We start from the raw sequence: 72,089 nt of genomic DNA on the forward strand, positions 1-72,089 counted from the left end.
AGCTCAAAAGTACAAATACAATCAAAGAGGTTCCAATTATTGATAAGAAACGTCTCAGAATTACAAGAGTACAAGATTCAAAACGCAAAGTACAAGATATTAAATTGTACGCAAGGACGTTCGAAAATCCGGAACCGGGACCAGAGTCAACTCTCAACGCTTGACGCAACGGACTAAAAACTACAAGTTAACTATGTATATAAATATAATATAATATATAATTAATTATATAAATTATATATATATTATATTTATATATTAAAACAGTCGGCAGACTAGGATCCAAACTTGTGTGAGCTGGATTTACGAACTCCGCGACTCGCGGAGTTTGTAGTGCAAAAATACCGCGACTCGCGGAGCCCCAAATTCTGAAACTGCCTATAAAAGCCAACGCATTTGATCCGTTTTAAATATCCTAATTCTATCTATCTCTCTATATATGTAAATATATATATATAATTTATATTTTAATTTTAATTTTAATTTCCAATAATAAGGGTATGTTAGCGAATATTGTAAGGGTGTAAGTCGAAATTCTGTCCGTGTAACGCTACGCTATTTTTAATCAGTGTAAGTTATGTTCAACCTTTTTACATTAATGTCTCGTAGCTAAGTTATTATTATGCTTATTTAATACCGAAGTAATCATGATGTTGGGCTAATTACTAAAATTGGGTAATTGGGCTTTGTACCATAATTGGGGTTTGGACAAAAGAACGACACTTGTGAAAATTAGACTATGGGCTATTAATGGGCTTTATATTTGTTTAACTAAATGATAGTTTGTTAATTTTAATATAAAGATTTACAATTGGACGTACCTATAAATAACCATATACACTCGATCGGACACGATGGGCGGGGTATTTATATGTACGAATAATCGTTCATTTAACCGAACACGGGAATGGATTAATAGTCACCAGAATTATTAAAACAGGGGTGAAATTATGTATAAGGATACTTGGCATAATTGATAACAAAGTATTAAAACCTTGGGTTACACTCAGTCGATATCCTGGTGTAATTATTAAACAAAGTATTAAAACCTTGTTACAGTTTAAGTCCCCAATTAGTTGAAATATTTAACTTCGAGTATAAGGATAATTTGACGAGGATACTCGCACTTTATATTTATGACTGATGGACTGTTATGGACAAAAACCAGACGGACATATTAAATAATCCAGGACAAAGGACAATTAACCCATGGGCATAAAACTAAAAATCAACACGTCAAACATCATGATTACGAAAGTTTAAATAAGCATAATTCTTTTATTTCATATTTAATTTCCTTTATTTTATATTTAATTGCACTTTTAATTATCGTACTTTTTAATTATTGCAATTTTATTTTATCGCACTTTTATTTATCGCAATTTCATTATCGTTATTTACTTTACGCTTTAAATTAAGTCTTTTATTTATTTAATATTTTACATTAGGTTTTAACTGCGACTAAAGTTTTAAAAATCGACAAACCGGTCATTAAACGGTAAAAACCCCCCTTTATAATAATAATATTACTTATATATTTTTGTATTTTTATAAATTAAAACTAATATAGCGTTAAGCTTTGTTTAAAAGATTTTCCCTGTGGAACGAACCGGACTTACTAAAAACTACAATACTGTACGATTAGGTACACTGCCTATAAGTGTTGTAGCAAGGTTTAAGTATATCCATTCTATAAATAAATAAATATCTTGTGTAAAATTGTATCGTATTTAATAGTTTTTCCTAGTAAAATATAAGCTATTTCATATACACCTCTGCGCACATCAAGTATTTTTGGCACCGCTGCCGGGGAGAAATCTAGCTTAAAAGCCGGAAGCGCAACGCTATATAAAAAAAAATTTTATTAAGTTTTATTTAGTTTTTGTAAAAATATATTTTTTTTAAATATCAAAAATAAAAAATAAAAAAAAACCGAAAAAAAAATATATATATATAAATCTATTTTTAAGATTTTTATAAAATTATAAAGTATTTCTATTTTTATTTTAGTTTTTAAAAACATAAGTTTTTATTTAATTTATATAAATATTTTATTTAATTATTAAAATAGAAAATATAAAACAAAAAAATATAAAAAAAATATAATAAAAACTGAACCTGTCAAATTTGAACCTGGTACACGTTGAACCTGCAATCTCCGCGACTTGCGGGGGTTTTGAACTGGGTTCACCGCGACTCGCGGAGCCGCCCAAACAGGTCACACAGAAACCCTAAACTGCATTAAATACGGAGTAATTATTATTTTTATTTTTTAATTATAACCCTAATTAGTTTAGTGTTTTAATTTAATTTTTAATTTAGTTTTTATTATTATTTTGTATTATTTAATTTATATAAACTTAATAGTTTTATAAAATAAATAATATAAAAATAATATTTTTATAAAAATTGTAATTTTTACAACTTTTAGTTTATTTTTATATTTTGTTCCTTTTAATTATTTTAGCGTAATATTTGTATTTTTCGCTCTTTTTTTTTAGTTCTAAGTCATAGTTTTTGCCTTAGTTATTTTTATTTATAGATTTTTAGGTTTTGCCGTAAAATCCCTTAAGTGCTTTTTCTTTAGACTAAGATCTAGGTGCTTTAGAATTTTGCGACGCCTTTTTAAGTTTTAGTACCTTTTTAAGTTATTGTCATTTGGGATATAGTATTTCTTTTAAGCTTTAATATTTTTAGACGCAACTTTTAATTCTTAGTTTTTAGTTCCTTTTTAAGTTTCGACGCGCTACTTTCTTATTTTTATTTTTCGACGCCTTTTACCTATGTATCAATCATCACTCCAATTAGTAATCTCAATTTGCAATTTTAATTTTAAGTTAGTGATAATAATAAGGTTGGGTTAGTCGAGTGTTTTAAAGTTTCATAGTCACTCTTTTTCTTTCTTATTTTTCGACGACTTTTATTTTTCAACCCTTTTCTTTTTCGACCTTTTTCGACGCGCTCTTTTTCTTTCTTATTTCTCGATATTCTAGTTTTAGGACATAGATTTTTATTCTACTTCTTCTCTAAATTTCTTAAAATTACGAAAATTTATTTTAAGTGGTTAAATTGATAGACATCAAAATTTTCTGGTTCGTAGTAATAGTTGGATTTGTACGTGGACCGGGTTATTGGAGCCAAACAGTACTCAATTATATTGAGACCAAACGAATCCTGCCCCTCTGCTGCATCTTTTGGCTATTCGAAACGTGGGCAAAATAAGAAAAGTCTATTAATTGGATAACTTATATAATTTTTCTTTCCTTTTAAAAACTAATAGGATATTCAGTGAATGAACCGACCAAGACGTTCACCACCTTTTGTACGTTCACCACCTGTAACCAGATCAAGACATCTAGCAAATATTGTCGCCGTTGATTTTTCTTTAGAATCGTCATCCAGTCGACCAAGTACTCCAATTCAAATTTCTGATAATCCATTTTTTGAACCCGACCTCACAATTGAGAATCCGGAGAATATTCAGGGACGATTCATAGATCCTGAACCATTAATTTTTCCTCCGGAACCACCAATCATTCAAACAGAGATTGTTGAGGAACGAACCATTAAATCAGAATCCTCTAGTGATTCAGATTCAACAAATTCAATAATGGAGAATCTGGAACCTCTAAGTATGGAAGACCGAATGAGAGCTAAACGCACTGGCCAAGGTCACGCAATTACTCATCCAGACATTAATGCACCAGATTATGAAATCAAAGGACAAATTCTACACATGGTGACTAATCAATGCCAATTTAGTGGTGCGCCGAAGGAAGATCCAAATGAACATCTTCGTACCTTTAATAGGATCTGTACACTATTTAAAATAAGAGAAGTTGAGGATGAACAGATATATCTCATGTTATTTCCCTGGACTTTAAAGGGAGAAGCCAAAGATTGGTTGGAATCGTTACCTGAAGGGGCGATCGATACATGGGATGTTTTAGTTGAAAAATTTCTTAAACAATTCTTTCCGGCATCTAAAGCCGTAAGACTTCAAGAAGAAATTGTTACGTTCACACAGAAACCGAATGAAACTCTATATGAGGCGTGGACTAGATTTGGAAAGTTATTAAGAGGATGTCCGCAACATGGTTTAGACACCTGTCAAATAGTACAAATATTCTACCAAGGATGCGACATCACTACAAGGAAAGACATCGATATAGCAGCTGGTGGTTCTATTATGAAGAAAACCGAAACTGATGCTTACAAAATTATTGATAACACTGCTTCCCACTCACATGAGTGGCACCAAGAAAAAGATATCGTTAGATCATCTAAAGGAGCTAGAGCCGATTCTAGCCATGACTTAGATTCCATTTCTGCAAAGATAGATGCTGTCGAGAGACGAATGGAAAAGATGACTAAGGATATACACTCAATACGAATTAGTTGTGAGCAGTGTGGAGGACCACATTTGACAAAAGATTGTCTTAGTATTGAGCTAACAATGGAACAAAGAGAGAATATTTCATACATAAACCAAAGGCCTGGAAATAATTATCAGAATAATTATCAACCGCCAAGACCGATTTACAATCAAAACCAGAATTATAATCGAAATGTTCCATACAACAACCAACAAGGTCCTAGTAATCAACAAGTATCCAACAATACTTACAACCAGCAAAGACCTAATTTTCAAAACAAACCACCACAAACCGATGATAAAAAGCCGAATTTAGAAGATATGATGACGAAGCTAGTTGAAACTCAAACGCAGTTTTTCACATCTCAGAAACAAACGAATGAACAAAATGCTCAAGCATTTAGAAATCAACAAGCTTCTATTCAAAATCTGGAACAAGAAGTAAGTAACCTAGCAAGGTTAATAGGAGAAAGAAAATCGGGAAGTCTACCTAGTGATACAAATGCTAACCCCCGGAATGAAACAGCTAAAGCCATTACCACAAGAAGTGGTACAACACTTAAACCACCTGAAATACATGTAATTTCTGATGAAGCTATTCCTACTCCACAAGAACCACAACCTGATCAAGATAAGGAAAAAGAACCGGTAGTTGAAAAGGTTAATGAAGATAACACAGTTAAGGCTAAACCTTATGTTAAACCATACCAACCACCACTTCCTTACCCGAGTAAAATGAAAAAAGAGAAACTTGAAGCTGAGCAATCCAAATTTTTGGATATGTTTAAACAGATAAATGTAAATCTTCCTTTTATTGATGTGATTTCAGGAATGCCTAGATATGCTAAATTTCTGAAAGATCTAATCACAAATAGAAAGAAAATGGAAGAACTCTCGGCCGTTACTATGAATGCTAATTGTTCAGCAGTGCTGTTGAATAAGATACCAGAAAAATTATCTGATCCAGGAAGTTTCACAATTCCATGTTTTCTGGGTAGTCTTAGTTCAATAGAAGCATTGGCAGATTTAGGTGCCAGTATAAATCTAATGCCGTATTCACTATACGCTAAACTAGACCTTGGAGAATTGAAACCAACAAGAATAAGTATACAACTAGCCGATAGATCAATAAAATATCCTAGAGGGATAATGGAGAACATGCTAGTTAAAGTTGGTACTTTAGTATTTCTAGTAGATTTTGTTGTTCTGGACATGGAAGAAGATTCTCAAGTTCCTCTCATATTAGGAAGACCATTCTTAAACACGGTTAAAGCAATGATAGACGTGTTCGGTAAGAAACTGACCCTAAGTATAGAGGACGAGAGTATTACCTTTTCAGTTGATAGAGCTATGCAACAACCACAATCTGCAGATGATACATGTTATTATATTCAAACTATAGATTCACATGCAGAATTGTTAGAAGAATTTCCAGAATTACAAGGAACAGGAGAATGTTCTTTAGGAGAAGGAACTGAACCAATTGATGAAACTGAAATGTTAGCTACACTAATAGCTAATGGATATGAACCAACAACAGAAGAAATTCAAATGCTAAAAGAAGAAGATAGATATCGATATAAATCATCGATAGAAGAACCTCCGACATTAGAGTTAAAGCCACTTCCAAATCATTTGGAATAAGCTTATTTACATGGTGAATCTGAATTACCTGTAATAATATCGTCTTCTCTTACTGAAAATGAGAAATCACAACTCATTTCTGTGTTAAAAGCTCATAAACCAGCTATTGCATGGAAAATTCATGATATTAAAGGAATAAGTCCTTCGTATTGCACACATAAAATCCTTATGGTAGAAGGTCATAAAACGTATGTGTAACGCCAACGAAGACTAAATCCTAATATGCAAGATGTTGTTAAGAAAGAAATTATTAAACTGCTTGATGCAGGTTTAATTTATTCAATTTCTGATAGTCCATGGGTAAGCCCAGTTCAATGCGTACCTAAGAAGGGTGGCATGACTGTCATCACAAATGAAAAAAATGAGCTTATTCCTACTAGGACTGTAACAGGATGGCGTGTTTGTATTGATGATAGAAAATTAAATGACGCCACCAGAAAAGATCACTTTCCCTTACCTTTTATTGATCAAATGTTGGAAAGATTAGCCGGAAACAGTTACTATTGTTTTCTTGATGGTTTTTTCGGATATTTTCAAATTCCAATAGCACCCGAAGATCAAGAGAAAACCACGTTCACGTGCCCTTATGGTACTTTTGCTTACAAACGCATACCATTTGGACTTTGCAACGCCCCTGCAACCTTTCAAAGGTGCATGATGGCGATTTTTCACGACATGATAGAAGAATGCATGGAAGTTTTCATGGATGACTTTTCAGTCTTCGGTGATACTTTTGAAACATGTCAAGCTAATCTTGAACGAATGCTTATTAGATGCGAACAATCAAATCTAGTACTTAATTGGGAGAAATGCCATTTCATGGTTAAAGAAGGCATCGTTCTTGGTCATAAAATCTCAAAAGAAGGAATTGAAGTGGATAGAGCTAAAGTAGATGTAATTGCTAAACTTCCACATCCCACCAATGTTAGAGGAGTTAGGAGTTTTCTAGGGCATGCCGGTTTTTACCGACGTTTCATAAAAGATTTTTCTAAAATTGCCACTCCTATGAATAAACTCCTAGAAAAGGATGCTCCATTCATCTTTTCAGATAAATGTATCAAATCCTTTAATATTCTTAAAGAGAAACTCACTAATGCGCCGATCATGATAACTCCAAATTGGAATCTACCATTTGAACTAATGTGCGATGCAAATGATTTTGCAATGGGATCCGTTTTAGGACAAAGGATTGAAAAACGATTTCAACCTATTTATTATGCTAGTAAGACGTTACAAGGAGCACAAACAAATTACACAACTACTGAAAAAGAACTCCTTACTATTGTCTTTGCTTTTGACAAATTTCGTTCATATCTCGTTCTAGCTAAAACGGTGGTCTATACCAACCATTCTGCTCTTAGGTACCTATTTTCGAAACAAGATTCCAAACCAAGATTAATCCGTTGGATCTTACTCTTAGAAGAATTCGATATTGAAATCCGAGATAAAAGAGGAGCAGAAAATCTCGCCGCTGATCATCTTTCTCATCTTGAAAATCCCGATTTAGAAGTTCTAAATGAATCGGCCATACAAGACAACTTTCCTGATGAATATCTATTGAAGATAGATTATAATGAAATACCATGGTTTGCAGACTATGCAAACTACTTAGTATGTGGATTCCTTGAAAAAAGGATTGTCGTACCAAAAATGAAAGGAATTCTTTAGTGATATAAAACACTATTTCTGGGAAGATCCACATTTATTTAAAAGTTGTCCCGATGGAATAATACGCCGATGTGTATTCGGAGATGAAGCTAGTAAAATCTTAAACCATTGTCACACAGGACCAACAGGAGGGCATTATGGGCCTCAACTAACAGCAAGAAAAGTTTATGATGCTGGATTCTATTGGCCTACAATTTACAAAGACGCACACCTTCTTTGCAAATCCTGTGATGCATGTCAAAGGGCCGGAAATATAAGTCAACGTGATGAAATGCCACAAAATGTCATTCAAGTATGTGAAGTATTTGACATTTGGGGTATTGACTTTATGGGTCCATTTCTGAAATCTCATAATAATCTCTACATTCTCGTAGCCATTGATTATGTATCTAAATGGGCGGAAGCACAAGCTCTCCCAACTAACGATGCATGAGTTGTAGTCAACTTTTTAAAACGTCTTTTTGCAAGGTTTGGAACACCGAAAGCTTTAATAAGTGATCGGGGTACTCATTTATGTAATAATCAACTTGAGAAAGTTCTTAAAAGATATGGAGTAACTCATAAAATCTCCACCGCTTATCATCCACAAACAAGTGGACAAGTTGAAAATACCAACCGAGCTTTAAAACGTATTCTAGAAAAAACCGTAGGATCAAATCCAAAGGAATGGTCCATTAAATTGGAGGATGCACTCTGGGCTTTTAGAACAGCCTACAAAACTCCAATTGGAACCACACCTTTTAGACTCGTTTACGAAAAAGCATGTAATCTTCCAGTAGAAATTGAACACAAAGCATTTTGGGCTTTGAAGACATGTAATCTTGATTTACATGAAACTGGACGTCTACGGTTAAGTCAACTAAACGAATTAGAAGAATTAAGATATGAAGCATACGAAAATTCGTTAATCTATAAAGAAAGAACGAAGAAATGGCATGATAAAAGAATCAGAAGTTCAAAAGAATTTAAAGAATGAGACAGAGTTCTTCTTTTCAATTCACGATTCAAGCTATTTCCTGAAAAATTGAAATCAAGATGGTCTGGACCATTCATAGTCAAAAAAGTTTTCCCATACGGAACGATAGACTTGATAAATTCAAATGGGATTGAATTTAAGGTTAATGGTCACAGAGTTAAACATTACATAGATAGTCCAATGAAAGTTGACAACGAAGTTAATCACAATTTCGATACCACAGCTAATTAAGTGTGGGGAGAATCAAGTCTTTAATGGATAATATGTATTTCTGTTAGAGTTAGATTTTCTGTTTTCGTGTAGTTCTCGAAAATAGAACCCGAATGGTCTTTCCCTAGCAGACCCTAAAGAACTAGTCTTCTCCCCCCATTCTGAATTTTTATTTTTTATAGGTTTTTACGAAATGAAGACTTCCTGTGAACTAAATCATGGTCTAATGCTACACGCTTTGATTACTAAACGTAATAATGACACACTTCTGAGTGAACTAGTATCATTAATCAGAAGTAAATTGGACGGAGTAAGAAAGGAATCCAGATGCGAAGATAATAAGTTACAATTTGGTAAAGAAAAATCAAAATCCGCAGCGAAAAGAAGAGCACGACACCTTGAAAAATGTCACAAATGCAGAAAATGGTCACACGAAGGTAAATGTTCAAATAATCAAACCTATTCAAATACCGAATTTGTTACTTTATGCAGAGATGGACCGTTCATATATTTAGAAGAAAAAACATTAAATGCTTGAGGTTACGCCTATGTAGCCATGGAAAATCAATTAGTCCGACTATCTTATGAGTGGACTAGAGCGTATCACTAAGAATACTATCTCACAGGTAAGTCTGTACAGTTTTTTTTTATTTTTATTTTTATTTTTAACCTTTTGATAATAAACGCTAATTTGTTCGCTATAAAGTATTAAATTGGTATTCGATGAAATTAGGTCTTGCGACCGAAATTATTGATATCATACAAAAATTTATTACATCACTGCGAAATTTACCGTTTATTCTTAAGGTATAAATATCTTTAATCAATCAACCCAAAATATTTCAAAAATTCGTCATGAGTTAAATTAGGTCATGGAACCGAAATTACTTTACCAAAAAGAGGGGCGTATATTTTTGATAATATTTGATTGATTAAAGTGGGATAAAAGACCAAAAAGATTTTTAATTTTATTTTTACCATGTTTTTTTTGAAATTAATATATAAATATTAATTTAATATTGTAAACTTATTTAAAATTGTAAATATTTGAAAAAATAATATAAGTTTGTATGTATAAAAACAAAAATATAATATAAGTTAAGTGTGAATTTTTAAATTTTTAAAAAAATATGAATTTTTAATTTTATGCATTTTAAATTTAAGTTTGGTGTGAATTTAAAAACAAAAATTTACTTTATTTCGTTAAGTTAAAAATATGATTTTTAAAATTCGTCGTGAGTTGAAGACTAGGTCTTTGAACCGAAATTGCTTTACCCGAGGGAGGGACGAGAACTTTTATTATCATTATTTTTAATCTTAATTAATTAAAGTATGCCAAAAAAAATTAAAAAACCCAAAAATCTTAGCTTTTAAAACAATCGCTACAAAAAGACAAATTTTAAAATTTTGTCAAGGGACGGACTAGGACATCGATCCGAAACGACCTCGTTCTAAATAACAAAAGAAACAAAATTTTAAAATTAATTAATTATTTGTTTTATAAGTTAAAGATAATAAAAAAATCCAATATGTTTGAAAACTTTGGTAAAATTTAATCATTTCTACGCTAATCACCCTCAATAATTTAAATTATTACTGATTTCTTGCAAATGAGGGCATTGCAAGATCTTAAGTGTGAGAAGGGGTTAAATTCTTTAGGATTTTTAAAATTTTTACTTTATACACTTGGTTACCATTAGAAATACTAGTAAAGCAGTAGTTGTATTAGAATCTAGTGCTCTCTGATAATAAAGAACAACCCTAGTCTTATATACTGACTACCCAATTCTAGTAAAAATTTTCAAAATTTTCAATTAAATGAACTCAAAATCATGTTTATACATATTTATGAACGATAAAACTAGGTGTTAACACCGAAATTATTGTTACCTCGAAAAGGACATAAATTGAGAAACAAACCAAAATGTTAGAATTCATTTAAAATGGAATAGAGGACAATAAAAAGGAAAATAAAAGCCAAGTGTGGGAAAATTTACCAAGTTATTTTAAACATATGTCACATATTTCTGTAACAAATAACTGAAAATACTTTTGCTTTGGACTAAACTAAAAAGTTTTACCCGATTTACTGTAAGAAAGATGGATCGACACGATGAATCAATTCCATCATTAAAAGGAAGTAAAGTCTTCCGAAAAAGAAACGCGCTTCTTGATTTAGGTCATGAAGTTGTCGTCCAGACCAGCTGTAGGTTGACGAAAAACCTAGAAAAGTCATCTCTAAAATCAGCAGGAAATCCACGGACCTCAGCATAAAACAGGGTCGCCAAGTGGTCAGACTTATCCTAACCATGAGAGGATCTGTCTCGTAAAATGGGGAGGACGCCGTGCAAATTAGCTGGATAAGACTAATGAATCAGATCCCCAGAAAGGATAATCTCCTTAAAGATCAAAAATTGGCTTTTAAGACTGATATTACTCAATCCTAGAGATTGACCTTAAAGATTGAGAATTACAAACTCATGGAATTCAATAATATCTAAACTCGAGCTTGAACGAGAAAATATTTTGATCAAAAAATTAAAACCGATTTGTTTTCTAAAAACCCATTTTCAATGCGTTCATTACCATTGAACGTAAAATCCTAGGAATTCACCTGAAATTCATTAGGTCACCTGAACCAAATCGGGTGTCAACCGTAGGAACGGTGGTTGCATAGTATGGTCAAAGACAGGACCTTGTGCCAGACCGGAAAATTATAAGGGTGAGCTTTACTATTGCTCCTACAAAGGATAGTAATTGCGTCCGACACGTTATAGACCATAATTAAAAGCATGTCAGGGGATATTGCCTTAACAGTTGCTTGTTCAACGCTTTCCTTTACAACCGGACGGTAGTTTACCGAAAGGTAATATACGGAGCAAGTATACTGGACGTGTTGCTTTCCTAATACAAGGTTAGCAAGTGGGTGACACAAAACCACAAGTTTTGAGCTAAAATTTTCAAATCTGAAACCCACCAAACCCACAAAAATATTTTGCAAACACCGTTGAAGGGTTATTCAGGAAAACTTAACTAGGGTAAAAGCTAGAATGAATTTTCAAAAGATCAAATGTTTTCATAAAGATCCAATTTCCTTAATGGATCTAAATTTTATAGTCATGTGGGACTGTAAACCACATCGTTACTATCATTGTTTATACCGCCGTATAGAAATCACTGATGTACAAAGTGTGAAGAATAAAGAAGTGATTCTAGTATATTTCAAGACTATATTGCTTGAGGACAAGCAACGCTCAAGTGTGGGAATATTTGATAATGCTAAAAACGAACATATATTTCATAGCATTATTCCTCAAGAAAGACAAGCTTTTAGTTGCAATTGTCCTATTTACAAGTGATATTCGGTTAAATAATAAAAGGTGAAGACAAAAGATAGATTCAACGAATTGAAGACGCAAAAGACCAAAAAGCTCAAAAGTACAAAATACAATCAAAGAGGTTCCAATTATTGATAAGAAACGTCTCAGAATTACAAGAGTACAAGATTCAAAACGCAAAGTATAAGATATTAAATTGTACGCAAGGACGTTCGAAAATCCGGAACCGGGACCAGAGTCAACTCTCAACGCTCGACGCAACGGACTAAAAACTACAAGTTAACTATGTATATAAATATAATATAATATATAATTAATTATATAAATTATATATATATATATATATATATATATATATATATATATATATATTATATTTATATATTAAAACCGTCGGCAGACTAGGATCCAAACTTGTATGAGCTGGATTTATGAACTCCGCGACTCGCGGAGTTTGTAGTGCAAAAATGTCGCGACTCGCGGAGCCCCAAATTCTGAAACTGCCTATAAAAGCCAACGCATTTGATCCGTTTTAAATATCCTAATTCTATCTCTCTCTCTATATACGTAAATATATATATATATATATATATATATATATATATATATATATATATATATATATATATAATTTATATTTTAATTTTAATTTCCAATAATAAGGGTATGTTAGCGATTATTGTAAGGGTGTAAGTCGAAATTCTGTCCGTGTAACGCTACGCTATTTTTAATCATTGTAAGTTATGTTCAACCTTTTTACATTAATGTCTCGTAGCTAAGTTATTATTATGCTTATTTAATACCGAAGTAATCATGATGTTGGGCTAATTACTAAAATTGGGTAATTGGGCTTTGTACCATAATTGGGGTTTGGACAAAAGAACGACACTTGTGGAAATTAGACTATGGGCTATTAATGGGTTTTATATTTGTTTAACTAAATGATAGTTTGTTAATTTTAATATAAAGATTTACAATTGGACGTACCTATAAATAACCATATACACTCGATCGGACACGATGGGCGGGGTATTTATATGTACGAATAATCGTTCATTTAACCGGACACGGGAATGGATTAATAGTCACTAGAATTATTAAAACAGGGGTGAAATTATGTATAAGGATACTTGACATAATTGATAACAAAGTATTAAAACCTTGGATTACACTCAGTCGATATCCTGGTGTAATTATTAAACAAAGTATTAAAACCTTGTTACAGTTTAAGTCCCCAATTAGTTGAAATATTTAACTTCGGGTATAAGGATAATTTGACGAGGATACTCGCACTTTATATTTATGACTGATGGACTGTTATGGACAAAAACCAGACGGACATATTAAATAATCCAGGACAAAGGACAATTAACCCATGGGCATAAAACTAAAAATAACACGTCAAACATCATGATTACGAAAGTTTAAATAAGCATAATTCTTTTATTTCATATTTAATTTCCTTTATTTTATATTTAATTGCACTTTTAATTATCGTACTTTTTAATTATTGCAATTTTATTTTATCGCACTTTTATTTATCGCAATTTTATTATCGTTATTTACTTTACGCTTTAAATTAAGTCTTTTATTTATTTAATATTTTACATTAGGTTTTAACTGCGACTAAAGTTTTAAAAATCGACAAACCGGTCATTAAACGGTAAAAACCCCCCTTTATAATAATAATATTACTTATATATTTTTGTATTTTTATAAATTAAAACTAATATAGCGTTAAGCTTTGTTTAAAAGATTTTCCCTGTGGAACGAACCGGACTAACTAAAAACTACACTACTGTACGATTAGGTACACTGCCTATAAGTGTTGTAGCAAGGTTTAAGTATATCCATTCTATAAATAAATAAATATCTTGTGTAAAATTGTATCGTATTTAATAGTTTTTCCTAGTAAAATATAAGCTATTTCATATACACCTCTGCGCACATCAATGATGGAAATGAATGATTATGATAAACTAATGAACTCACCAACCTTTTGGTTGACACTTTAAAACATGTTTATTCTCAGGTATTAAAGAAATCTTCCGCTGTGCATCAGCTTATTTTAAAGATATTACTTGGAATCATTCATGACATATTTCAAAAGACGTTGCATTCAAGTCGTTGAGTTCAGTAAAGATTATGATTAAGTAAATGACAGATTAGATCATTTATAGATAGATATTATGAAATGGTATGCATGCCTGTCAACTTTCGATGTAATGAAAGTTTGTATTTTAAAACGAATGCAATGTTTGAAAATTGTATCATATAGAGGTCAAATACCTCGCGATGTAATCATATGTTATTGTATTCGTTCTTATGGATTATGACGGGTCTTTACACTTGTTCAGTTTCTTTTTCGATTTCTTGTTGGGTTTGTGGTTGGGTTTCTAGTTGGCTAATGTTTTGAGTTTGTTGAAAGGGTCGTTGTGGGGTTAACCCGAGTTCTTCCCGAATTTCTTGTAGTTTTTGAAGTTGTTGTAGTTGATAGACTTGTTGGATTTCTTGTTAGCTCATATTGAACGGTTTACTCGTATAACCAGCAAAACCAAGTGAAGGTCGAGATTGGTTTGAAAATGATGAGCTTGGAGTTGTTGGTTTGACGCTATTAATAAGATAGATCAAGGGTGATATTAAAGAACAAGAAGAAAATTAGTGGCTGACGATTGGGCTCATTTTCTGCGGGATCAAGTGGATGATATCAAGTTTAGGGAGGCGACCCAAAAAGCTTTTTAGTGAAGATCTCGTCGCAAGTGTAGATCTTCATATGTTAGAAGATTTTTCGCTGCTTAACAAAAAAGATGGTAAACGTCTGATGAATCATAATGGTGATGATACGGTTGATGCTTCCTTGAGCAAGTTTACAGGTTATTTTAATGTCATGGAAGACATTAAGGGTGGCCGAGTCGATGCAAAACTCAATAATTCCAATGCTCAAAAGCCCAAGAAGGTTAAGAGAAGGAAAATACACAAGACTGTTGATTATTTTCTCTGGACGACATGTGAGGCTCTTCTTGGTTTTGATAAGTTCCAGCCGTAATCTAAATTTTTCTAGATGTTCAAAGAAGCCGGTTGAAGAAGCAAAGTTGGAAACAATTACGGCTAGCTAACTTTAACGACACATGGAAGTAGCAAAGTTGAACACAATGACGGCTAGCCACCATTTTGCGTTCACACCGTTACGCGTTTACAGCATTCCACCTTCTCAAAGTTTTCTATAAATAGGGGTAAAAACCTCCTTTGTAATTCATTCACAAAAAGTGTAATCACAACCTAGTTAGTGTGTGTGAGATATGTGTAATCCTAACCAAGGGTGAATACATCCCTAGAGAGTGGTGAGAATTTCTAATGTGTTAGTTTGAAAGTTTTTGTTTTTTAGTTTTGTAATACTCGTGTAATATATTCTTGTGAGCAATAGAGTTATTTTATCTTAAATTTGTGTGTACCAACGTCTAGTCGATCCTTTTATAATCACAACAGGTTTGTAGTTAGCTTGGTGCCGAAGATGGTTTCTAATATTCTTTGGTGCTTTGATAACGGACCCTCTTTTCTTCCTTGTCCTAGTTTGTTTGTGTTTGTGGTGCGTTTTTAGTTGGTGTTGTTAGTTTTGTGTCGGCTTTTGGTTTCATAGCTTCGGCTTGGCCTTTTGTATGTAACTCGGTTTCGTTCTTAACTTTTGTTGGCCTTTGTAGTTCCGCTTGTTTGGATTCCCTCATCAAAGTTCCTTCATTGCCATAAAAGTTTTTTGTTTTTGAAAAAAAGTACTCCATAATACTACTCTTTTGCCCAACTGGACTCGGCCATTTTCCCCCCACCATATTAATTCGGAGTTCGGAGTATAATTAAAACTTGGTCCGCACGCAGACGATTGGCTAAAACCCTTGACGTGCCCGTTTAACCTTTTTACGGTATCTTTTTAAATAAATAAAAATAAAAATGAATATTATGAAATATATAAACCACATACCGCACATAGTAAACCCTAATTCCATTTCTACAACAATTGTGGCGTTGAGACGCCATCTCGTTTCTCTGCATCCTAGTCGCTTTATCCGCAACTTCAAATCATCATCAATCACATTCAGGAGGTAAATTTCTTCACTTCCAGCTAATATCAGCTAATTTCACTACTTATAATCGTTTGATTTGTTGCTATATATGTATATGTATATTTATATGTATATGTATATGTATATGTATATGTATATGTATATGTATATGTATACTGATCTTCATATATTGTAGTCGTAACTAATTTCTTCACTTCCAGCTAATATCAGCTAATTTCACTACTTATAATCGTTTGATTTGTTGCTATATATGTATATGTATATGTATATGTTCACGTGATAGTAATTCGATTCAATTGTAGTCGTTACTAATTCATTGATACTCAATTAATGTTATCATTCGTTTTATGATGTGTATACAGTGTTTCTGATGTATTGATTCATATATTAGTGTTATCATTCGTTTTATGATCTGCTATGTATCATGTAATGCAGTTTGTGTACAAATAGTGATAGTGAAGAGATGGCAGAGACGGAGGGTGGAAGGAGTACGAAGAGGAGGGACCAGCTTTTGGATATGGAACACGAAGTCCGAAAATGGTGGGATGAGGGCCGTGTTTTCGATGCAGAAGCTAGTGAACAATTTCCTAAAGAAGGAGATAAGTTCTTTGGGACGTTTCCGTTTCCTTATATGAATGGGTATATGCATTTAGGGCATGCATTTTCTCTTTCGAAACTGGAGTTTGCTGCTGCTTATCACAGAATTAGGGGTGCTAATGTGCTTTTACCGTTTGGTTTCCATTGTACTGGAATGCCAATTAAAGCGTCTGCTGATAAACTTAGAAGGGAGATTGAAAGATTCGGTAATCCACCTCAGTTTCCTAAGGTTGAGGCAGAAGAGGTTGTTGTTAGTGAACCTGAAGTTAAGCCTAATGAAAGTAATCCAGGGAATTTTAAGTCGAAGAAAGGAAAGGCTGCTTCGAAAACTGGTAAGGAGATGTATCAGTGGGAGATAATGCGCGGTTACGGATTATCGGATGCCGAAATTGCTACATTTCAAGACCCTGTTCAGTGGCTTAGGTTTTTTCCTCCATTGGCTGTTGAAGATCTGAAAGCTTTTGGATTAGGTGCTGATTGGAGAAGGTCATTTATTACAACAGATGTTAACCCGTATTTTGACAAGTTTGTTAGGTGGCAAATGAGGAAGTTGAAACAATTTGGGAAGATTGTTAAAGACTTAAGATACGCGATTTATTCCCCGTTGGATGGGCAACCGTGTGCTGATCATGATCGTGCATCGGGTGAAGGTGTTATCCCTCAGGAGTATACTTTAATTAAAATGGAGGTGGTCCCACCGTTCCCTGCCAAGTTTGCACATTTAGAAGGAAAAAAGGTTTATCTTGCTGCTGCAACACTTAGACCCGAGACAATGTATGGTCAGACTAATTGTTGGGTCTTGCCAGATGGGAAATATGGTGGGTTTGAAATAAATGAGAATGAGGTTTTTATTTTGACAGAGCGTGCAGCACGCAATTTGGCTTATCAGCGTTTGTCTCTTGTTCATGAAAAGCCTACTTGTGTTGTGGAGTTGACTGGTCAAGATCTCATAGGGTTACCGCTTAGATCACCACTGTCGTTTAATGACATTATATACTGTCTTCCAATGCTTTCGGTTCTTACTGATAAAGGTACTGGGATTGTTACCAGCGTCCCTAGTGATTCACCGGATGATTTCATGGCGTTGCAGGTACTATTTGTTGTTTGACAGTACAAGTAGCAGATATATGTTTTACTGTGTTATAATGTTGTTTACTTCGTACAGTGAATTGTCTATTTAACTTAATTTGGAAACTGACTTGTTGTAGCTGAAACTTCAGTTTTGCTCTCTACTAGTTTATGGGGTGTTTGGATTTAGCTTATTTTGGAGCATATAGCCTATTAATTTAAAAAGCTCCAAAAAAGAAGCTTAAATTTTCTTATAGCTTATACTTACATATTTTAGCTTATAAGCTTAATAATATAAGAGAATTCTATCACAAAGTGGTGTTTATTAGCTTAGGCTTTTTAAGATTAAGCTATAAGGTCACAAAATAAGGTAACTCAAACACCCCCTAAGAAGCCTAACATTATATTTATACTTGGTGCAACTTGCAAGTTACTCTTTATAATTCGTGTATGCACACATTTACAACTTATCTGAAATTGTGGCTGCTATTTTTTTAAGAGTAATTTATTTTTATTTTCTAGTTAAAGCAAAGAAACATGTACAGTATTATCTTTTCTACAGTCACATCTGTTTTTTGTAGTTTCTCACTTGATCATCTCATTTTTAGGGTTCATTGATCACCTTTTTCATGACGTTACATGGTTGAACTGAGTTCAAGTTTTAAACATGATCAATTTCATTATTTAATTCAAGTTTTTAACATGATGGGATTAAAATGTTGCAAATTTACATGTGTGTTTGCCTTATGAAATGGTCGAGGCTTGTTAAAATATTGAATTACTGATCCTGATGCATCTATACATCAGGATATAGAAACTTTTCAAATTCTGCATTGAATAACAAAGATCATTTGATTTTGCTTTTGTTAAAAGTTTAACATTAACACATTTGTATTGCAGGATTTGAAATCAAAAGCTCCATTCAGGGCGAAGTTTGGAGTAAAAGACGAATGGGTATTACCCTTCGAAATCATCCCAATTATCAGCCATCCCGAATTTGGCGACAAATCAGCTGAAAAAATATGCATCGACATGAAAATCAAGAGCCAAAACGAGAGAGAAAAGCTCGATGCAGCTAAAAAGGTTATCTACAAAGGTGGTTTCTATGAAGGCACAATGGTAGCTGGTGAATATACTGGTATGCGTGTTCAAGATGCCAAAACCTTAATCAGAAACAAACTATTAGAACAGGGTCAAGCTGTCGTTTACAGTGAACCTGAGAAGAAAGTCATGTCAAGATCAGGCGATGAGTGTGTGGTCGCCTTAACCGATCAATGGTATATTACATATGGTGAGTCCACCTGGCGAAAAGCTGCTGAACAATGTTTAGCCAATATGAATTTATACTCTGATGAGACCCGTCACGGGTTTGAGCATACATTGAGCTGGTTAAACCAATGGGCATGTTCTAGAAGCTTTGGTCTTGGGACCCGCATTCCATGGGATGAGGAGTTTCTTGTGGAATCATTGTCTGATTCCACCATCTACATGGCTTACTATACCGTCTGCCACTTGTTGCAGAAGGGGGAGTTATTCGGTGCGGACACGTCTACCCTAAAACCCCAACAGTTGACAGATGATGTTTGGGACTATTTGTTTCTTTCTGGGCCTGAACCGAAATCTTCAGAAATTGATTTGTCACTTTTGAAAAAGATGAAACGGGAGTTTGAATACTGGTACCCGGTTGATCTTCGTGTTTCTGGTAAGGACCTTATACAGAACCATCTTACATTCTGTATTTACAATCACACGGCTATTTTTCCCGAGAAACATTGGCCTCGCGGGTTCAGATGCAACGGGCATATTATGTTGAACGGTGAAAAAATGTCAAAGTCAACCGGGAATTTCAGGACTTTGAAACAAGCGATTGAGGAATTTTCAGCTGATGCCACTAGATTTTCTCTTGCTGATGCTGGTGATGGTATGGATGATGCAAATTTTGTGTTTGAAACGGCTAATACTGCGATTTTGAGGCTTACTAAGGAGTTTGGGTGGATGGAGGAAGTTTTAGCTGCTGAGTCAGCTTTAAGAGTGGGCCCGCCTTCTAATTATGCGGATCGTGTATTTGATAATGAGATGAACTTTGCTGTAAAACTCACTGAGAAAAACTACAGTGATTATATGTTTCGTGAGGCTCTTAAATCAGGGTTCTTTGATCTTCAAACTGCTAGGGATGAATATAGGTTTTCGTGTGGGTCGAGTGGCATGAATCGTGACCTGGTATTGCGGTTCATGGATGTTCAAACACGGCTTATTGCTCCTATTTGCCCACATTATTCTGAATATGTATGGAAAAAGCTTTTGAAGAAAGAAGGTTTTGTTATTAAAGCTGGATGGCCTAAAGCTGAAGATCCTGATCTTACCCTTCAAAAGGCCAACAGATACTTGCAGGACTCGATATATAATTTCAGGTTCCCCTAAAATGTCTTAAATTTGATGTATTTATAATAAATTCTTTTTTATCTGTCTAGAACTATCTGTTGCTATTGTTATTATCATGAAACTAAGAGTCTTGATGACCTTTTAGTATCTTTAATTATATTTCACTATATTTCAACCTTCTGTTTTCAAGTTTTGGAAAAGTGTTTTTGGTCGACCCGTTCGGTGCCTAAATTGACCCTTTTTGAAGTTTATGCAACAGTAAACTACAGAGTAGTAAAAAATTAACCTTTTTATCTATGGTATATGTGTAGCAGTCTAGAACCTCTTAAGTTCTGTTAATTTGTTGAATGGTGAATTATATATATAAATTGTCAAATGTTTAATTCGTTCAATAATACTGTTTCAGGAAGCTTCTTACGAAACAGGCTACAGGTGGAAAGAAGGGTAAAAATGATAAACCAACCGTTCAGATCAAACCAACAACCGGTCTCATATACGTTAATGAACAATACGATGGTTGGAAACGAGAATGCTTGAACATTTTAAGAGACAAATTTGATACTCAAACCCGCAAGTTTGCGCCTGACCAGGAGATATTACAAGCGTTGCAGAACAGTGAAGTGGGAAAGACTGAAAATTTTAAGCAGACTTTGAAGCAATGCATGCCGTTCTTGAGGTTTAAGAAGGATGAGGTCATGACACTTGGCGTTCAAGCATTGGATCTAAAGTTACCATTTGGTGAGATCGAGGTTCTTCAGGAGAATCTTGAGTTGATAAAGAGACATATTGGTCTGGAACATGTTGAAATCTTGTCAGCCACTGATCCAAATGCTGTTCTTAAGGCCGGCCGTCATGCTTCTTTGTTAAAGCAAGCTCCACCGTCACCGGGATCTCCAACCGCCATATTCTTGACTGAAAATGGTACGTGATAATTGTTGCCTTTGTTAGTATTGGCTCATGGTATAATAAAAGTGTTAGTTACGTATTTATATACCCATTTACCGTAATAATTTTCATTGGTATGATGTTTTTGTTTTAGATATGGCTTGAAGAAACGATTTATAGATGGAAAAACAGTATTAAATCATACTGGCTGGCTGACTGTTTCAGGTAATTGCCCACTTTCGTTTATTAATTTTTATATCTTCTTATTTCTTCAAAGAAGTTTTTCAGTAGCTGTGTCTCGCTCTTTACGTTTATTATATATATTTTTTTTATCGTTGACTATTGGTATTGCATTTTTGATCTTAAAATAATGTTAACGTCTGGCAACTTGGATTATTTTCATATTTCTGTGGACATTTAATGGGTTACATGCTTGTAAGATCGTTGTTTTAGCTGAATATTATATTTTTATTCTTTAATGTACACAAATATTGTTTTGGAGCTTTGCTACGTACTTTCAGTCGGTAGTACTCAAGTTTCCTATATTTAGTAAGCTATTAGTATAATGACTGAATTAACTGGAAATAAACCATTGTTTGTCACTCTTACTGCAAAGTGAAAGATTTTTCTTGATGACTGCAATTATAATCTATATGTACGGACCCATATATCCACCATACACTTACATTACAAGTTTCAATCACATGTAAGCCCATATATTTATGTTAAAGTCTGCAGTTTAAAAAGTTGATCGGTAATTTTTTATGTGTGCAGGCAAAGAGACATAATGGAGTATGACATGCATTTAGTTGATGAAACCTAGTCTTTCCTTTTATCTGCATCATTGTTTTTTGCTTTTTTACAAACTACTTGTGTTGATCGTATTGTCAGTAAGAACCTACTCGTACTCTTCTTTTCAAGTTGTGGGATAATAGAATGTTCATTTTCTTTAGAAGCATGGTTTTTGTTAACAATATTTGACTCATCTTACTGTTTATGAACCGGCAATTACTGTTTTTGGTCATGTTTTCGTAGAGAAACAATCTCCGTTGTTAGCAACGTTTGTAGTTAACGTACAAGAATTACATTGGTTTACTCCGACCAACATGCCTATATATTAGCGGTATACAAGTGGTTTTGGGGGGTCAAGTTTATTCTGGGACAAAGGTGTCGGTAGGTTGTGTATGAGTTTATAGGAAAAAATGGCTTCATCCTGAACTTGTTTTGCTTGGTTTGACAAGGGGCAGATTGGTATGGTAGTGAAAAGACCACAAGATTACCCAAATAGTTATGAGACTGCGTATTGCGGGAATAGTGTGGCCCAGACCAATTTGTTCATAATAACCCTGAAGTATACTGGCCCTGGTGGTGGTTGGTCTATTGGCTCACTTATATATATTGAACTGATATGAGGACCAGTATGCGGGTGTTATATATCAAATCTAGTTGCCTTGATAGGGTTACAATTTAGAGGCTCTAACATTTTAAAATAACCCTCTAAGATCGGCCTGATCAGGAGGTTTTGTATATTCTTTTGCCTTTTTTGTTATTTTATCTTAAAGTTTGCTTCCGATGATCATTTTCTTCTATAAGCATCAATCGCGGGGGTTCAATTTGCATTGGACTCAAGTCTCAGTCTAAGCTTTTGTTTCACAAGTTTGTTGGGTTCTAATTCTATGGGAATGTGATAAGATCAATCAATTCTTTTCCTTAATCTGTATGCATATACATATATACAAGCGGGCTGGGCAACAAAATATATTAGGTTGGGTTGTCTTTCAAGTCATGAAGTCTAATGTGCAAAAGCAGCAACGTTAACCATGGGCACACTACGCTAGCTGTGCGGATGACAACAGTGTTGTGGTGGTGAGGGCTTCTCGTCATGTCAGTCTCTTTAAGAAGAATTTTACCCTCTTCAGGTTTTTGTAATGGTAGACTCAAACCATATGGACTAATTCGTGGGTTTGAAACGAAATATGATACTTTCTCATTTAGAATGTGATGTAAATTGTTTACTCGCTAACAGATGTTTAACTGATGGGTGGAACTGGGCCTGGATACGTGATATTGGGCCAAGGAACGAATCAAAGCTAAATGAGCTGGTTACCGAGCTTGGTAATGTGGTGGTCTCGATTGGGCCAGATTCATGGCAGTGTGCTTTAGATGATAACATCGAAGATGGAACATTCTGTGAGCTGCACCAGAAATATGTTGATGATCTGTTGCTTCATCGAATGACATTCATACTAGGTGGGTTCAGTGCATACCGCGTAAACTTAATTCTTTTATGTGGAGGTTAGCTTAGGACAGTTATTGACCCGTCTTAATCTGTCCAAAAGAGGCTTGGAGATGGAGGAAATTGGATGTGTTTATTCACTTATTGCAATCATAATGTTAGAATATCGAGTCGGCCAATCATATTTATTTCGAGTGTTCTATTGCGGATGAGCTATGGCGACGAGTTAGAGTGGGGATCGACCTGCCGATTCCAAGTTTTGGTGATTGGTCCGCGATGATTTCATGGTTTGAGGATTGGCGAGCCAAGGAGGTATCGAAGTTTAAAGTGTACGCTATTTTCACAGCCCTTTTTTGACATGTTTGGAGATGTAGAAACAACGTGATCTTCGCAGGCGCGACTATGAAGAAATCTTTAATTTTTGATTCTATTTGTAGTTTTCGTTTGCTTGGATTAGAAGTAGAGGTAAGATTAATGTAAATTGAAACAATTTGCTTTGTAAGCCTCCGTAATCACGTGGTTTTTCTGGCCCCCTAGTTGCTCGCTAGGGGGTGCACTTGTTTAATAAAATTATGGCTAATAAAATTATGGCTGTTCGAAAAAAAAAAATCATATGGACTAATTGGCCAAAGGTCGGACACTACAATTACTTGTGTTAGCTTACTTCTTTTTCCAAATATACTTGAAACAAATACTCGATTGTGGGTTACTCTTACAACACCATGTACAATGCTCAAGTTCTCGGATAGGTGGTAAGAGCAACTGTTAATTAATTATTAGCTCAAACGGTGAAATTAAACGTAAACTGAATTTTCTAGTTAAATTGAATAATCATTCATAAAATATATAAAATTAGTGTTTACAGATGCGAAATATGGTTGTACATACATATTTTCCTTTCTTTGGGAAAGTTTAATGATAAAAACATAAATATTTACTCACCGTCATATCGTCCATTATATTATTTTAAGATATCTCAAATTAATTGTCCACTTTCATAAATACAAAAGAATAACATGATAAAAATCTTTTATGTCCATACTTTATTCATGTAAAACAGAAAGATAGATAAAAAGTAAGAGGTAAGACGGAAAAGTTAACAAAAAAGTACATGTGAGAGGTTCCTTTTCTTAAACTGTGTGTTTTTTTTGTCTATGGACAATAGATTTGAGACGAAGGGAGTAGATAAGTACTCAGAGGGCCTAACCATCACAAGGTAGCCTTGTGGTTCGGGCTCTAAGTTTTTGCAAAGGTCTCAAGTTCGAATCTCGTCTAGGACGAAATTTTAGTGGTGGTTAGAATGGATTGGAAGTAAAAGAGTAATTTTGCGGGGACACCCCTCCCCAAACAGAAACAAATAGAAACATAACTTAATACGATATGCCTATTATTCTTTTTTATAAATTCACTAATTTTTTTAATAATTATTACTCGTAGTATATATGTGATGACCCAGAAATTTCGACTAAATTTAAACTTAATCTTTGTATGATTAACATTTTCGACACGATAAGCAAAGTCTGTAAAACTGAATCTCAAAATTTTTGAATTACTTTTATATATTTAAATACCCTTCGGTTGTTTTCGACGATCCGTGAACAATTATATGTAAAATAGATACATATATACTATAACATGAAAAAGTAACAATGTATTAATTGTTTGATACCGTACATTAAACTTATTGGTTTAAATATCTATTTGAATATATATGATAAGTTGAAATATTTATTATTAAAATTTATTTATAAATAACTTCCAATGTGTATTTAAAAACTGATTTATGTATATATTAAAAAGATATATATATATAATAAACGATAGTAACATTCGTTTATTGATTCGATTGATATTTAGATAAGTTAACTAAAGCGTTTAAGATGAACCAGTTAAACACTAATTTGCTACAGTGTTTTCAAAAATCACTATTTGCTACAGTGAAATTGACCTTGCTACAGTGAATTGCTACAGTAAAAATTGACTTTGCTACAGTAACTTTGCTACTGTAAAACACTATTTTAAAATGTATTTTAACAATTAACGAGACGATGATTTATAGAAGTAAATGACCAAAACACTCAAATGTATAAGTTATACCTCAAGTGGTATAGTTTATGGATGATTTAAGGCTATATTTTAACAAAGGTACAAGTCACGAAATGTAAAATGCAAGTTTTCTCAGCGTACAAAAGGACATTTGAGAAACCGGAACCGGGACATAAGTCGAGTGATGACGTACGACTTATCGGAACAAGAATTACAAATCAACTATGCATGTGAATTTAATATAATATATAATTAATTATTTAAATTATATATATTATATAATTATTTATTATGTCGACAAACAAAAATACAAAATTTTGTGAGCTGTAAAAGTGGGCCATGCGATCGCATGGCCATTGTGCCTCAGACCCATGCGATCGCATGGGAAGGCTGGGCAGGCAACATCTATACATGCAAATGCTTTATTAACTGATTTACAATATTTATATGCGTGAGTTTCATATGATCCCTTTTACCCTTTACATTTTTGGGCTGAGAATATATGCAAATGCTTTAATAACTATTTTACAATAATTATAAAGTGTGAGTTTCATATGATCCCTTTTACTCTCTACATTTTGGGCTGAGAATACATGCAAATGCTTTATTAACTGATTTACAATATTTATATGCGTGAGTTTCATATGATCCCTTTTACCCTTTACATTTTTGGGCTGAGAATATATGCAAATGCTTTAATAACTGTTTTACAATAATTATAAAGTGTGAGTTTCATTTGCTCTCTTTTTAAATGCTTTTGCAATCTATATTTTTGGGCTGAGAATACATGTACTTTATTTTAAACGCAATGGATACAAGTACATACTTAATTCTACACTGAGTTTGAACCGAAAATCCCTTAGCTTTGGTAACTGATAACTGCTAGTTATAAGAACTGGTGGGCGCGAGTAGTAGTATATGGATCCATAGGGCTTGACATCCCCGTCTGTTCCAGGTATAGAAACCCTAGCCTGAACTACAAAACAGACGTATGCTATTTGAGTTACACGTTGGATTGCGTGTATTGTACATGTTGGTTGCATGTTAAACGAGGGGTACTTATTATATACGTTAAAGTTTGGTTACCAGGGTGCTCAACTTTGTAGAACCAATTGATAAACGTTTCGGATGAAACAACTGAAATCTTGTGGTTCACCTTTTATTTAAAACATATTGATAAACGTTTTGAATGAAACAACTGAACTTTTGTAATCCACATTAATATACGGATTATGTGTAATATTAAAACTATGAACTCACCAACCTTTGTGTTGACACTTGAAGCATGTTTATTCTCAGGTTTCTAGAAGTCTTCCGCTGTTTGCTTATACGTGATACAAGATATGTGCTTGGAGTCATACATGCTATATACAAGAAACTTGCATTCACCATGTACCTTATTTTGACTGTATTGTCAACAGATGTATTATTGTATACCATTTAAATGGTGATTGTCTATACGTAGGAATCATCAGATGTTAAAAACCTGGAACATATATATTCATTTATGAAATACCTTTTCAAATGAATGCAATGTTACAAAACGTATCACATAGAGGTCAAATACCTCGCGATGAAACCGGTGAATGACGTGTTCGTCCATATGGATTTGGAGCGATCGTCACAATATATTCACTGAATTCCCTATTTGGTGAGTAATCGGCCGGAACTATGAAAGGAGTAATCGACAAGGTGTGTGCCCCAAGTCACTCGATTTAATCTTAAACACACTGGGTACCCAATGCGACGATGATGTGTGAAGACTTTCCTCCTAGCGTGCGTGAGTGACAAATGAGAGCATTCGATGTCAAATTGCCAATAAAAAAAATAGAAAAAACATGAACATAAACATTAACTTTAACATAATTGTCTAAAATTGTTCATTTTGTACATAAACTCTACAATTTTGGTCATGTTAAAATGTTGACTAATTTTGACTTTCACCGACTTTGATCACCCAATCTAATTTGGACCCATTAACCGAAATTGTCCAATTAATTAAACGGATTTTGTAAAATCGGAACAGTCTTTTCTTAAAAGTTAGTAATCGGTTTTTTTGTTTTTGTTTTGTTACAATAGTATTAATATACAGATGGATTTATGAAAAAGAGCTGCGAGAATATCATCATCCCTTCTTCTCTTAATAATGATATATATCATGATATGGTAAGTATATTTTTTTTTTAAATACAACAATAATACATTAATGACATCCTAAATATACAAATTTAATTGTTTTTGATATTATCCAAATATTCTTTTCTATCCATGCCGATAAAAATCTAGGAAAGAAAGTGAGTGTGAAACAAGAATTTGGTGTGTCCAAGGCAGCTAAGCCATCACATGTCCTTTGTTTTTTCTAGTTTGTATTGTCGTGTGCTTTTTGACACAAAATATATATTTTTTATTTAAATTACTTGAATGTTAAATACGGAGTATAATAAAATAAAGCTTTGCATTAAAAAAAAAAAAAAAAAAAAGCTTTGCATAACACATCCCACATGCCCACATCGCAAGTAGTTAAAAGTAGTGTAAAAACTGTACGTATCTTCTCTTACATACTAAACATCCACGTGTGTGTCAAAAAGCTTTGGTTTAATTGTATAGGATACAACTAATTTATTAGTCTACTTTTATTCATGACAGCTGAACTACATTGCGTCACTTCATCAACTTCTTTCTATCATTTAATCTATTACACTTTTTAATATTCATGACATTTGTCATACAACAATCACATTGACCTCACCTTTAATACTTGTTTATTATTATTATTATTATTATTATTATTATTATTATTATTATTATTATATAAGTAATTATATTATATTATGTATACATTTATTTTATTATTTATTATTCTTATTATTTATATAAGTGATATTTAAGTATATTATTTTTTAATATATGCATAACTTATTTATTCCCACTCGTGCCTTTTCCTCTCTAGCCCTAATATTTCCAATCGGTTTCATCTGCAGTGTAAGTTAGCATATACTAGTACTCTTCATAAATATTCATTATATTATTTATTATTTATAAGTTATTTACAATTTATTTATTCAACAAAACTGAATTCTAGCGTCCTGATACCTTTCGGGCGGCCCAAACCGCGCCACCAACGGCGGCCCAACGACTGACCGATAATAGAGGTCTTATATAGTAGTTTTGGCTTAATTGTATAGGATACAACATAAGCTGACAAGGGTGTGTTTTGACTCGTTTTTTTTAGCATCCCATATGATATCCACACAGGAACAAACATTCTTTCATGTCTTCGTCGAAATAAACAATATAAACACGATCGATATTTCTTCTTCAGGAAATTTGTTCAACTTTGATAAATCAAATCAGTAACGTCGAAATCATCAAATGATCCCCCGGTAATGTACATGCATCAAAACCTTAATCGGAGTCATCGATAGTCTTTGAGAAATTATTGTGTTTGAGAAGTATAAATTTTGAGATAAATGAGAGAAAAGAGAGTTGTGTGTATAAATTGTGTTTGATTGTATTGTATCTATACTTGAAATTGTATAAATTTACTATTACTATTACTAATTTACTATTTTATATATATATATATATATATATATATATATATATATATATATATATATATATATATATATATATATATATATATATATATATATATATATATATATAGGCAGGATCAATAGGGAAGTAATCAATCAGAGGGAAACGGGGGGAAGCAAATTTTTTTTATTTATTTTTTCATTTTTTGGAATTTTTTTTTCAGGCATCAAGATCACACGAAAATATGAACATTTAGAAAAGACACTTCGTGATGAATGTTATTATTTAGGCGGAAAAACGATCGACAAAAATAACATTCAAGATAATATTGATCGTAAGAAATGTTAACGTTTTTTTTTTCCATGTTTTGTGAAGCAAAATTTAGCCCGATTTAGAGTTTAGGGTTTGGTGTTTTGGGTTTAATCCCTAAACCCAAAACCCTAAACTCCAAACCGTTCGTGTTAAAAACTCAATCTAAATCATCAATCTAAACCCTAAATCTAAACCCTAAACCCTAAATTTCTAAACCCTAATATCTAAACCCTATACACCCTAATATCTAAACCCTAATATCTAAAAGCTCAACATACGCTCTAAAAACATGAAAATTGTTATATATTACTTCTTCGAGCGTTTTTCCGCCAAAATAAAAATATTTATCACAAAGTGTCTTTATTAAATGTTCATATTTTCATCCAATCTATAATGTTCGTGAACAAAATTTTTTTAAAAAAACGAAAAAAAAAGTTTTGCTTCCCTCAACTTCACTCCAGTTGGTTACTTCCCCCTTGATCCTACCACATATATATATATATATATATATATATATATATATATATATATATATATATATATATATATATATATATATATATATATATATATATATATATAGTGGTAGGATCAAGAGGGAAGTAACCATTCGGGGGAAGCAAAAACTTTTTTTTTCTTCGTTTTTTGAAAAAACTTTGTTCACGAACATTATAGATGAGATGAAAATATGAACATTTAGTAGAGACACTTTTTGATAAATGTTTTTATTTTGGCGGGAAAACGCTCGAAGAAGTAATATATAACAATTATCGTGTTTTTCGAGCGTATTTTGAGGTTTTAGCTATTGGGGTTTAGATATTAGGGTTTAGATATTAGGGTTTATAGAGTTTAGATATTAGGGTTTAGAAATTTAGGGTTTAGGATTTAGATTTAGGGTTTAGATTTAGGATTTAGATTGAGTTTTTAATACGAACGGTTTAGAGTTTAGGGTTTAGGGTTTGGTGTTTTGGGTTTATGGAATAAACCCAAAACACCAAACCCTAAACCCTAAACCCTATACTCTAAATCGGGCTAAATTTTACTTCACAAAACATGAAAAAAAACGTTCATATTCTTCACGAACAATATTATATTGAATGTTATTTTTGTCGATCGTTTTTCCGCCTAAATAATAACATTCATCACGAGGTGTCTCTTCTAAATGTTCATATTTTCGTGTGATCTTGATGCCGAAAAAAAAAAAATTCAAAAAAACGAATTTTTTTTTTTTGCTTTCTCCCGATTGGTTACTTCCCCATTGATCCTGCCCCTATATATATATATATATATATATATATATATATATATATATATATATATATGGTCATCATCAAGAAAGAAACACTTATTTGGGGGGAAGTAATTTTTTTTCGTTTTTTTTTTATTTTTTTTCGAGACATCATATAAACATTTAAAAAAGACACTTTGTGATGAATGTTATTATTTAGGCAGAAAAACGATCGAAGAAATAATTGATAACATTCATCATGAGTAATGTTTTAATTAGAGTTTATTTGCATCGTTTTATTTTCATCTTGTGTGAGGTATTTTTTTTTCTTCGAAATTTAGCCCGATTTAGAGTTTAGGGTTTAAAAATTCAATCTAAACCCTAATTTCTAAACACAACACCCTAATTTCTAAACCCTAATAGCTAAGTCCTAATTTTTAACCCCCTAATTTCTAAACCCTAATTTCTAACCCCTTAAGAAAAACTTAGAAGCAAAACATTCATTGCATTGAATGTTATCATTTATTTCTTCGATCGTTTTCCCGCCAAAATAATAACATTTATCACAAAGTGTCTTTTTTAAATATTCATGTTTTCATGTGATCTTAATGTTGAAATTTTTTTTTCGAAAAAAAAGGAAAAAAAATATTTCCCTCCAAAAAAGTAATTCCCTCTTGATTAAAACACTATATATATATATATATATATATATATATATATATATATATATATATATATATATATATATATATATATATATATATATATATATATATATATATATGATCAAGAGGGAAGTAACCAATCGGGGGGAAGCAAAATCTTTTTTTTCTTCATTTTTTGAAAAAACTTTGTTCACGAACATTATAGACTGGATGAAAATATGAACATTTAATAAAGACACTTTGTGATAAATGTTTTTATTTTGGTGGGAAAACGCTCGAAGAACTAATATATAACAATTATCATGTTTTTCGAGCGTATGTTGAGGTTTTAGATATTAGAGTTTAGATATTAGGGTTTATAGGGTTTAGATAATAGGGATTAGAAATTTAGGATTTAGGGTTTAGATTTAGGATTTAGATTGAGTTTTTAACACGAACGGTTTAGAGTTTAGGGTTTAGGGTTTGGTGTTTTGTGTTTATGGAATAAACTCAAAACACCAAACCCTAAACCCTGAACTCTAAATCGGGCTAAATTTTACTTCACAAAATATGAAGAAAAAAAACGTTAACATTCTTCACGAACAATATTATCTTGAATGTTATTTTTGTCGATCGTTTTTCCGTCTAAATAATAACATTCATCACGAAGTGTCTTTTATAAATATTCATATTTTTTTGTGATCTTGATGTCTGAAAAAAAAATTCCAAAAAAAAAAACGAAAAAAAAAATTTGCTTCCCCTCTTCCCCCCGATTGGTTATTTCCTAATTGATCCTGCCCCACAAATTTATCCACAAATTTAACGGTTATATATATATATATATATATATATATATATATATATATATATATATATATATATATATATATATATATATATATATATATATATATATATATATATATATATATTATTCAACTGATCCACAAATTTATCTGTTGTAATTTCAACAGGTTGAAGCAGAGATCCAAATAAAAGCAGCCACGTGTCCAACACACTGCAAATTTCCTCCACGCCATTGACTAGCACGCCGCATTCGATTATCCACTAGACCATCTTTATCCCATCCGTGAAGGGGTGTGTTGGCATGTTGCTGGGTGGAGGTGAGGTGCTTGATGAGCGTGCTGCTAGACTGCTGTGTAATGTGGTGGAGTGTTAAGTTGCGTGTTGGGTGATGTGTAAAAATTTGATTGAAAGTTGGGTGAAAAGGGGTATAAAAACTAATTAAAAGATGGGGAAAAATGCAGCACATGAGCAATATTGTCCGTGCTAACTTGATGCACACTACCACCACATAAACCAACACGCCTTGTTATGGTGTGCTAGGTGGCGTGTTGGCCCAACACACACCTCAAGACAGGCGCGATAAACATGGTCTAACATGCCACACTACACTAGAAGCGTGTTGAGAGAAAAAATCCATCCAACACGCACGTTGGGATGAGTCCTTTCTTACTTTTAAAAAAACTAAAATGTACTTTGACATTTTATTTTGAATCTGTATGATATATTGATATAAAAAGGGGACCATTGACATAAAGATCTTGCTAATAATTACCAAATCACAAACCGTTAAAAAATAAAGGAATAATTGGACTAATCACTACCACACCTTACTCCATCCGCCACCTTCTTGTCCTCTGCCCCCTTTTCAAAATCTTTCATTCTTCTTTTTCCATTATTTATCATCACATCTTCTTCACAAATATATATATATACTAGTAATATTTTTCATTCAAAAAATTATTAATTTAATATTAATCTATGTTACACAATGGGTTCTTTAAGTGAGCTTTTATCAAAAGAAGGATTTGTACCTCATCATTCTAAATCAAAATCCAATTCTAGTAGAAAAAATAGCAAACACAATAGAACAGTTTCAGCTTCTGATCATGACTCCATTTCATTACCTATTTACATTTGCCATAACCGAAAAAACTTCGAACAACCCAAACACAAGAAAACTTCGTCCATCGTTTCATCAAAAACTCGAACTTCATCGATCTCTAGTGAACCTGCTATTGATGCTATTGCTACCAAAGCTGTTATCTCAATCTTAAGTGCCTATGCGGGTAATGTGTCTTTTTTTTTTTTTTTTTAATTACTAAGAAAAATAATGGGTTTAAGCTACTCAAGTCATATACTTTCATTTTTTTTTTTTTTCTAATGTAGGCTATATACTCAGAAAAATAATATGTAATTGATACACAAACACACATGTAATCTTTTGTTTATGGGTCACATTGTGTACTTATATAACAATGTCCAATTGGTTAAAACAGGTAAGTACATAAAAGACAAAGATTTTCGAGATTCGTTAAGAGAAAAATGTTGTTCATGTTTAGTGAGACGAATTAACAATGGTGTCTCCGATAATGGGATTTTCGCGAATATGGAATTAGGGATCGAAAGTGTTGAGAAGTTAATTGATAATCCGGGGACCGTTAAAGAATTAAGAATGAAGTCATTAAGGAACTCCATAGGATTTTTAACAATTGTCGCGTCGTTAAATTCTAAAGAATCAAGAAACGCGACAACTTGTGGAACTCCAAATTCGTATCTTTCTGCTTGCGCGCAACTTTATTTGTCGATAGTTTATAAACTCGAAAAGAATGATAGGATTTGTGCAAGACATGTTCTTCAAGTTTTCGTTGATTGTCCTAAATTAGCTCGAACGCATTTGTTACCGGATCTTTGGGACCATTTCTTTCTTCCTCATCTTCTTCATCTCAAAATTTGGTTCGATAAACAAGTTTCGGATGATTACTCGAAAGATCAAGAAGAATATGTGACTAAGGCTTATGAAGATCATATGGATATGGGTACAATTCAGTTTGCTCTTTATTACAAGGAATGGCTTAAAACTGGTGGTCAACCTCCTGATAATCTTCCATCTGTGCCTTTGCCTTCGAGCAATTTATCGTCAGCTACACGACGACGCAGGAGTTCATCCCTTAATAACTTTTTGTGGGTCCCTAAACTCTGAATATATATCTATATCTATATATATCTATATGTCTGAATCTGCTAATGTGTTTTATTTTTCACGAACCATGAAGACATCGATCTATTTTCGGCAACACTTTTGAGAAACAACCATCTACGGTCTTTGATTCTGTAGCTATGGAACAAACAGAAGATGAGGTGTGTCTAGATGATTATAGCGTTAACCAACAACACAATGTTAAGGTAACTTCATCGAATTTTCTTGCAACTAACTATGCAGAAATTTTGCGGGTCAAAATGGGTAGGGTTGAAACAGGTATTTAGTATGGGTCAAAACAGGTCAGGTGGATTGGGTTCACCCACAAACATTTTTTTGTCCATTAAGACAGTTAAAAAGTAATAATGTGTAATTATGCTAGCAAAAGAAGGTTATTATATATCATATTCTAATGTACATTATTATTACAATGGGTCAACCCATGATGAGTAAATGGGTCAACACTTCATCTGTAGTTCAACTGATCAATTTCCTTGAATATGGACAGAGTAGCCGGGCCCATCTTCGAAAGGCAACAAGCTTACCTTCAATCCAACCCGACTATACACGGTTTCTTCCATGTCAAAGCTTACAAACCGAACCCCAAATGACGAAATCTCGTGTGGTTACATTTACAACTTCATCAGACCTAACACGAGCTATTTCAACTATCGCCAGTTCCCAAAGTTTACCTGAATGCGAAACAGCCATTCGGGTCATAACCAAAGCATGGTTAGATGATTCTTCGATTGAAAAAACGTTGTCTAATCAACCAGTAATCGAAGGTATGCTAGAAGTATTATTTTCTTCCAACAACGAAGAAATTCTTGAATTGGTCATCTCATTATTAACGGAATTCGTTACAAGAAACGAGTCAAACGGAATAATCATACTAAACGTTGACCCGCAACTAGACGGTTTCATGAATCTTATGAGAAACAGTAGCTTGTTCTTGAAAGCTGCAACTTTACTTCATTTGGTGAAACCCGAAGCCAAACAGATGATATCGTTAGAATGGATTCCGTTAGTGTTACGTGTGCTTGAATTTGGAGATCAAACTCAAACGTTATTTAGTGTTCGTTGTAGTCCTCAAGTGGCAGCGTATTACTTCCTTGACCAACTTTTGACTCGGTTTGACCAAGACCGGAATTTGGAGAATGGGAGACAAGTGATTTCGCTTGGTGGCTTGAATCTACTGTTGAGAAGAGTGGCGGTTGGAGACATTGTAGAGAAGACAAGGGCCGTTTTCGTCATTTACTGTTGTATTTTAGCAGACGGAAGGTGTCGTCACTACCTGGCTAATAATCTGAACCCCGAGCTTATTCTCGAGCTTTTGGTCGGTGCCAATGAATTAGACATCAACGAGACCGTGGTCTCTTTACTTGTCGAGTTAATTTGTCTCAATAGGTAAGATTCATAATGACTAGAGATGTAAACGGTCGGTGGGTCGGATGTGGTAATGGGTCAAGATCAGTTGGTCGGGTCAGGTTGGGTTGACTTGAAACACTTTTGTCTAAAGGGAATTGACATTTTCCACCATCAAGACCGATAAATACACCACAATTGTGCATTAGATACTTGTACAGTACAAATAGCTAATGCACAATTGTGGTGGTTTTATCAAAATTTGATTGTGGAAATATCATCGTCCTTGTCTAAAATGTCTATAATAGCCAGTCAAGTATGATAAGAAATATTATCTTCTTTTAAAAACTAATTAAGTTAATTCTATACACTTTGGGCCACTTTCGATCAGTTTTCCTTTTAAACTATTTCTTGATTCACACCTGTGAACTGTTAGAGATATAATATAACCCAAGCTGACCCGTTTACGAACAAACGGGTGATAAAAGAATTCACCAACTCTATCAGAAAACTCAAGGGGTTTCATTGTTTTTATTGACTACGATCAGATTTGAGCAAAGAATCAAGCTTTTCGAAAAATTACTAAAGGGATGGGATTGCTTGAACACTATGCAAATCTTGTTAGTTTGTTTACAAAGAACTGCACGAGAAAAACGCCCTTTGGTTGCTGCTATAATGCTTCAGCTTGACCTTATGGTAACGTTCTTTAGAATATCAACAAGTAATTGCATGTTTATACGAGACCAATTGTCATTTAGCAGCAGTATATTGTAGGGAGATCCTCTGAAATGTAGCGTTTATCGAGAGGAAGCTATAGAGGCAATCTACGAAGCCTTTAATCATCATATATGTAACGAAAATGTTCAAGAACAAGCTGCCAAATCTTTGTTGATATTAGGAGGAAGGTATGCTTACAATGGTACACTAGAAGTAGAAAAATGGATCTTGAAAGAAGCAGGTTTTGATGAAAGCTTAGAGGGCGGCTTCCATGGTAGATATTACGTCGTTGAAGGATCAAAATGCGTGGTAATCACACCAAGATCCGAACTTTTAAACATTATATGAGGATTGAGAATATGTGGCTGTTATACAATCAAGTTGGATATGGAACCAATACATCATTGGTTAAAAGACGAGTCAAAAGCTCATTTTCCAATATTTTAATTATTTTATAAACATAGGAACCAATGAAATATTAGTTCTATACTCATCTGGGTATAGAACAACCTCATATTCACTTTACACTTTTGCTATTTAGCCTGTTCAAATATTTGATTAATCATGTGATTTAGAACGAAGACAATGCGATTGAACACTGGCAAAGGAAAGCAGCAATGGCGTTATGGATCAGTGGGGGATCGAGACTGATTATGGCATTCGGTGAAGCCATAGCTAACGGGATTCCATGTTTGGCTCGAGCGAGCCTTGTGACAGTCGCATGGATGAGCAAATTCGTGCATACGGCTGGAGATAACGACATTCTTGAAAGCGTTGAATTTTCAGCTCTGATAACACGGTTGAGAGAATGTTTGAATCGTGATAACGCGATTGAGGAAAGAGTTCTTGCGTCGTTTGCATTACTCTCTCTTTCTAAGAGTTCGGGTACGGTATATGTATTAGGCATCTATATATGTCCATTACCTTATATATGATTTTTGATTAGATGGTCATGGTTCGATTTATATGGTGAATTATTTGGCAGGTTTTTTGTTCGAGATCTTAGATGACGAGAAAAAGGAAATGATTGTTCATTTACGGAACATATCGAAAGTTACATGGACTGCAAAAAAGCTTGTTTCCACCATAGCAGGAAGTCCCTCAAGAAGACATCCAGGCCAGTAACAGAGAGTGTACATAAACCTACTTTCTCAATTTTTATCTCTTGTGAGCCATAAATAATCTTGTTTATACTTGTAGTTTTATTACTTGTAAAGCAACTAGATACAAACAATTTACAGTGTTTGGAAATGAATATTTTGCTTGGCTTCTGTAACAAATTTCTAAATCTAAATCTAAATCTAAATATGCACCATAACAAAAGGTAATAACACAAGGGCTCATTTTGAAGCATGACATTTTGACCTCATAAATCATAACCAATTAGAATTAGAATAACTAGTTCAATACATGCTATTGAGTATTGAGTAGTCCTAGTTGAAACGGAAAAATTCTTTTGAACGTCGAATACATACCAAATCCTTTATACAGCATTACCAGATGTGCCTTCCAAGTCTGCGTGCCAACTCCAAATCCTTTTTCACTGAAAATAAGTGCAAATGACAAGTGAGTATCATGTATTGGTGGGTACAATTAGATGTGGTAATTTCAATCCAAATAACTAGAAATGGGCTGACTTATTTCTTCTTGAATAGGTCATTTAAAACCTTGGATGAAAATGAAACATGTCAAACGGGTTGAACAGTGCCCAATGAACTTATACTTGCAACTTCATAATCGCTTTATACACATAAAAAATATTAATTCATTTGAAGATTTAACTTTAGTCATACTTAATATGTTTTATGAAGCATAAGAGAATTAACAAGAAAATGCTGGAGAGGCAATTAAATAAGGCTCGTTCGACATATATCCTTGCACATCGACATGAAAATGTATAAAAAATCCGATTGACCGAAAACTTACTAAGCGTCACACGTTTTGCATGAGTTGCACATAGCATGGAATCTTCAAACAACTGAACTATGTAATATTCAGCTGCCTGCATAGTAAAGTAATGCTCATGAACTTCAAGATATTATCATCTAATGATGGGCTTATAAACAATAAATCTGCTTAGCAGCAAATGGGAAACAAGTATTTCAGAGCGGTATAACAACGATTGACCACTAAGAAACACCATACTTGAAATGGGATTAAAGGTAACCATAAGAAAACTACTTTAACTCGCTCAAAAGACCTCTTGAAGTTACAAATTTCTTGAAAAGAGTATAGTGAGGAAAATTGTGTGTTAATGAAGGGTGAAGCTAAAAATAACCTAGTCAAACAGATATGAAGTGCACGCATAATGTACCTCCTGAAGTGCTTGTAAGGCTTCGGCTTGCCAGCGAGTGACTTCCGGGGCTAACCGATTGCTGATTTCTTTAACCTGAAAGAATATATAACCAATGAACATCTTATGTACAAACCTCAAACTACGGTCACCAACTGTGCGAAAAAGAACTTACTAAGCGTCACACGTTTTGCATGAGTTGCAAATAGCATGGAATCTTCAAACAACACTATGTAATATTCAGCAGCCTGCACAGTAGAGTTAGTGCGCATGAACTCCAAATATTTTCATCTAAACAAGGGCTCAAAAGCCACCAATCTACTTAGCAGCAAGAGGGCAACAAGCATTTCAGAGAGGTATAGTAAAGATTGACCACTAACAAACACCATGCTTGAAGATGGATTAAAGGTAACCATAAGAAAACTACTTTAACTGGCTCAAAAGACCTCTTTTGAAGTTATAAATTTCTTAAAAAGAGTATAGTGAGGAGTGAGGACATATTGCGTGTTTATGAAGGGTGAAGCTAAATTTAACCTAGTCAAACAGATATGAAGTGCAGGCATAATGTACCTCCTGAAGTGCTTGTAAGGCTTCGGCCTGCCAGCAAGTGACTTCCGGGGCTAACCGATTGCTGATTTCTTTAACCTGAAAGAATATATAACCAATGAACATCTTAGTACAATCCTCAAACTATGGTCACCAATTGTGCGAAAAAGAACCACAAAGTGTTAGGGAAGAGCGGTCAAAAGTTGGCCAAAGTTGCATATATTCTGTTGAAATCGATCAAAATCAGTCATAAACAATCAAAGTCATAGTTGGTTAACCCGGACTAGTCCCTACAAGGTCTTGACCGACTTAGTCCATAACTAAGACTTTTACAACCTTGAGTGAGTATATTTCGTGACTTTGCTCTTTAAAGTTATTAAAATTATGCTTTTCTTTTGCTTCACAGGAGATTAGTCTAAACATGAAATCAAATTTATTTACAACATACACATATCGAAATTTATCATTGGTAACCATCCACGTATATAGACGCACAATCTAAACATAAATAACCACAAAATATACAATATTAACTGAACTTTTTACAGTGTATTAACACAAGAGTAAATGAGTCTCAGAAATGTTACAGTTCGAATAAAGGGAGCCGCAGGAATAAGAAGTTTAACATTCTTCTGTAAACGTCGAATCTGTTGTAGAGCTCGAGTCCCAGGCTTAAAACGATACGGCCTTTTGCTTTCTTTTACTCTTGAACATACATGCCAAAATTATCCCATTCACATTTATCACAATGTATATACATATATACATATTTACATATATACACATATACATATATTTTATATCTACATACAGAAAACAGCAAAATGTATCAAAAATTAAAATAATACAGTACTCACTTTCTGGTTTCTTTTTAGGACTTTTTCTTGGTGACTGAAATGTGAATATAAATTGAAACTAAACTACAGAGCTGTTAGGTATGAACTTAATGTTGTGGTTGCATTAGGTGCTGCAGCAGCTGCTGCTGCAAAATTAGAAATGAAACAAAATTAGGGTTTTTGAAGAGAAATAAAAAAAGGGAAAGGGGGAAATGTGAACAGATCATGATTAGGAATTGAGATAAAAAGGAGAGATTAACCAACCGAATTTGCGTTTTGATGAACTTCGTTTAGCACTTTTTTTAGTTCTCGCCATTTTTTGATTTTGAAATTGGTTGCTTCTTGCTGTTGTTGTTTCAAATAACACGTGTCATGTTAGCGTGTGTTGACTTTGTTAATCCATCCGGCTGTTCTCGGTAGCCCACTGGAGCCTGACGAAACACCATCACTCATTTCCCCACAGCATGCCAGGCCCGATAAACGAACCTGCATTGTCATTTTTTCAATCTTCGCATGCGCGGGACTAAGGGATCATTTGGGCCCGGTAAGAATGATTTTTGATCCAATTATTTGGAAAATTCTCACCTAGTTGGAATCGAACCTCACCTCCCCTAAGAGAGAGTGAATCATTCACCACTAGGCTATTGGCCCATTATTTGCTTCTTGCTGTTAGTGATAAACTGTAATAAAAACTTACAGAAGAGTTTTTATCTTCATTTTTCCTTGAAACGAATAAAGAGTAATTCATTGATGTGTCGTTGATCAATAAAAGTTACTACAAATATCTAGATATTCAAAATGTATAATCATAATCACAAAATCACTGTTGCAAAAGACCCGTCTAAAACAGTTGAGACTGTTTGGTGACTACCTCGTCTCGTCTCGAAAAAAACTGTCTAATATGACCGTTAGCGGTCAAATTTCGGGTCAAAGTTGAAAAAAAATCGGGTCAAAGTCTTTCATAATTCGAAAAAGCTAGAAAGTCGGTAAAATCGGTCAAATTTGTCGTATTTTAGTTTAAACTTTTTGTATTAAACTAGTTGTGGAGCACTCGCTTCGCGCCGGAAGCTCCGTTTTGAATGCGAGTTAAAAAAAGTCTTGATCTATTTTGTAAAAACGAATTTTTTCCGATATCTAACATTGAAGGGTTGTTCCTTTTGCGAAAGTTGCTTCTTTTAGCGTTCTTTTTTTTTTTTTTTAAAGTTAGTTGATCTATTTTGTAAAAAAAATGTTTTTCGACATCTTTTGGTAGCATTTAATGGTTGTTCCTTTTATGAAAGTTGTCTCTTTTATCGTTGAGGAAAAAAAAAAAGGTAGTTTGATTTTTTTGTAAAAAGAATTTTTTTCGACATCTTTTGGTAACATTGAAGGGTTTGTTCTTTTACGAAAGTTGCTTCTTTTATCGTTGGAGACAAAAAAAAAAGGTGAAATGACGAAAATACCCCTGGTTACTATTGATGAATAGTGCTACATGGTTTTGTCTTTTAGATAGTATAGTAATGAACGCCGATAGCGATTATGGGTAACAATTAGTCAATTAAAGTTTTTAACTTTAATATATATATATATATATATATATATATATATATATATATATATATATATATATATACTCGTATTTAAAAGTCAACTTTGGTCAACGTCCATCTCTACCTTTTTAAGACCCGGCCGTCTCGACCCCGTCTCACGTCTTTTGCAACCTTATTCATAATCATTACTATTCCCTACTCTCAACTTAAAACGCAATGTAATTAGGGTTTCTTTTTAATATTTCACTTTATACATATAAGACAAAAAATATAAAAAATAAGAGTAAAAAATTGTAAAATAAATAAAGTACAAAGAGATGATAACTATGTAATTTTTGTTTAGAAACTATTAAATTGAAACGGAGAGAGTACTATCTTTAAATTTATAAATAATTAAATATTATTGTTTGAATGCAATTGGTGATTTAGTTGTTTACGAGTCTTCGAAGCCGATTCGGTGTTGAAGTTTCAATTATATGATCACATGTTTGTGTCAAATAATTTGTACATGTTCAAGTAAGAGATTGTAACTGAGTGAAGTTTTATTGGACTGATTAAATAGATCGCATGATCTATCAATCAGACATGTAGTCGGACTCAATTTGTAACACTTGTAGATCGTTTGACTAAATTGCGCCGTTGATTCTTATGGTTTGCACAAAATTGCATGGTTTGGACAAAAGTTTGTTTTCGCCTTCGTTGGTCCGCGTAGTTTGAAAATTGAACCCGGTTGGTCCGCCTCCCAAACGTCCGTTTAATTTGAACCGTTAACTTAACCATGTGTGTGGTACATGAGGGTATTTCCGTCCATTGGTTCATCAGGACCAACCGTGCATCTTTGAGAATTTTCCTATTCCTACTTCATCTTCTTCCAAAAATAAACACCCAAAATAAAAAACCCCTAAATTCAAGAACCCTAATTATTTTCATATCCTACAATCATTCAAAAAATGTAAGTTCTTTGCTTATACTTATTGATAATCCTCAAACCAAAAATAATTTTCATCATAACGTCACCTGCATATCAAAATTAATTCCAAACAAACCCATTTGTCACACAAATCCATTCACAAATACATATATACACCGATTAACAAACATGAATATATATAAATCCATTAACAAATACAAATAGGCATCGATTTATTTTCAGAACTCAATTTATTACTCAATTAAACTTCTGCCAAGTTCCATTCTTTACCATCCAACTCTTTTAAACTCAAAAGTCCTAAAAAATTCCGGCGGTGGTGGTGAGTACTTTTATTCCGGCGAAAGTGGTGGTGGTGATGAAAGATCCGATGGCGGCGTGGTGAATCAAGATGAAAACGAGATGAGTTAGTTACGGCGAAAGTGGTGGTGGTGATGAAATATCCGGCGGCGGCGGTGGTAAATCAAGATGAAAACCAAGACGTGAATCACTATGATGGTTGAAATTGATTTTTGGGGTTTTATTTTGAATCTGATGATATGGTTTTTATTTTATGATGAAATTGATTGATTTTGGCTTTGAAATTGATTTTTGGTTGAAATTTATTTTTGGGGTTATATTTTTATGATGGTTTATATCTTATGAATCTTTTTTTTTGAAAGGCAAGATAAGTATGATGAGGTTTTTAGTTTAAGATGAAATTTTTAATTTTTATTTGCAAGTTAGGTTATTTTGGATGGATATGAATATATTGGGGTTTGATTTTATTTTGGGGAAAAAGATAAAAAAGAATAGGAAAGTTTCAGAAAGAATACGCGGTTGGTCCCTGTTTAAAAAGACTGAAATACCCTCATGTGAGAAGCATGTGACACGCCCTAACGACTATATTTAAACGGACGTTTGGGAGGGGGACCAATCGGGTTCAATTTTCAAACCAGGTGGACCAACGAAGGCGAAAATAAACTTTTGTCCAAACCATGCAATTTTGTGCAAACCACAAGGACCAACGGCGCAATTTAGTCAGATCGTTTAGATCTACTTTTATTTAAATTCTTGTTTTTCGTAAAAAAAATTATGTATTATTAATAAAATCAATATTTATTATAACTAGGCATTCATGTTTTTGTACTTCTATAAATTTAGTCTTTTTAAACAAATAAATGTAACTGTAATTGAATACTATTAATGATTATTTCTAATTATTTTGATTTTTATATATTTACATAATATACTCGTTAAAAAATATAAATTTTTAATTACTTTTACAAGTATATATAACTTTTTTTTTGTTTCTTCTACAAATAATAATAGAGAATGAAGATAAAGATGATGATATGATGTTGATCAAGAAATTATACAAATATTTATATTTTTAAATGTCTAATATTTACTATTTTAAAAAATTTAAACAATAAACTTCTATTAATAAATCAATACTTATTCTTATATACTACTATTTGACCATTCCAAACCATGACATCATTCATTACTGCTACATCAGCGCCACACCAATTTTCACTCTCAATTTTCTCCTCATCTTTATTAATAAATCATCACTTATTCTATTAATAAATCAATACTTTTTCTTATTCTTATATACTACTATTTGACCATTATAAAAATAAGTTTATTGCTTGGGCCCAAGCCAGAGGCCGATCGGCTATGGAGTAAGAAGTGGGCTAAGTGTAACGTCTGGATATTACATGGTAATTAGGGTCTAATTCCATTCACTATCACAACCCTGCACAAAATTGATCGTTCTTTTTCTTTCCTTTAATGCTTTTAAAAGTTACAATCATGATAGGGTTCAAGTATACTAATTGTGTAATATGATTTATTAAGTATAGAAAAGACACAGAAGGTACAAATATCAACATAACAGTTACAATGGTACACGATGAGTGATATCGCTCAAATTATACACATATTACATCGCGATATTGGTTCTTTATTGTCGTTTATTTGAGGAAATGTGAAGACTCTGGTGATTAATTAAGATAAAATGATGAATATAGCTCCAGAGGTCTTTGGGTTGATGTTTTGGTTGTTTCTGGCAGAATATTGGTTATATTTGAGCTTAGGGTATGTTTGGACGCGAGAAATTGAAGTTTTACTGAGTCTGGAGCTGATCCCGGCCGCAACTAGTGGAGTCCCGGCCGTAATACATTGACAGAAGTTGAAGAAATCGAAATCAGGTGGATCACGGTCGCGATACAAGGATCGCGATCGCGATGGCTTTTGAGGATCCCGGTCGCGATGTGTAGCGACCCGACAAAATCTGTGACGACCCGGAAATTTTCGACTAAATTTAAACTTAATCTTTATATGGTTTCGACATGATAAGCAAAGTCGACTTAGTTGAATCTCAAAAATATTTGAACTATTTATATGGATTTAGTTAATCCTTGACTATGCCCGACGATTCACGAACGATTGTATAAATATGTAAGTATATACATATACATATATATATATATATATATATATATATATATATATATATATATATATATATATATATATATATATATATATATATATATATATATATATATATATATATATATATATAAAAGTATAAATATAATGTTGTGAATTAATAGAATACACTTTAATCAATTTTGAAATTTAAAAAAAAAATAATAATAAACAAAATAATTAGGTTATTATTAAAATAAATATATAAAAATCTATATATAATATTATTACGAATCTATATAAGAGAAATATATATATATATATATATATATATATATATATATATATATATATATATATATATATGATTTCTATACATAGTTAATGTTATATGTATATTGTAATATATATATATATATATATATATATATATATATATATATATATATATATATATATATATATATATATATATATATATATATTAAATATTATATATATGTTATTATATAGATATCATGATTAATGATATGTAATATTAAGTTTAATTACGGGTTGAAAATATAATTAAATATAACTGTTACAGTTACTTTTAATATTAATATCAGTATTAGTATTATTAATCCTATTATTATTATTATTATTATTATTATTTATATAATTAAAATTCTAATAATTGTAAAGTATGTTTATCAAAACAAAAGTTAAAAATAAAATTATTATTATAAGAATGAATAAAATTATAATTTAATATTATTAGTAATTAAAATTATCATTATTAACAAGATCACTAAAAATCATCATTTTTAACTAAAATTATCATTATCATTATTATTTTTATTACTTTTATTATTATCATTATCATAATTTTTATTATTAAATATAGTTATCATTAATAATATTATTGTTTCTATTATTATTATTATTAACATTTTTTTTATTTATTACTAATAGTATTAATAGTATTATTAATTTTTACATATTATTATATTTAGTATATTTATTAATTATTATTATAAATAATATATATGGAACCAGATTCACGTGTATATCATTATCAGAATATATTTTTTTCTTTGAATTTCCGTTTACTTGTGAGAACCTGTCGATGCACAATCCATTCATTATATAGGAATTGATCATTTATTTTTTTATTTACTCGATCACCACCATCATTATCAATTACACACTGCGATCCCTTGTTGATTACTGGAAAAATCAAACTGAAGTTAAAGACACAAGTTCATCTCCTCTGTTCGTTTATACTCAAAGCAACAATTCAAAATCGAACGAAACCTCAAAATCTAAAAATGCAGAATTGTTAGGAATTACCTATTTAATCTATCTGTAAGATTTCAAGTCCCAATTTCTTATATCGAGTTTTAATTTCGGAGTCAAAGTTTTAAAGAAAAAAAAGTCAAATTTTGTTCTATGATTGAATTGAAGATTTATATGATGTTTCTGTTATAATTAATAATCTCAAAAATTTCTATGAACGTTTTACTATATACTTCATGAAGGATTTGAGGTCTCAAAACGTACCATTTATGAAATCAATTTTTTTTCCTTTAAACCGTCGAACAGCAAGAACAGATGGGTTCTGTTTTTTTTTTTTTTTTTTTTCTTTTGTTTTCTAATAATTCAAACATTAGAATGGAATATTTCTGGGTCAAATACAAGATTTAAATTTATCAAATAGATTAATCGATGGGATAATCGGTTTTCTGTTCGTTTGGTTTTGAATTGAAGATTCAAAAAGAAGATGAATCAGATACGGGTTAAATGAAATACAAATGGGTTATAAAACAGAAAAATGGATCGGTTCAGTTGGTTGGGTGTTTGATGGGTGATCGAGAGGTCTCGGGTTCGATCCCTGCCAGGGTCACTAAATTTTTTTAGGCCGAATTTTTATGAGGTAGTCTTTCTTCCTTTATTATTATTATTATTATTATTATTATTATTATTATTATTATTATTATTATTATTATTATTATTATTATTATTATTATTATTATTAATATTGTTATTGTTATTGTTATTATTAATTGTTGTTAGTATTATATTGAAATTTATAGTATGATTACCATTATTATTATTTTAGTTATTAATAAGTAATATCACCATTACTATTATTATTATTATTATTATTATTATTATTATTAGTCTTACATGTATTATTAATATAGTTATTATTGTTAATTTTATCATTTAAGTATTATTACTATTATTATGATTATTATTGTTATTATCACACTTACCATTTTTGTTATTATTATTATTATCATTAAGAATTAGAATTATTATTAGTATTAGTATTATTAATAAGTATTATGAAAATTAGTTATTACTATTATTATCGCTAAAACAAGTAGTAGTTACTAATTATTATTATTGTTATTACTAATATCATTATCAAAATAAGTATTATTATTAAGTAATATGATTATTAATATTATCATTATTAATATCAAAAACTACCTTTTTAAGCAGATAAATATTTTGTACATAAAAATATACTCATTACATATACTATAATCATATTAAAATTTCACATAACTATATACATCAAATCTACTAATATTATTTATATAAATACTTACAAATAACAAACTATCAATTTTTAAATATAATATTAAATAATTATGTATATAAATATGGATATATTAATATCACTATAAAAATATTAACCAATATGATTATATGCACAAATTAAACATACATAATATATAAAGTAAAGATATAATAAGTAAATTTATTCAGTTACGATTGTATGTTTTAATATATATATACAAATGATATAGGTTCGTGAATTCGAGGCCAATCCTGCATTGTTCAGTATCGTCGTATGAATATTTTTACTACAAAATATTGTACCGTGAGTTTCATTTGCTCCCTTTTTAAATGCTTTTGCAATATATATTTTTGGGACCGAGAATACATGCGCTGCTTTTATAAATGTTTGACGAAATAGGCACAAGTACTTAAAACTACATTCTATGGCTGGATTATTAAACCAAATATGCCCCTTTTTAGTCTGATAATCTAAGAATTAGGGAACAGACACCCTAATTGACGGGAATCCTAAAGATAGATCTATTGGGCCCAACAAGCCCCATCCAAAGTACTGAATGCTTTAGTACTTCGAATTTATCATGTCCGAAGGGAGTCCCGAAATGATGGGGATATTCTATATGCATCTTGTTAAGGTCGGTTACCATGTGTTCACCATATGAATGATTTTTATCTCTATGCAGTTTGTGAAATGCCTGATATAAGAATGGTGTTTATGAAAAATGAAATCTTGTGGTCTATTATATTATTGGAAATGATTATTTATGATAAACTAATGAACTCACCAACCTTTTGGTTGACACTTTAAAGCATGTTTATTCTCAGGTATGAAAGAAATCTTCCGCTGTGCATTAGCTCATTCTAGAGATATTACTTGGAGTCTGTGATGACCCGGAAATTTCTGATCAAATTTAAACTTAATCTTTGTATGATCAACATTTCTGACGCGATAAGCAAAGTCTGTAAAACTGAATCTCAAAATTTTTGAACTACTTTCATATATTCAAATACCTTTCGGTTGTTCTCGACGATTCATGAACAATTATATGTATGTGTATATATATATATATATATATATATATATATATATATATATATATATATATATATATGTACAAGTAAAAAACGACTTTCCTACAGTAAAACACTATTTGCTACAGTAAAAATGACTTTTCTACAGTAAAACACTATTTGCTACAGTAAACACTATTTGCTAAAGTGAAACCGTACTTTGCTACAGTGCTACAGTGAAAACGAGACAAGAAGAAGGCGATCCCTTCCATCCACCCCATTGCCCTCTTGGCGAAGAACCTGAAGCACTTACCGGCGAACCAGTTCGAGACACCATTTTCTCTCTCATCTCCAGAGTATCTCGTCACGATAATATACTATCTCAAATTCTGGATCTTATTCATCCGCTCGTCCGAACCGCCAAGCATCCCGGTGTAGTAGAAGAAGTCAACGAGCTTCGCGCTTGGGTAGTGGCTTTGGAGAATATGGTGCAAAGGTTACAAGCACCAGCAGTATCACCGGCATCAACAATACCACCATCATCAACACCAACAGTACCATCACCACCACCACCATCAACATCCGCATCCCACACCTCAACATCACAATCTGTACCTCGAACATCAACGTCATACACCCCATAGATACCAAGGAATACCAACAACAATAAACGATGAAGTATTGATTCATAACTTCACCGAAGAAATATTCTGCAGAGAATATGTAGTGTCAAAAAGGTTTAGAGATTACTTATTCTAGTTCTATTTGTAAACCAGATGAATGAGCAAATAGAAATGATGAAATAAAACCCTGATCGGAATGGTGCACGATTTACAAGCTAGATCTGTTAGCAGCAGCACCGTCAGTACCATCAGCATCGTCAGCATCAGCAGCATCTACAACAACCACAAGCTCCGCCAGATCCATAATCACTGCAAACATCATCACTAATCAACAACGCGTATATTTATATCAACGAGTTATGAAATATTAACTCATTCCCTCTGAAGAATTTATATGTATATCTTATATATATTTTAAAACCATCATAAATGTTTTCGTACTAAGCTATTAAGTATGAATTAAAAAAGGGTAAATACTACTCGGTTAAATTCATATTACTAATATGCTATGATGTACATCCTTCGTTAACAACTTAATCTTCGTTAACTATAATCTCTGTTTCAATCCAAAGAATTCCGTTTCATAATAAACCAAGTATATTATTCAATAATATGGTTGATTTTACACTTTCATCTTAGATGCACTCGAAACTTTCTAGAAAACATCATTTGCACCTTGCGAAGTTTGCAAGAATTCCACGAATATCAACACCCTTCACCAAGGAATATCAATAAGAATAAATAATGAAGTATTGATTTCATTAGCGAAATACTCCGCAAAGATTATGTAATCTTTAATATTTTAGAGATTATTCATTTCTAATTCAAGCCGAAAATCAAATGAGCTTAATATGATATTAACTCATTAAATCTGTATTACATCTGAAGAAAATATACATACATATATTTTCATAAAAACGGTAATAAAAATTCTTTTGTACAAAGTATTAATTGTGAAATCTTTAACGGGTAGGTAATACTCGGGAAATATATAAGTTCACAATTAATATGTTATACTGTACATTCTTCAACTTTGATTCAAAAATTATTAACAATGCTCGCAATGATATACAATCGTTTTCATACAATTTCGATTACATATTAACGGATCAGAATCCAAGTCATAACTCTGAACCGGTGACATCATTCTTAGATCTCGACATCTTTCAAAGCTATATTTTGACTTCAAAACTGTGCAAGATCCTTTAGCGTTGTTTTTACCGAAAATAATCTTGTAATCCTTTTCAAAGTATCCAGTTTTATCACACTTCCAACCAACTTCGACTTTTCATATTAGCCTTATTGTGACTTTGATATATACGTTCTTGTTACTGGGAAACCTTTCATGTTCCACCACATTAGCAGTAAATTTACCAACAACTCCATTGATCTTTGACCTTCCGAAAAATCATTATATTCATTGAAACCCTATATGTACTCATCCACATCTTGTAACAATAATTGCCATATCAACTACCGAGAATTAGCAATCAGTATTTCGAATATCACAGCAATTCTACATCAACAGCTATATATACATATAATGTCTATCTTCTAGACTTACATACTTCGAATGTGAAGTTTCTGAAAAACATCCCAAACTATGAACTAGTTCTCTGAAATTGGAACAATGCTGATGAAGCAGCAAAAACTGTAAACGACCTTAACAGTCAAAAGTTTAATGATAAAGAATAGTATGGTGGTAAAGCTGAGAAAAAGAGAAGGTTTGGAACTGGAAAACGGATTGAGCAAAGTATGAAGGAGGCTGTGGATAAATCACAAAGACTGAACCTGCCTTCAAAGAATCCAAATGATTTAGTGTCTGCTGAAATCCTTAGTAAATACCTTGATCTTTACTTTAAAACCATTGCGGACAATATTCTTCATCATCATCATTATCTTAAATATTCTAAGATATCATCATATCTTTCATTATAAATATCCTCGATATTTCTGAAGATATTTTCATAACCATTCTTATTTGAAATTATTCATCTCTTCGCGCTATCTGTGTTATAACATAAAAGAAACTATTTTAGTTTCTAACATCTGAAAAATTTGAAAAAATTTAATGTTTTGAAGTAGTGTTGGGAACTGAAGCATGAATTAGTATAATATAATGACACTTGATCAACGTGATTATATTACAGTAAGTCATGCTGAGTTTCTAATGGAACGTGATAAGGGTTCACAGATTCCACCCTCATCATGTGCCATGTTACACGACTCTTACATTCTAATCTCTAAACATATCAAGAAAATATTTTTCTTGATGATTCGGTCTTTTCCAGATATTCTGGTAATTTGACAAATCAAGATCGTGTCATTACAATTTCTTTCTTAGAACGTTAGTATTGTTTATCCAAAATTTCATACCTACGAATTCTGAACCATTATTCGCTTGACTTAAAGTCGGGAAGAGAAAACAAAAGCATGAAGCTCCGAAATATAAAGGAGATTATAAGCCCGATAACAACCCCGAAATTTACAAACCGTGTATATCAATGCATATAACAATATAAAAACACGGGAGAATGAAAAACACTACAACCCCAAGGTAATGGTAGAAGAAAATAACTTCCTCCGGTGGTAGATGAAAAAGAAGAATGACAGATATGAAAGTTAGGAGTATATCAAGAATCAGAACTGGATGAAGCATTTTCACAATCTTTTGAAAGTATGAATTAAGGAAGAAGATGTAGGAGTGATGAAAATAATGAAACGGAAGTGGTTAATTTATAGCAAAATATCAGACATAGCAATCGAGGCAGATTACGCATTTAATCAAAGGAAATCTTAATTTCCTTAAAATCCGAAGAATCAAATCTTATTTAGATTATGAAGATTTTCATTTCCTTAAATTCCGGAAATCAATCGTTACTACGTCAAGAGATAAGACGCATCTCTATTCTCCATTTCACTCGATTACGATAACTTCTCTCATACGCTTCGAGTAATTGGATTGCTTTATCCATATTATTCAACGGTGATAAAACTCTATTTATCGACTCATATACGTCATGAAAACATTTTTATTGTTAGCCATGACGACCTCACTCAAATTTCGGGACGAAATTTCTTTAACGGGTAGGTACTGTGATGACCCGGAAATTTCTGATCAAATTTAAACTTAATCTTTGTATGATCAACATTTCTGACGTGATAAGCAAAGTCTGTAAAACTGAATCTCAAAATTTTTGAACTACTTTCATATATTCAAATACCTTTCGGTTGTTCTCGACGATTCATGAACAATTATATGTATGTATATATATATATATATATATATATATATATATATATATATATATATATATATGTGTGTACAAGTAAAAAACGACTTTCCTACAGTAAAACACTATTTACTACAGTAAAAATGACTTTGCTACAGTAAAACACTATTTGCTACAGTAAAACAATATTTGCTACAGTGAAACCGTACTTTGCTATAGTGCTACAGTGAAAATGACTTTACTACAGTGAAACCGTACTTTGCTACAGTGCTACAGTGAAAACGACTTGCTACAGTGAAACCGTACTTTGCTACATTGCTACAGTACACTATTTGCTACAGTAAACACTATTTGCTACGGTAAAACACTATTTGCTACAGTACGCTATTTGATGTCGACGAACTAGCAAACAAAAACGGATAAGGCGGCCATGCGATCGCATGGCAAAAACACTGAAAACTCATGCGATCGCATGAGGTACTGTAGCAGACCACATACTATAAAAGCTCGATCTGGTCTCCACATACTATTATTATTATTATTATTATTATTATTATTATTATTATTATTGTTATTATTATTATTATTGTTATTATTATTATTATTATTATTAAGATTAATATTATTATTATTAATCTTATTATAATATTATTATTAGTAGTATATATACATAAAATACTACGACGAGGTTATGAGCGTGTCACCTTCAAAATGGGTTTTTGAGCGGGATAGAGCTAAGGAAATTATGGGTTATTGCCAAGGAGGTTATGGGTAATGTTTGAGGGTATATTTGTGAATCAAATCTAGTGTTTATCATCTCTGTTGCGTCTACGTACTTTCCTACAATATTGAATCTCAATATTGATACGTAAGCATTCACATCTTATCTTTTATATATTAATTGTGTATCCATGTCTAGTGCTCGAGTATATATGTTTATGCATGCTTGTATGCTAAATTTTGTCGTTAAACAGTTTATGATGAATCACGAATTTAATATATATATTACTGATAAAAGGTATATGATATGCATGTTTTTGGAAAGCTGGCGAAAAATCAGTAACTTTTCATTTAGAAATCACGAAATTTCGATGAACGAATTAAAAGATATGAGCAACTGAATTATGATCAACGTTAATTGAAATTGCTTTTGAATCTGCAATTAAGATTTAAACAACTTGTTTACGAGATTGATAAAATGGATTTTTAAATATTACCAGCCGAGTAAATGAATCCTTATTTAAGGCACGTCTCGTTTTGTTGAACAATTGTCAAAATTGACTGTTTTATCATGTTTTAAAGCCTTATAAAAACTATAGACTAATTTTACAAGAATTGGGAAACTATGTGAAATGTTAAAATGTTTCGATTGCCATGATCATTCAACTATAGTATTAAGTCAGAATGACTTTTTGAAATGACTTTTGATAAACTTTTGTATGTCGATCTCGAGCATTAAGATTGTGATACATTATGACCTGACCTAGCTTGATAGACATTTATTGACCAACATATGTTCTCTAGGTTGAGATATACAGTTATTTGGTAATCCGAGTTTCAGTCACATTTTGGTGAACGACTTTATATGCTGCTAAGGTGAGTTTCATTTGCTCCCTTTTTAAATGCTTTTGCAATATATATTTTTGGGCTGAGAATACATGCACTTTATTTTAAACGCAATGGATACAAGTACATACTAAATTCTATACTGAGTTTGAACCGAAAATCCCTTAGCTTTGGTAACTAGTAACTGCCGGTTATAAGAACTGGTGGGCGCGAGTAGTAGTATATGGATCCATAGGGCTTGATATCCCCGTCCGAGCTAGAGCACTAGCCTTTTAACGGACGTATGCTATTTGAGAAGCGTACACGGTGGTTTGCGTGTATTATTAAGATGATTATACAAAGGGTACAAATTATATATACGTTAAGTTTAGTTACCAGGGTGCTCAATTTCGTAGAATATTTTGATAAACGTTTCTGGATGAAACAACTGAAATCTTGTGATCCACCTTTATGTACAGATTATTGAAAACATTAAAACTATGAACTCACCAACCTTTGTGTTGACACTTGTTAGCATGTTTATTCTCAGGTTCCCTAGAAGTCTTCCGCTGTTTGTTTATATGTTAGACAAGCTATGTGCATGGAGTCTTACATGGCATATTTTTCAAGGAAACGTTGCATTCACCAAATCATCACCATGTATCTTATTTTGACTGCATTGTCAACGGAAGTACTATTGTAAACTATTATTTACGGTGATTGTCTATATGTAGAAATCATCAGATGTCGAAAACCTTTGATTTAAATATTCATTTATGGTGTGCCTTTTCAAAAGAATGCAATGTTTACAAAACGTATCATATAGAGGTCAAATACCTCGCAATGAAATCGATGAATGACGTGTTCGTCCATATGGATTTGGAGCAATCGTCACAGAGTCATTTATGACATATTTCAAAAGTCGTTGCATTCGAGTCGTTGAGTTCATCAAGATTGATAATAAGTCATTCATAGTTTGGATATATTATGAGATAGTATGCATGCCTGTCAACTTTCATTGTAATGAAAGTTTGTCTTTTAAAAATGAGTGCAATGTTTGTAAAATGTATCATATAGAGGTCAAATACCTCGCGATGTTACCAAATGTAATGTATTCGTCTTTATGGATTAGGACGGGTCGCTTCATGTGGTATCAGAGCGGTGGTCTTAGCGAACCAGGTCTTGCATTAGTGTGTCCAACTAATAGTTGTTTAGATGCATTAGTGAGTCTGGACTTTGACCGTGTCTGCATGTCAAAAGTTTTGCTTATCATTTCTAGTCAGAAATCATCTACTTATCATCCGTAGGAAATTACCTGCTTACCATTCTTAGTCTAGACACATCTTACTGTATTGATTGCATGAATAGTGTATAGACAAATTCATATCTTAACGTATCTGCTAATCCATATCTTAGCGTATCTGTTACTGCAGACTTTATCTGACACGTTCCCGTAATTCCCTCCGTAATCTACGGGATCTTTTGTACTATGTATAGGTATTCTATGTAATTAGAATATCATCCGATATCCGAAAATCATTTTATATTGAAAAAAAAACCCTTTACTCAATCGTACGAAATGGAACTCGCCACTAGATCAAGTTCTTCAGCTGAAACGACCCGTCCTAATCTATAAGGACGAATACAATAACATATGATTACATCGCGAGGTACTTGACCTCTATATGATACATTTTACAAACATTGCATTCGTTTTTAAAAAGACAAACTTTCATTTCATCGAAAGTTGACGGCATGCATACCATTTCATAATATATCCAACTATAATTGACTTAATAATAATCTTGATGAACTCGACGACTCGAATGCAACGACTTTTGAAATATGCCATGAATGACTCCAAGTAATATCTCTAAAATGAGCAAATGCACAATGAAAGATTTCTTTTATACCTGAGAATAAACATGCTTTCAAGTGTCAACCAAAAGGTTGGTGAGTTCATTAGTTTATCATAAATATTCATTTCCATCATTTTAATAGACCACAAGATTTTCATTTTTCATAAATATCATTACACTCGCAAGTGTATAAAATCCATTCGTATGATGAACACCTGGTAACCGACATTAACATAATGCATATAGAATATCCCCCGCATACTCGCAAGTATACCATAATATTGGCAATCGCAATCACCATTTAAATCAAAGTACTAAAGTATTCCAAATTCCAGAATGGGGTTTGTTAGGCCCATAGATCTATCTTTTGGATTCGCGTCAATTAGGGGCCATTTCCCTAATTCTTAGGTTACCAGACTTGAAGGAGCGATATTCGGTATAGTAATCCAACCATACAATGTAGTTTCAAGTACTTGTGTCTATTTCGTCAAACATTTATAAAAGCAGTGCATGTATTTTCAGCCCAAAAATATATATTGCAAAAGCATTTAAAAAGGGAGCAAATGAAACTCACAATACTGTATTTTGTAGTAAAAATACATATGACGGCATTGAACAAAAGTAGGGTTGGCCTCGGATTCACGAACCTATATCATTATATATATATATATATATATATATATATATATATATATATATATATATATATATATATATATATTAAAACTCATAATAACAATTACCAAGTTTAGATTAATATTATTAATATACTTTTTATATTCATAATTTATATGTTATTTTGGTAAATAAATTAATAAATTAATATTTATATAACAGATTCCTATTAAAGTATTTTAATTAGGATATAATATATGTTACATATATATAAAAGCTTAAAATATATTAGAATTATTATTTACATATATGATTTAACTTAAAAATCTATTTATATATTATTTGTAACATAGTTATAATAACATTTTATTTGAACAAAATAGTACCTAATATTAATATAGATGTAAAAATATATTTTTATATATAAATGTCTTTTAGTTTTGTAAAAATTATAATAATTATGATAATAATGTTAATAATAATAACAATACTTATTTTATTGACAATAATAATAATAATATTAGATATAATAATAATAATAATAATAATAATAATAATAATAATAATAATAATAATAATAATAATAATAATAATAATAATAATGGTAATAGTAGTACTACCTCAAAGGAGTAGTCCTTAAAAAATGCCCAAGTCCGGGTTTGAACCCGCAACGTCCCGCTAACCCGAAAACATATTTAACTGTTCCTATGTTGCTTACTTTCTTCTTAATAAATTGACCAGAGTAGTAACAATCCTAATCACTATCATCTTTTAATTACCATTCTTATTATTATCATCATCAACATCGATTATCATCATGATAATGAATTCATAACATCATCATCATTTTATTGTAAATCATCACGATTCTTATATTATCATCATCGTTTTTATTTTATCACCATCACTCACATATCATTATCATAATCATAATCAAAACATCATTATACTTAAACTATTTTTTCTCGACACCCTATGAAAGGACCTGTTCATATACATTATAAACGATTCACAATAGTTGATTTCATCGCGAGGTACTTGACCTCTATATGATACATTTTACAAACATTGCATTCATTTTTAAAAGACCAACTTTCATTTTATCGAAAGTTGACAGGCATGCATATCATTTCATAATATATCTAAACAATAAATGACTTGATAATATTCTTGATGAACTCAACGACTCGAATGCAACGTCTTTTGAAATATGTCATGAATGACTCCAAGTAATATCTTTAAAATGAGCAAATGCACATCGGAAGATTTCTTTTATACCTGAGAATAAACATGCTTTCAAGTGTCAACCAAAAGGTTGGTGAGTTTATTAGTTTAACATAAATAATCATTTCCCTCATTTTAATAGACCACAAGATTTTCATTTCTCATAAATATACGTCCCATGCATAGAGACAAAAATATCATTCATATGGATTGAACACCTGGTAACCGACATTAAGAAGATGCATATAAGAATATCCCCTATCATTCTGGGAAATCCTTCGGACATGATAAAACAACATCGAAGTACTAAAGCATCCGGTACTTTAGATGGGGTTCGTTAGGCCCAATAGATCTATCTTTAGGATTCGCGTCAATTAGTAGATCGATTTACTAATTCTTAGGCTACCAAGCAAAAAGGGCATATTCGGCTTCGATCATTCAACCATATAATGTAGTTTTGATTACTTGTGTCTATTTTGTAAAACATTTATAAAAGCAGCGCATGTATTCTCAGTCCCAAAAATATATATTGCAAAAGCATTTAAAAAGGGAGCAAATGAAACTCACAATAATGTATTTTGTAGTAAAAATACATATGACGACACTGAACAATACAGGGTTGGCCTCCGATTCACGAACCTATATTATTCATATATATTAACACATATCACATTTAATCGACCAAGTTTATTTATATTAAATAATGTATTAAGATTAATATCTTTATATATATAGGATTATATTAAGATATGTTTTTATATAACTATTACTTTATTTGGTAAAATAATATTTATAATAGTAAGTTGTAATATTTCTATAAAAATAAAGATACTAATAATAATAATAATAATAAATAATAGTAGTGTTAGTAAAAATGATGATAATAATATATAAAAATGTTGATAATGATAATATTAATAATAATAATAATAATAATAATAATAATAATAATAATAATAATAATAATAATAATTTTATTAATACTGTTAATCTTAATAAGATGACCAACTTTAATTAATAATAATGATAATAGTGATAAATATAATGATAACAATATAATAATAATAATGATAATGATAATAATAATAACAAAAATAATAAATGTGCTACCTAATGAAACAAGCTCCAAAAAGGAAAATTAATTGCCCATGCCCGGGCTCGAACCCACAACCACTTGCTTGCCATACCAACCTCTAAACCATTTAACCATTTAACACTTTCTGTTTTAGCTCCTGATGAAATCAATATAACCCTTAACATGTCTGTTTTCTCTTCTCCTCATTATTCTAAAAAGAAATACCATGGTCCAGGCTCGAACCCGAGACCACTCGCTCAACCGCTAACACTCTTAACCATCCAAGTAATTCTATTTTTCTGATATATATTTGTTTTACTTTATATATAACCTGTATATATATTCTAGTATCCTTCTTCTCAAAATTTAATTTATCAGGAAACCAAATCAAATTACCTTCATATATCCTCATCATCATCATACGCATATCATCATTATGATTATCACCTAATTATCATCATCAATTCTATTATCTATATTATTATCTATATCCTAATTTATATCATCCCCTATCTCGATCATCATTATAATCATAATCAAACCCTATGATTTATCATCATCATTCTAATCGTCATCTTTTCATCATGTCGTCAACATTACTCATCATGATCATTAACATCCTATTATTGTTATCACATCGTCATTAGCATCACCAATAATCACCACTAATATCATCGATTATCATCATTATCTAATTATCTAACCATCAACTATGTAAATCATCTGTTTTACTGCATCATTGATGTACCGAAACATAAGTTGGATTCTGGGCCCAACCACACGTGGTAGTCCAAATCATTTTTCCTAATCCACTAACAAAACGAGCCTACTAAACATAAACCAATCGATATATGTTTGAACATAGCAATCCAATATACTATTAAAACAATTAGAGTTTGTACAAAAAAAAAAAAAACTTTTCTTTTGCTTCTGTAATTCACGCGACTAGTCCCCACACAAAAATAAAGCAAAGAATTCGTCCCACTAGCTCCATTCATGTCGGCCATATTCTAAATGAGTGGTACGTTCACTTTTAAAAATACAAGAAGACCACACATCCCTTTATAATATTAGTTGGTCATGTTATTAAATTACTATATTTCAATTGCCATCCTCATATCCACTCATCTTCATCCTCTTTATTCATATTTTTTTTTAGAAGAAAAACGCAGCAAGGTGGTAAGTTTGTGGTGAAGATTTAAAGTGGTGGTGCAAGGTGGTGTAACAACAGTAATTTTACAAGGGTGTTGAGGTATTGGTAGTGATGAGGAAAGTGGTAGCTCGATGGTGATGAGAATCGTATATCAGACCCGTAGTGAGCAGCGATAGTTGCAATGGTGATTGTTGACTGTGGACTAGAGTGATGCGTGAAAGGTGGCCGAGGTAAATCAGTTGAAACAGAAAACAATCATCCACGATGAGATGTGATGGTATTTGGTTTGTTTTATTCGTTTACCCTAGAATTTTTGTAGCGGCCTATAGATGAATGAAATCGAGCTGTGATGATTTCCACAAGACGAAATAAGAGAGATAGATTGGCGGATAATGGTGATGTTAGATGATAGGGTGGTTCTCGGTTGTGACCGGTGGTGGTGATCATGATGATGGTAGTGGTAATTTTTGAAGGTTGTAGTTATGGGTTGTTGAACATTGCATAGGAGAAGAACGAATACATGTATTGGTTGATGGTAGTCATGGTGGTGTTTGGTTGGTTGTCGATCAAGAGTCACCAAGGTGATGACGGGTTTTCAATGAAATAAGAAGGAATGAGAAGTAGAGAAAGAGAGCAAGATGGATTAGTTGAAATATGAAGATGACAGAGGTTTTAAGCTGTATATTTACACTTTTCTGTTTTTATCTCACAATTGTAATATAGAATCATATCATATCTAAAAAGTAATCGAATAGTTGAAGTTAGTAAAGGTGATTAGCATGGTTTGTTTGCATTGAGAATTTTTGGTTCGTCTGGTACAAATTGGGTAGACAGAAGGACAGATAAAATATTGCAGATGTTGATGTCAACAGATTATATGCGAAACCACTTTTATATAAATCTGATTATATATATTACATTTAATATTAATAATAAATATTTTTTTTATAAATGATAATTCTGTTAATTTTTATATTTATAATACTAATAAAGATAATAATAATGAGTTATGTCTTAAAACAATATTCATATTCATTTTTCATATATATGCATATATATATATATATATATATATATATATATATATATATATATATATATATATATATATATATATATATATATATTTATTTATTTTATATTAATACAAATATTAATATTAATTTGATATTACATTAATAATATTAATAGAAGTAATGATAATATCAATATAACTATTAAATTCAAACTTGTAATTAAATTTAATATCATACTATTTATTAGTTATCTCATCTTCACTAATTATATAATATATTAAATATTTACTAGTTAATATATATTACAATATATAACATTACCTTTGTGTAGAATTTTTATAAATATATATATATATATATATATATATATATATATATATATATATATATATATATATATATACATATACATATATATACATATACATATATATATATATATATACATATATATATATATATATGTATATATATATGTATATGTATATATATATATATATGTATATATATATATATATATATATATATATACACACATGCATATTATTTACGATAATTGCTCGTGAATCAACGAGAATCGTCAAAGGTCAAATGGTATCATGAACACAGTTCCAAGTTTTTTTTTTGAGATTCAGTTAAATAGACTTTGCTTATCGTATTGAAATCATACAAAATTTAAGTTTAAATTTGGTCGAAAATTCCCGGGTCGTCACAGTACCTACCCGTTAAAGAAATTTCGTCCCGAAATTTGAGTGGGATCGTCATAGCTAACAATAAGAATGTTTTTATGACGAATATTAGTTGATAAATAGAATTTTATCAATATTGAGTAATATAGATAAGACGATTCGATTAGATGAAGCGTACGAGTGAAGTTATCATAAAAGATTGAGATAGAGATTTAACTTTTAACGTAGTCACGGTGGATTTTCTAGAATTTAAGGAATTTAAAGAAAATCTTCAAAATTTAAAAGATCTGATTTTTCAAAATTTAAGGGAATTAGGATCTCTTTAATTAAATGCGATCATCTGTCTCGATTGTTACGTCTGATTTTTCCTTTATAAATTAAACTCTTCTGTTCCATTATTCTCACCATTCCTACACTTTATTTCTTAGTTCGTACATCTAAAAGATTGTGAAAATGCTTAATCCATTTCTAATCCTTGATATTTTCCTAATTATCATTTTTTGTCATCCTTCTTTTCAATCTTCCACCAGAAAAATCTGTTTACTTTTACTATTACCTTGGGGTGATACTATTCTTAATTCTACTGTGTCTTTATATTGCTATTCGTATTAATATCCACGATTTGTAATTTCTGCGTTGTTGTTGGGTTTTATATCTTCCCTTATATTTCAATGTCTCTGCTTCTGTCCTTCTGTAATCATTGACATCCACAGTTAATACTCTCTCCAATTTACTGTGATTTATACTCCCATTTTTATTTCAGATCTTCATTCTTTTGTTTTCCCTTCCCGACTTTAAATCAAGCTAATAATGGTCCAGAATTCATAGGTATGGAGTTTTGAATAATCCTAATGTTCTAAGTAGAAAGGGACATAATAGCACGACCTTGACTGGTTAAATTACCAGAGTTACGGGAAATGATAGAACTATCAAGAAATATGTTTTTGATATGTTCATAAGTTAGATAGAATGTAAGAGTCGTGTAACATGGCACAGGATGACGTTATGATATGTGAATCATATAGAAACTCAACATAACTTACTGTAATATAATCACGTTGATCAAGTGTCATTATATTAAACTAACTCATGCATCAGTTCCCAACATTACTTCAATAACATTCATAATTTAAGCTCGAAAATTTACAGAATATAGAAACTAACAGTTTCTATATGATGTAACACTGATAGCACGAAGAGATTAATGATTTCAGATGAGAATATTTATGAAAATATCTTCAGAAATATGGAGGATATTTATAATGAAAGATACGATGATATCTTAGAATTTATAATATCGAAGGATGGTGAAGAAAATTTGTCCGCAAGAGTTTGGAGTCAGAAGCAAGGTATTCACTAAAGATTTCATCAGAAACAGAATCATCAGGATTCTTAATGTACAAGTTTAGTCCTTGTGATTTGTTCAGAGACTCCTTCGTAGTTTGCTCAATCAGTTTTTCAGTTTCAAACTTTTTCTGAGCTTTGCCAACATACAATTCTTTATCATCAACTTTTGGCTGTTGAGGTCGTTTACAGTTTTTGTTGCTTCATTCAACTTTTCAAAATTTAGAGTATTGATTCGTAGATTGGGTGCTTTTCAGAATTTCAGAATGGAATATCATGATTCTAAGAGATAAATGTTATATGGTTACAAATAACTGTTGATGTGGAAATGTTGCGAGACTCACAATACAGATTTGCTGCTTCTCGGTAATTGGTATGACAATTCTTGTTACAAGATGAAAATAAGTACATGATGAGACTTCAATAGATAAATATAGTGATTTGTCGGAGAGATTTAAACCAAGGAGCGACGAGGTTGCTGGTACATCTGCTGGTAATATGGTGGAATATAAAAGGTTCCCCGGTAACATTAAAAGAGCACGCATATATATCAAGGTTATAATAAGGTGGTTTCGAACGAAAAGTCGAAGTTGACTTGATGGAGCTGTGACAAAATTGTCTATTTTGAAAAGAATTGTATGGTTATTTTCGATAATAATAATGCCACAGGAGCTAGCACAAATACGTGTTAATCGTTTACTCAGGTTCTGAGAGTTTTCAGGTACATAACTATATGCATAAATCTTTCCTTCCGTAGATGAAGCGCGGTTGGTTCATCCTCTCGATTAAGGTGTTTTCAAGAATCATGAAAGGTTTGAACGCAGATTATAATCGTTAAGATACAAATGAGGTTTAAGATGAAATCAAGTGGCAACTTGAAGAATTGTTTAGTTTCATATGTTATAATCAATATTTTAATTCATTTTAATTGTCTAATCTTGGTAGTCCACAGTTTGCTGTCCACAGTCACTAACTCAATAATTCATATATAGTTTATAATATTCGAATTAATTAATACGTATCGTGACCCGTGTACATGTTTCAGACTCGATCACAACTTAAAGTATATATATTATTATAGAATCAACCTCAACCCTATATAGAGAACTCGATCATTACTGCATATAGAGTGTCTATGATTATTCCAAATAATATATATATATATATATGATATGTCAAAACCTTGTATACGTGTCCCGATATTTAAAGTGCGTAAAATAAATACAGAAATTAAATGACGATAAATAAAATACGTAAAGTAAATAACAGAAATTAAATGACGATAAATAAAATTGCGATAATTAAATTGCGATAAATAAATTGCGATAAATAAACTGCGATAAATAAAATGTAATCAGTTAGCTAGGAACAGTTAGCTAGGAACAGTTAGCGTGGATTCTTAACAAAATTTCTCATAGTTAATTTGTTTATTTCTAACAAATTTTATTTTGGCCAATGTTTTCTTCATTATGCCACTTGTTGGATTCTGATAAATAAAAATCCAAATATGAAATTGGATGAAAATGGTTATTCTGCGGTGAACGGATACGTATATCGATGGTTGTAAGTAGGATAGTAAATGACTGTTGAATCAGCTTCGAAGAATGTACAATGTAACTTATTAATGTGAAATCTAAATATTCCTCGGGTATTACCTACCCGTTAAAATATTTTCACCATTAACAGTTTGTACAAAAGACTTTTAATTACAATCTTTATGAAAATATATATACATATATATTTACTTCAGATGTAATCATGGATTTAATGAGTTAATATGATATTAATCTTATTTGCTTTTCAGTTAGAATTAGAGTACATAATCTCTAAAGCATTAGAGATTACATAATCATCATGTCGAACGAAGATAATTGATGTAGAACGATACGTAGAACTATGATTATACTCGAGGTATAGAATGTGATGTAAAAGCTGGTGATGCGGATGTTGTTGCTGGTGGTACTGGTATTGATGTTGGTGGTACTGTTGGTGCCGGTGATGTTGCTGAAGCTGGTACATTTTATACCATATTTTCCAAGGCTACAGCTCGGGCGCGAAGTTCGTTGACTTCTTCCATTACTCCAGGATGATTGTCGGTCGGAATGAGCGGATGAATAAGGTTTAGAATTTGATGTAGTATATAATCATGACGAGATACTCTGGAAATGAGAGAGAAAATGGTGTTTCGGACAGGTTCACCGGTAAGTGCTTCGGGTTCTTCGTCAAGAGGGCAGTTTGGTTGGTGGAAAGGATCGCCTTATTCTTGTCTCCAATGATTAAGTAGACTACGAACCCATCAGATGAATTGGGGATGGCTGATTGGTTGATTCATTCTGGTGACGCTGCTTTCGGAGCTTAGGTGAACATCCATGTCGGAATAGCTGTCGGAATAACTATCGGAATAGCTATCGAAATTCGAGGGACTCGAACTGGTTGAGGGGATTCATCTCGTACGATCAGATGAAGGATTTTTGATAAGAAATAGGTTATAGGATGTAGATTAGTACTTTGCAATACATAATTTACATATGCATATATAATACTAAAATTTCATAAGTTACGGAGGAATCTAAGGAATCTGTCAGGCAAAGTCTACAGTAACAGATATGCTAAGATATGAATTAGCAGATACGCTAAGATACGAATTTTTGTCTATACACTATTCATGCAATCATTGCAGTAAGATGTGTCTAGACTAAGAATGATAAGCAGGTAACTTCCTAAGGATGATACGCAGATGATTTCCGACATGAAATGATAAGCAAAACTTTTGACATGCAGACACGGTCGAAGTCCAGACTCACTAATGCATCCTAACAACTATCAGTTAGACACACTAATGCAAGACCTGGTTCACTAAGACCACCGCTCTGATATCAACTGAAAGGACCCGTTCATATACATTATAAACGATTCACAATAGTTGATTTCATCGCGAGATACTTGACCTCTATATGATACATTTTACAAACATTGCATTCATTTTTAAAAGACCAACTTTCATTTTATCAAAAGTTGACAGGCATGCATACTATTTCATAATATATCTAAACTATAAATGACTTGATAATATTCTTGATGAACTCAACGACTCAAATGCAACGTCTTTTGAAATATGTCATGAATGACTCCAAGTAATATCTTTAAAATGAGCAAATGCACAGCGGAAGATTTCTTTTGTACCTGAGAATAAACATGCTTTCAAGTATCAACCAAAAGGTTGGTGAGTTCATTAGTTTAACATAAATAATCATTTCCCTCATTTTAATAGACCACAAGATTTTCATTTCTCATAAATATACGTCCCATGCATAGAGACAAAAATATCATTCATATGGATTGAACACCTGGTAACCGACATTAACAAGATGCATATAAGAATATCCCCTATCATTCCGGGAAATCCTTCGGACATGATAAAACAACATCGAAGTACTAAAGCATCCGGTACTTTGGATGGGGTTCGTTAGGCCCAATAGATCTATATTTAGGATTCGCGTCAATTAGTAGATCGGTTTACTAATTCTTAGGCTACCAAGCAAAAGGGGCATATTCGGCTTCGATCATTCAACCATATAATGTAGTTTCGATTACTTGTGTCTATTTCGTAAAACATTTATAAAAGCAGCGCATGTATTCTCAGTCCCAAAAATATATATTGCAAAAGCATTTAAAAAGGGAGCAAATGAAACTCACAATGATGTATTTTGTAGTAAAAATACATATGACGACACTAAACAATACAGAGTTGGCCTCCGATTCACGAACCTATATTATTCATATATATTAACACATATCACATTTAATCGACCAAGTTTATTTATATTTAATAATGTATTAAGATTAATATCTTTATATATATATATAGGATTATATTAAGATATGTTTTTATATAACTATTACTTTATTTGGTAAAATAATATTTATAATAGTAAGTTGTAATATTTCTATAAAAATAAAGATACTACTAATAATAATAATAAATAATAGTAGTGTTAGTAAAAATGATGATAATAATATATAAAAATGTTGATAATGATAATATTAATAATAATAATAATAATAATAATAATAATAATAATAATAATAATTATTATAATAATACTGTTAATCTTAATAAGATGACCAACTTTAATTAATAATAATGATAATAATAATAAATATAATGATAACAATAATAATAATAAAGATAATGATAATAATAATAACAAAAATAATAAATGTGCTACCTTAATGAAACAAGCTCCAAAAAGAAAAATTAATTGCCTACGCCCGGGCTCGAACCCACAACCACTTGCTTGCCATACCAACCTCTAAACAATTTAACCATTTAACACTTTCTATTTTAGCTCCTGATGAAATCAATATAACCCTTAACATGTCTGTTTTCTCTTCTCCTCATTATTCTAAAAAGAAATACCATGGTCCAGGCTCGAACCCGAGACCACTCGCTCAACCGCTAACACTCTTAACCATCCAAGTAATTCTATTTTTCTGATATATATTTGTTTTACTTTATATATAACCCGTATATATATTCTAGTATCCTTCTTCTCAAAATTTAATTTATCAGGAAACCAAATCAAATTACCTTCATATATCCTCATCATCATCATACGCATATCATCATTATGATTATCACCTAATTATCATCATCAATTCTATTATCTATATTATTATCTATATCCTAATTTATATTATCCCCTATCTCGATCATCATTATAATCATAATCAAACCCTATGATTTATCATCATCATTCTAATCGTCATCTTTTCATCATGTCGTCAACATTACTCATCATGATCATTAACATCCTATTATTGTTATCACATCGTCATTAGCATCACCAATAATCACCACTAATATCATCGATTATCATCATTATCTAATTATCTAACCATCAACTATGTAAATCATCTGTTTTACTGCATCATTGATGTACCGAAACAAAAGTTGGATTCTGGGCCCAACCACACGTGGTAGTCCAAATCATTTTTCCTAATCCACTAACAAAACGAGCCTACTAAACCTAAACCAATCGATGTATGTTTGAACATAGCAATCCAATATACTATTAAAATAATTAGAGTTTATACAAAAAAAAAAACTTCTCTTTTGCTTCTGTAATTCACGCGACTAGTCCCCACACAAAAAGAAAGCAAAGAATTCGTCCCACTAGCTCCATTCATGTTGGCCATATTCTAAATGAGTGGTACGTTCACTTTTAAAAATACAAGAAGACCACACATCCCTTTATAATATTAGTTGGTCATGTTATTAAATTACTATATTTCAATTGCCATCCTCATATCCACTCACCTTCATCCTCTTTATTCATATTTTTTTTTAGAAGAAAAACGCATCAAGGTGGTAAGTTTGTGGTGACGATTTAAAGTGGTGGTGCAAGGTGGCGTAACAACAGTAATTTTACAAGGGTGTTGAGGTGTTGGTAGTGATGAGGAAAGTGGTAGCTCGATGGTGATGAGAATCGTATATCAGACCCGTAGTGAGCAACGATAGTTGCAATGGTGATTGTCGAATGTGGACTAGAGTGATGCGTGAAAGGTGGCTGAGGTAAATCAGTTGAAACAGAAAACAATCATCCACGGTGAGATGTGATGGTATTTGGTTTGTTTTATTCGTTTACCCTAGAATTTTTGTAGCGGCCTGTAGATGAATGATATCAAGCTGTGATGATTTCCACAAGACGAAATAAGAGAGATAGATTGGCGGATAATGGTGATGTTAGATGATAGGGTAATTCTCGGTTGTGACCGGTGGTGGTGATCATGATGATGGTAGTGGTAATTTTCGAAGGTTGTAGTTATGGGTTGTTGAACATTGCATAGGAGAAGAACGAATACATGTATTGGTTGATGGTAGTCATGGTGGTGTTTGGTTGGTTGTCGATCAAGAGTCACCAAGGTGGTGACGGGTTTTCAATGAAATAAGAAGGAATGAGAAGTAAAGAAAGAGAGCAAGATGGATTAGTTGAAATATGAAGATGACAGAGGTTTCAAGCTGTATATTTACACTTTTCTGTTTTTATCTCACAATTGTAATATAGAATCATATCATATCTAAAAAGTAATCGAATAGTTGAAGTTAGTAAAGGTGATTAGCATGGTTTGTTTGCATTGAGAATTTTTGGTTCCTCTGGTACAAATTGGGTAGACAGAAGGACAGATAAAATATTGCAGATGTTGATGTCAACAGATTATATGCGAAACCACTTTTATATAAATCTGATTATATATATTACATTTAATATTAATAATAAATATTTTTTTTTATAAATGATAATTCTGTTAATTTTTATATTTATAATACTAATAAAGATAATAATAATGTGTTATGTCTTAAAACAATATTCATATTCATTTTTCATATATATGCATATATATATATATTTGATGTTTTAGCAGAGGTGTATAAAATACTATTAAATTTTACAAGAAAATACTATTAAATACGATACAATTTTACACAAGATATTTATTTATTTAGAGAATGGATATACTTAAACCTTGCTACAACACTTATAGGCAGTGTACCTAATCGTACAGTAGTGTAGTTTTTAGTAAGTCCGGTTCGTTCCACAGGGAAAATCTTTAAACAAAGCTTAACGCTATATTAGTTTACTTTTATTAAAAATACAAATATATATATATAAGTAATATTATTATTATAAAGGGGGGTTTTTACCGTTTAATGACCGGTTTGTCGATTTTAAAACTTTAGTCGCGGTTAAAACCAAATGTAAAATAATAAATAAATACAAGACTTAATTTAAAGCGTAAAGTAAATAACGATAATGAAATTGCGAATAATAAAAGTGCGATAAAATAAACTTGCGATAATTAAAAAGTACGATAATTAAAAGTGCAATTAAATATAATAACAATAAATAAAAGTGATATAATTAGAAGTGCAATTAAATATAAAATAAAGGAAATTAAATATGAAATAAAAGAATTATGCTTATTTAAACTTCCGTGATCATGATGTTTGACGTGTTGATTTTTAGTTTATTCCCATGGGTTAATTGTCCTTTGTCCTGGATTATTTAATATGTCCGTATGGTTTTTGTCCATAACAGTCCATCAGTCATAAATATAAAGTGCGAGTGTCCTCGTCAAATTATCCTTATTCCCGAAGTCAAATATTCCAACTAATTGGGGACTTAAACTGTAACAAGATTTTAATACTTTGTTTAATAATTACACCAGGATGTCGACTGAGTGTAACCCAAGGTTTTAATATTTTGTTATCAATTATGCCAAGTGTCCTTTTACATAATTTCACCCCTGTTTTAATTATTCTAGTGGCTATTAATCCATTCCCGTGTCCGGTTAAATGAACGATTATTCGTACATATAAATACCCCGCCCATCGTGTCCGATTGAGTGTATATGGTAATTTATAGGGACGCCCAATTGTAAATCTTTATATTAACATTAACAAACTATCATTTAGTTAAACAAATATAAAGCCCATTAATAGCCCATAGTCAAATTTCCACAAGTGTCGTTCTTTTGTCCAAACCCCAATTATGGTACAAAGCCCAATTACCCAATTTTAATAATTAGCCCAACATCATGATTACCTCGGTATTAAATAAGCATAATAATAACTTAGCTATGAGACATTAAATTAAAAAGGATGAACATAACTTACAATGATTAAAAATAGCGTAGCATTACACGGACAGAATTTCGACTTACACTCTTACAACATTTGCTAACATACCCTTATTATTAGAATTATAATTAAAATTAAAATTAAAATATAAATTATAAATATAAATATTACGTATATATTGAGAGAGAGATATATATGATATGAAAAATGATCAGAATTCGGTTGGCTTTATAGGGAATTGAGTTCAGGGATACTCCGCGACTCGCGGCAACTTTTGCCTTCAAACTCCGCGAGTCGCGGAGTTTGAAAATACAGCTCACCAACTTTGGAGTCTTTCTTGCCGACGGATTTTTATTATTTATATAATATATAAATAATTATAAGAATTATTTAAATATTATATTATATTTATGTGCATAGTTGACTTGTAATTTTTAGTCCGTTGCGTCGAGCGTTGAGAGTTGACTCATGTCCCGGTTCCGGATTTTTGAACGTCCTTGCGTACAATTTTATATTTTGTACTTTGCGTTTTGAATCTTGTACTCTTGTAATTTCGAGACGTTTCTTATCAATAATTGGAACCTCTTTGATTGTATTTTATACTTTTGAGCTTTTTGGTTGTTTGTGTCTTCAATTCGTCGAATCTGTCTTTTGTCTTCACCTTTTATTATTTAAACGAATATCACTTGTAAATAGAACAATTGCAACTAAAAGCTTGTCTTTCTTGAGGAATAATGCTATGAAATATATGTTCGTTTTTAGCATTATCAAATATTCCCACACTTGAGCGTTGCTTGTCCTCAAGCAATATCGTCTTGAAATACTAGAATCACTTCTTTATTCTTCACACTTTGTACATCAGTGATTTCTATACGGCGGTATAAACAATGGTAGTAACGATATGGTTTACAGTCCCACATGACTATAAAAATTTAGATCCATTAAGGAAATTGGATCTTTATGAAAACATTTGATCTTTTGAAAATTAAATCTAGTTTTTACCCTAGATAAGTTTTCCGGAATAACCCTTCACCGGTGTTTGCAAAATATTTTTGTGGGCTTGGTGGGTTTCAGATTTGAAAATTTTAGCTCAAAACTTGCGGTTTTGTGTCACCCACTTGCTAACCTTGTATTAGGAAAGCAACACGTCCAGTTTACTTGTCCCGTATATTACCTTTCGGTAAACTACCGTCCGGTTGTAAAGGAAAGCGTTGAACAAGCAACTGTTAAGGCAATGTCCCCTGACATGCTTTTAATTATGGTCTATAACGTGTCGGACGCAATTACTATCCTTTGTAGGAGCAATAGTAAAGCTCACCCTTATAATTTGTAGGTTTGGCACAAGGTCCTGTCTTTGACCACTATGCAAGCACCGTTCTTACGGTTGACACCGGATTTGGTTCAGGTGACCTAATGAATTCCAGGTGAATTCCTAGGATTTTACGTTCAATGATAATGAACGCATTGAAAATGGGTTTTTAGAAAACAAATCGGTTTGTAATTTTATCAAAATATTTTCTCGTTCAAGCTCGAGTTTAGATATCATTGAATTTCATGAGTTTGAATTCTCAATCTTTAAGGTCAATCTCTAGGATTGAGTAATATCAGGCTTAAAAGCTGATTTTTTA

At 31.9% G+C, this 72,089-nt stretch overlaps 3 protein-coding genes across 3 annotated transcripts; 2 read left to right on the top strand and 1 right to left on the bottom strand.

Moving 5' to 3' along the window:
- Positions 1-16,190: 16,190 nt before the first annotated feature.
- LOC139857065 (leucine--tRNA ligase, cytoplasmic-like) lies at positions 16,191-22,259 on the top strand. Its single transcript, XM_071845775.1, has 6 exons — positions 16,191-16,305; positions 16,723-17,974; positions 18,853-20,363; positions 20,741-21,255; positions 21,374-21,444; positions 21,994-22,259. Exons 2-5 carry the CDS (start codon positions 16,751-16,753, stop codon positions 21,382-21,384), a joined length of 3,261 nt encoding a protein of 1,086 aa, XP_071701876.1. The 5' UTR covers positions 16,191-16,305; positions 16,723-16,750; the 3' UTR covers positions 21,385-21,444; positions 21,994-22,259.
- Positions 22,260-32,963: 10,704 nt separating this feature from the next.
- Positions 32,964-37,645, top strand: LOC139857030 (putative E3 ubiquitin-protein ligase LIN-2). Its single transcript, XM_071845741.1, has 8 exons — positions 32,964-33,318; positions 33,529-34,213; positions 34,306-34,435; positions 34,738-35,636; positions 36,143-36,290; positions 36,369-36,620; positions 36,887-37,196; positions 37,297-37,645. The coding sequence occupies exons 1-8, from the start codon at positions 33,021-33,023 to the stop codon at positions 37,434-37,436; spliced, it is 2,862 nt and encodes a 953-aa protein (XP_071701842.1). The 5' UTR covers positions 32,964-33,020; the 3' UTR covers positions 37,437-37,645.
- Positions 37,646-38,253: 608 nt separating this feature from the next.
- Positions 38,254-40,302, bottom strand: LOC139859618 (histone H3-like centromeric protein CENH3). Its single transcript, XM_071848397.1, has 7 exons — positions 40,251-40,302; positions 40,075-40,132; positions 39,738-39,855; positions 39,175-39,249; positions 38,780-38,852; positions 38,626-38,700; positions 38,254-38,313 (listed from the first exon to the last, which is right to left on the bottom strand). Exons 1-6 carry the CDS (start codon positions 40,300-40,302, stop codon positions 38,696-38,698), a joined length of 381 nt encoding a protein of 126 aa, XP_071704498.1. The 3' UTR covers positions 38,254-38,313; positions 38,626-38,695.
- Between the last annotated feature and the right edge of the window lie 31,787 nt (positions 40,303-72,089).

This window comes from Rutidosis leptorrhynchoides, chromosome 7 (assembly GCF_046630445.1).
Source record: "Rutidosis leptorrhynchoides isolate AG116_Rl617_1_P2 chromosome 7, CSIRO_AGI_Rlap_v1, whole genome shotgun sequence".
Classification (NCBI taxonomy): domain Eukaryota; kingdom Viridiplantae; phylum Streptophyta; class Magnoliopsida; order Asterales; family Asteraceae; genus Rutidosis; species Rutidosis leptorrhynchoides.

Coding starts and splice junctions, on each gene's coding strand:
- LOC139859618 (XM_071848397.1), bottom strand. CDS start 40,302: ATGGCGAGAACTAAAAAAAGTGCTAAACGAAGTTCATCAAAACGCAAA. Junction 39,856..40,074: donor AGTTCATACCTAACAGCTCT/GTAGTTTAGTTT, acceptor TGTATGTTCAAG/AGTAAAAGAAAGCAAAAGGC. Junction 39,250..39,737: donor CGGCTCCCTTTATTCGAACT/GTAACATTTCTG, acceptor ATATTCTTTCAG/GTTAAAGAAATCAGCAATCG.
- LOC139857065 (XM_071845775.1), top strand. CDS start 16,751: ATGGCAGAGACGGAGGGTGGAAGGAGTACGAAGAGGAGGGACCAGCTT. Junction 17,975..18,852: donor ATGATTTCATGGCGTTGCAG/GTACTATTTGTT, acceptor TTTGTATTGCAG/GATTTGAAATCAAAAGCTCC. Junction 20,364..20,740: donor GACTCGATATATAATTTCAG/GTTCCCCTAAAA, acceptor ATACTGTTTCAG/GAAGCTTCTTACGAAACAGG.
- LOC139857030 (XM_071845741.1), top strand. CDS start 33,021: ATGGGTTCTTTAAGTGAGCTTTTATCAAAAGAAGGATTTGTACCTCAT. Junction 35,637..36,142: donor GAGTTAATTTGTCTCAATAG/GTAAGATTCATA, acceptor GACTACGATCAG/ATTTGAGCAAAGAATCAAGC. Junction 36,621..36,886: donor TTGAAGGATCAAAATGCGTG/GTAATCACACCA, acceptor CATGTGATTTAG/AACGAAGACAATGCGATTGA.